This window comes from Gossypium raimondii, chromosome 3 (genome assembly GCF_025698545.1).
Source record: "Gossypium raimondii isolate GPD5lz chromosome 3, ASM2569854v1, whole genome shotgun sequence".
NCBI classification, from domain to species: Eukaryota; Viridiplantae; Streptophyta; class Magnoliopsida; order Malvales; family Malvaceae; genus Gossypium; species Gossypium raimondii.
The window spans coordinates 34,210,223-34,282,311 of record NC_068567.1 but is presented as its reverse complement, the minus strand read 5'-3'; the positions used below and the strand labels follow the sequence as shown (position 1 = coordinate 34,282,311).

Genomic DNA, 72,089 nt, shown 5'->3' with positions numbered 1-72,089 from the left:
TGTTGCCATTTGATGAGTTTGATGTTATTCTGGGTATGGATTGATTGACATTGCATGATGCCAAGGTAAATTGTAGATAGAAAACCCTTGAGTTGAAATGTGAAAATGGTGAGATTCTTTGGGTTGAAACAGACGAATCAAATAAATTGCCTATGGTGATTCCTCACATGTCTGCTCAGAAATACATGAGAAAAGGGTGTGAAGCTTATCTTGCATACGTGTTGACTACTGAGATGTCTGAGTCAAAATTTGAATCAGTGCCGGTAGTTTGTGAATTCTCAGATGTGTTTCCGGAAGAATTGCCTGGGTTACCTCCGATTAGAGAGATTGAATTTGCTATTGATTTATTACCTGGGATTGCACCAATCTCGATTTCTCCGTACAGAATGACTCCAACTGAATTGAAAGAATTAAAAGCTCAATTGCAAGAATTGACAGATAAGGGATTTATGAGACCGAGTTTTTCTTCTTGGGGTGCTCCCGTGCTATTTGTAAAGAAGAAAGACGGATCTATGAGACATTGTGTTGACTACCTTCAGCTCAATAAAGTGACTATAAAGAACAAGTATCCAGTATCGAGGATTAATGATTTGTTCGACCAGTTGAAAGGGGCGACAGTGTTTTAAAAGATCAATTTGAGATCCGGTTACTATCAGTTGAGAGTTAAAGAGTCAGATGTGCGAAAAACCGCTTTCAGAACGAGGTATGGACACTATGAATTTCTTGTGATGCCTTTCGGTTTAACTAATGCTCTGGCTATTTTTATGGACTTGATGAACCAAAATTTTCAATCGTATTTGGATAAGTTTGTAGTTGTGTTTATATATGACATCCTGATTTACCCCCGAGATGAGTCCGAGCATGCCGAACACTTAAGAACTGTGTTGTAGACTTTGAGAGAAAAGAAGTTCTTTGCTAAGTTCAGTAAAAGTGAGTTTTGGCTTCGTGAAGTTGGCTTTTTGGGACACATAGTTTCAGGTGATGGTATTCGGGTTGATCCGAGCAAAATTTTGGCAATTTTTGATTGAAAATCGCCAAAGAATGTATCCGAGGTTAGAAGCTTTTTGGGCTTAACCAGGTATTATAGAAGTTTTGTCGAGGGATCTCGATAATTGCCTCTTCTATGACTAAGTTGTTGCAAAAGAATGTCAAGTTTGAATGGACCGATAAATGTGACCAAAGTTTCGAGAAATTGAAAGCATTATTGACAGCGACGCCGATTTTGGTGTAACCTGAGTCTGGGAAAGAGTTTGTGATTTATAGTGATGCATCATTGAATGGTCTTGGTTGTGTGTTGATGCAAGAGGGCAAAGTGGTGGCTTATGCCTCGAGATAGTTGAAGCCACACGAGAAGAATTATCCAACGCATGACTTGGAATTAGCTGCCATCATCTTTGCTTTGAAAATTTGGCGTCATTATTTGTATGGTGAGAAATGTCAAATCTTTACCGATCACAAGAGTTTGAAGTATCTGATGAATCAAAAGGATTTGAATTTGCAACAATGGAGATGGCCGAATTAATAAAAGATTATGATCTAGTAATTGATTACCGCGCAGGAAAAGCGAATGTAGTCGCTGATGCCTTGAGCAGAAAATTCTTATTTGCTTTGAAAGCTATGAGTACGAGTTTGGCTTTGTCTGATGATGGTTCGATTTTGGCCGAGTTGAGGGCTAGACAGTTATTTCTTCAGCAAATTTGTGAAGCTTAGAAGAAAAACAGTGAATTGCAAGCCAAGAGAGCTCAGTGTGAATCAGGTTGTTTTGATTCAGATTTGTGAATCGGATTAGGTGACTGCTTGACGTTCCTTGATAGGGTCTGTGTATCGAAAGATGATGAGTTGATTTGAAAAATTTTACATGAGGCACACAATGGTTGTTTATCAGTTCATCCAGGTAGTACGGAAATGTATAATGATTTGAAGAAATTGTATTGGTGGTCGGGTATGAAAAGAGATATTTCTAAATTTGTATCAAAGTGTTTGATTTGTCAACAAGTGAAAGTCGAGCATCAGGTACCTTCAGGTTTACTTTAGCCAGTGATGGTTCCTGAGTGGAAATGGGACGGAATCACGATGGATTTTGTGACAGGTTTGCCTTTGACTCCAAAAAAGAAAGATGTCGTTTGGGTTGTGGTTAATAGATTGAAGAAATCGGCTCACTTTATACCGGTACGTACCGACTACTCACTTGATAAGTTGGCTAAGTTGTATATTGTCGAAATTGTGAGATTGCACGGAGTGCCTATGTCTATTATTTCAGATAGGGATCAGAGGTTCACTTCGAGGTTTTGGAAAAGGTTACAAGAAGCCTTGGGTACGAAATTTAATTTTAGTACCACGCTTCATCCGCAAACTAACGGTCAATCCAAAAGAGTAATTCAAGTTCTCGAAGACATGTTCCGATGTTGTGTTTTAGAATCCGAAGGTAGTTGGGAGAAATATGTACCTTTGGTCGTGTTTGCCTACAACAACAGTTTTCAATCGAGTATACAAATGGCACCGTACAAAGCATTGTATGGTCGCAAATGTCAAACTCCTTTGTATTGGATCGAGCTCAGGGAGAAAAAGATTCATGGGGTTGATCTGGTTAGAGAAACCGAAGAGAAAGTGAAAGTAATCCGTGATTGTCTGAAAGGTGCTTCAGATCGACAAAAGTCATACACGAATTTGAAAAGAAAAGAAATCGAGTTTCAAGTGGGTGATAAAGTGTTTTTGGAAGTATCTCCGTGGAAGAAAATTTTAAGATTTGGCTGAAAGGGCAAGTTGAGTCCGCGTTTCATTGGGCCGTATGAGGTTATTGAAAGGATTGGGCCGGTGCGTATCAATTAGCTTTACCGACAGAGTTACAAAGAATTCATAATGTGTTTCATGAATCAATGTTACGACGATATCGTTTCGATCCTTCACAAGTGATTTCTCTAGCAGAGATTGAGATTCGGCCGGATATGACCTATGATGAGGAACCGATAAAGATTTTGGTACAGTAAGTTAAACTGTTGAGAAATAAAAGTATAGCCTTAGTGAAAGTGTTGTGGAAAAGACATGGAGTAGATGAGGCTACGTGGGAACTGGAGGAAGCCATGAGAAAACAGTACCCAAACCTCTTTTTCGGTAAGATTTTCGAGGACAAAAATCCCTAAAAGGGGGGAGACTTATAACAGCCCGGTTTTGGGCCTAGTCGGAATAGTGGTTTCGGGGCTAGTAATTAGACGAGATAAAATTTAATATTCTTATATTTCTATGATCTACAGATGTACGGAATGTTTCGTGAAAATTTCGTTTGAAAATTTTGACGTTTGGGCACTCAATTTAGTCGAAAGGACTAGATTGTAAAAAAGAGCAAAACTTGAGTTCTAGAAGCTAGATGTGTCTAATTGCTATGAAATTTTAAATTGGAGGTCCTTAAAAGGTAGTTAGACCATTAGTTAATTTGTTGGACAAAAATGGACATGAAATAGGTGAAATAGAATATTTTTAAGTTAAGGGTATTTTAGTAATTTGGTGATTAAATGAATTAAAAAGCTAAATTAAAAGCCAATTTTTGCTCATCTTCAACCCCTTGGCCGAATTTCACACGAGGAAGACATAGCTAGGGTTTTTCAAGCTTCCAAGCTCGATTGTAAGTCCGTTTTAGCCCCGTTTTTAATGTTGTTTACATTTTTGAGATTCTCATAGCTCGGTTTAGCTATTTCTACCATTATTTTGAGCTAGGGTTTGTGTTTTAAAATTTACCCATGGATGACCTTCATGTGTTTTGATGTTTTATGGTAGAATATGAAAGTTTAAAGTGTAATAAACAACTTTTCATTTTAATGAAATTGCATAAAGGAAAATTGTGGGCTGCTATAAGAGGGAATATGGATCGGCTAGGCTTGAGTAATGAGAAAAATGAGTACTTTTCATTTTACGAGCCTAGGGGAAAATTGTAAATATGTGATAGGGGCAAAAATGTAATTTTTGTGATTAGGTGTTTTTGGGGCTAAATTGAAAATGTGTGTATTAAATGAGTTAAATGAATTATTATAGATCAAGAAAGATGAGGAATTGACCTTGACCGGGGAAAAGGCCAGGTTGTGGACTAAGACGCAAACATTTGATATTTTAGACCGAGGTAAGTTTGTATGTAGATAATGCATCGTTTTTACTTACACTTTCATATTTTGATATATTTTGTGAAATGTGGCTGAATATTTTATGTATTTGACAAAATATTGACAAGTGAGAAATTTCCTGGTTGAACCTTAAGAATATAATAGGATACAAGTGACATGTCACTAGGACCCTATGTGAAAACTATGTGAAATTGTAACTAAGTGAATCTGAGTGCTGGTCTTATAAGTTCTACTAGTGACTGGGTAATTTGGCATGTGTTGCGGATACCTGACAGCTTGTGTGAGCAGCACTGAGTAGTTACGAATGAATGCCAGCTTGTGTGAGCAGACCCACAAATGTGAATAGCTCGAGAACGAGCCTATGTGTAATAAGTGATGTGAAGTAGCTTTGGCTACAAGTGTGTCACTATGTGCAATATTCTGATGTATCCATTAATATTCTGATGTGCTTAACGGGAAATGACTAAGTGTAAATGATTGTGATTATGTGATGAATGAGTGCAGGTACATGTGTATATATATATTCATGAGCAATGTGCTTGATATGTGATCGAATTTTGATGCTTGGTGTTATGTGTGTGTAAATGAAAGTTAATACAAAGAAAACATGAAAGAGTAAAATTAGTAATAAAACAGTTTTGGACAGCAGCAATTGTATAACTTTGAAAAATCATTAAAAATTATGAAAATAAAATTAGAGGTTGAATAAGATATGAAATTAAATCTTATTGAGTATAGTTTTACATAGAAGAAATGGTGTAAGCAAGAGAGTTTCATATTATGAGATATTTGAATATTTATGGGACAGGGTCAAGTGATTTTGGAATCCCCTGTTCTGACTTTGGAAACTCATTAAAAATTGTATAAAAATAATTATGGGTTAGAATTTATATGTTTAAAATTATTAATGAGTCTAGTTTCAATAGAAACAAATAGGAACATAATCTGAATCTCGTACGAGGAGATAAATAATTTTTAGTGAAGAAGGGTCGAAACTATCAGACAGCAGAATAGGGATGACTTTAAAGAATAAACTGTACTTATTGGCTAAACCATAAATTCTGAAAATTTTATGGTAAGAACATATGTGAGTCCAGTTTTAGATAAATTTAGCAGATCTTAATTCAGTATTCTGTATCTCAAGATATAAATAATTTATTGACTATGACTCACGTACACAGCTTGATATGAATATGAGTGAATATTAAAACTATGTGCAAGTATGATTGTATTATCTTGAGAACACATTATGAGGATTGATAAAAGCATGTTTATAAATTGTTTATCATTTACATACCAACTTACTAAGCTATATGCTTACTCCCTTTTCTTTCCTTTGTCTTATAGTGTCACCAAGCTAGCTCGGGGTATGAAGATCATTGGAGATCCATCCACACTATCAACACTCTTTTGGTATTTTGAAAGCAATATTATGAATTATGGCATGTATAGAGGACTTGATTATCTTGTTATGTGTCATAATTGATTTGGCCTAAAATATTGGCCTATGTTATTTGATAGTTCATTTTGTATAAGGCCATTGATGTTGGCTATTGTAGGTTAAGTTGTACGTTTATGATAATGCCAAGTTGTGTTTTGATAAATTTGGTATAAGTGTGTAAATGTTTGGATGAAAAAAGGCTTGGTAAATAGCCTAACTTTCGTCCACATGGCTAGCCACATGGCCATGTGCTCAGGGCATTTGCCCCTATTTTTCAAGAAATTTTTCAAAGTTTTCAAAACTTCTTGGTTTGGTCCCGAACCACTTTCAAAGTATGTATTTGGTCTTGTAAGCCCATGTTAGGGACTTTATGATGAAATATGAAACGTTTTAATTTGGATGAAATTTCATGAATCGATTTTGTATGATTGATTATGTTTAAGTCTGGTAATGCCTTGTACCCTATCCTGGCGTCTGACACGGGTAAGGGGTGTTACGTATCATGTATGCTATGTTATGCACATGTCCAGATATTTTTTTTGCAGTGGGGTTAGTGAGTCGATATCAGACGAATGCATGACAAAGATACTGAAAAGTAGTTAAGCATATACTCAAGTATTTATAGAGAACGAGGGATTATATGCTTGTTTATTCTAGAGGAGATCTTACTCCAATTGGATATACTATTTCTAACTTACAAATGTGTCAGGATTCAAGAAAATCGACATTGGGCTGTGTTTTTATCCTAGGTGGCAGGTCCATTATGTGGAGAAGTGTAAAGCAGAGTTATATTGATAATTCCCTAATGGAGGCTGAATATCTAGATTTTTTTATACTACAAAAAAAAGCAATATGGCTTTGAAAGTTCCTTATGGATCTTGAAGCCATTCCTAGTATAGAAAAAGCTATCACATTATATTGTGACAATAGTACATCAATAGTTAATTCCAAGGAAACTAGAAACCACTAAAGGACAAAACATATTGATAGAAAGTGTCATATCATAAGGGAGACCAGTGTAGAAAGAATCGTGGATGTAGTCAAAGTCGCATTTGAGGACAATGTTGCGAACTCATTTACCAAGAGTCTACTAGCTAGGACTTTTGAGAAACATGTGGAGATCATAGGAATGCAAAATAAACTTATCTACTTCACTAGGGAAAGTGTAAGACTTTTGGATCAAGTGCCCTGGGTGTAGTATATTCGTTTGTAAACTTGTAATTTTTTTGAATTGTTTGGTTAATAAAATAATTAATGGATTACATTAATATTCTTTGTATAATGTCCTAATGTGGTTTTTCCATGTAAAGAAAAATAGAAGCAAATATTGGCTCACTGGTTGTCAAATGTTTAAACTAACACTAACCGGTGTTACATGGTCAGATCATAATATTGAAATAGAACTTATATTAGTAGACGAACCTAAAACTGTCGTTAGTCTAATCGAAGATTTAGTAAACTGATTAAAATATTAATATGTAACCTATCAAGTCTAATTGGAATGATGCTTTTCTTAGGCATTGGAGCAAATGACTCCTAGAGGATAGAGACATAGACGTGACTGACTAGATTAACAATACATCAGACTGGACCCAACAAGATTAGATCCTGAATCCATTTCTAGATTTATTCACTTGTGACATTCAAAGTGTGGCATACCTTAATCCTGAGTGGATGATGGACTATGTATGCGTGACTCGTATACTTTGATGTAAGTAAAAGCCTGAGTTAAAATAGATAAAGAACAAAAAGCTGGTGCGCAGGGTATACGATTTCTACAATATGTGGCATCATTCACAATAGTGGAATTCATAGCCCAAGACATGGGTAAATGATATCCTCTCATTGGCATTACTTGATAGATGAAAAGTAAACGTGGCCATGGGTTGTTCGTCTTTGTGATGAATGACTTTATTACTATTTGATAGTAATTAAATTTTCATGAAAGAAAATGTAATTGCTACCGTGAGATAAAATAGGATCATATTGAGAGAACATATTTGCCCCCAAAAGATTAAGGATATCCTATGAGGGTAACACACTTATGAAATATCATTGGACGTGCATGGATCGAGTTGCTTTCATAATGGTATGTTATTAGAGAGAGCTCAGTCATGATATATATTGGAATGACTTTTTGACTAAATGAGTTTATAATTAATAGGCGAAATGCTGGAATATAATTATAAATCATTTGAGCCCTAATTTCATATGTCCAATTGGTCCCTCCACTAGCTCATTGAAAGAGGAAATGAATTACATGTTGAATCGAATGAATATAAATTGATAGAAATGGTAAAGTTGGAGAAATGTGAAACATTTGGAAATGTATGTGGTTTTGTCACTAAATGAAAATGACCTGAAAAATTAATTTATGGTTTTTTGAATTATTAATTAATTATTTGATGTTCGAAAATTAAATTAAATTAATTGGTCATTGTGAACCCATTGAACGTAGAAATATCAAATATGTTTTCTCATAGATTCTTTTACGGTAAAGTTGCTATGATTTTAAGGAATTAGAATTAGATTGAAGAAATTACTACTCTAATCGAGACGAAAATTATTAGCATGGGTCCAAATAAAATTGTTTATAAAATAAAATTAAACTAACTAAGCTAAACTTTTTGCCTAATGTTTTAGATAATGTAAATGATTAAATGATGTTCAATTGATTAGTTGACTGCTAATTAAACTACTGAACCCACACCAATTATATTGGTTGCCACTCTTAGGAATCTTCTCTCAGTCTCATCCTAGACTGAAACATACCACCTAAGGTTACCTCTTAGTCTCACCTAGGCATATAGATTACCTTTCGATCTCACTAGTCGGCATGACTATATCAAACTATCTAAGGATAAACTCTCCTATCAGTCTCGTTTATCTAGATTTTCCCTTAGAGGTGTCAATTCTAACATTTTAAACATTTTGATATAATCAACCAATAAATCAATCAATAATAGACATTAACTTAAGCTAACAAACAACCAATCAACCATCCAATAATTTAGTACGTAATAAAGCTTAACATCCAAACCGACATTTCATCGAACATTTAATATGCACAACATAGAGATAAGGATAATAAATGCTCATTTAGATGTTAAACCAATGACACCCAAAAGCTTCATCCATCTTTATTTAAAAAGTTTTTTTACAAGAAATAAGAAAGAAAACTACAAGAATAAAATCTACTTTAAAATGAAAAGACAAAACCTAAATGAAAAATGAAAAGAAAAAAATGAAAAGAAAAACCCTAATCCTAACCTAAAACTAAGGAAAAGATGATAGAAAACAAAGCAAAATAGTTCCTCTCTTAATTCAGCTAAAAATGGCTTTTAAAGACTAATTACAACCCTATTTTTATGACCAAAATACCTTTGGAAATCTAATTGTTGATTAGTGCTTCGGTGTACAAAAACTACCCCTGATGTCTTTTTTTGTCTCCATGCGATGGGGGGTATCACGACACCCAGGGAAGGATATCTCAATATCCTCATCAGTCTACTCAAGGGGGGTAACGCCCATACCCGACCTGCTCTCCAAGTTCGGGTCCTGGATGATGCAAATCCTAAATAACTAGCTAACACATTTGAATTATGTTCTCGACTAATTAATAATACATAATAGTCTATACTAGCATATACATCTCTTAAAATTGTTGTTGTACAAGCTATTTAAGAGTTGACTATCAGACTTGAAATTTTAAGACTTGACTAAACCCCGAGGCATGGCCTCTAAGAGTAACCCTCTATACACATGTTACCACTATCGCCCCCTTTTACTAAAATTGACGATGTTTGTGTAACAACCTATACCTGGTCCAGTTGTGGAGCCTGAATATCAGGATGTCACACCACCAACACACATCATAAGCATTACAAATGGTCTCATTAGTAAGCAGACATCTTCCGGTTTAGCTTTTGAACAATTGCGAGTCATTCATATTCTAGTCATCATTAAAACATTGTCAACATCCATCAAACAAACTTAAAACGAGAATTAAACTTTCTTTTAGACCACCAAACAAAAATTTAGAATTATCCATGTATGTATCGATACTGAATCAAAGGTATCGGTATTTCTTTCAACTGGTATCGATACTGCTTGGAAAATCGATACCAAAACAATATTTTGTTTCTTGCTAATAATCAATATCTTAGAATTTATCGGTACATTTCATAAAGTATGGATTATTCTACCCCGAGTATTGATACTCGTGATATGATATTGATACCAAATTACGTTATTGACTTCTTAAACTTTCAAAAATCATGGAGGTATCATTTTTAAAACACGAATATCGATAGCTTTCCTCCAAATCACAAAATTAATTGTGTTTTGGGTGTTTTTTTTTTGAAGTTCTATGGAGATTTATGGCTTAGGGAATGATAGAAATCTAAGGAATTGAGTTTGGGAATCAAAATTGAATGAGAGGAGCTTTGGAATGCAATGATGGTAAAACAAAAATGTGAAGAAGAGGCTAACGCGAGTTTTATAAAGATGAAAGGGGGAAATAGGGTGAAAATTAAATTTTGGTTTAATTTCCTTTTAAAAACTCATAATTTAGACCTTTTTGCAAATCAATCATTATTTCAAAATTGAAAGTCTTTTGAACATTATTTTCAAAAATTGATTTGATTTTTAGAATGCTATAGACAAAAACATTTTTGAATATCATGCTAACAAAATTCTCGAGCTTACTAGACCTAAAATCCCCATTTTACCCTCAAAACTTATAGGTTCAATTTTGGGGTGTGACAGTCTGGCTTAGTCCTCCACTCGATTTCCAGTGACAACCTTATCCTACAATTAAGCAAACCATTTATAAGTTCAATAGAACTTAGAGACGTTTTTCATAACAGACATATAACAAAATTCAAAACTAAGTGATTGAAGCTTTTAAAAAAAAACGAGTTTCCTACTCCCTGGTCAACCATGGCCATTAACAAATTATATCGATGAGGTCTTTGTCTCCCCTTTTTCTTGGCAGCCCACTATTGACTGACTTCTTCTCTATCTGTAGTATACACAAATTTTGCTCAGGATATGGGTTCTTTAGGAACACTGACCTAAATGCACCTCATCCAAATTTCTTTTCCCTCGCAACTTTGAAAGGGAAACCTAATGCCGATCATTGGTTGTCTGACATTTATTTCCTTAGGCTTCAAATTCTTATCCTCCCTATTTCCTGGTGAATTGCCCACCCTAGGTTAATCCTTGGCGGATTCTTTCTTCGTCCAACCTGAGTTACTTAGCCCGTATAACTTCTACAGACTTAATTGCTCCAATTTGTCCCTTATTTGCAGACCCTTAAGTCTCGCTTCTTGGTCAAGTACATTCTCATGTTCAATACGCCTTAGAATCCACTCCATTTGATGATTTTTACCAAACTCCATCATTGAGCTAAGTATTTAAACCTTATAAACTTTAATGTTCACATAAGCTAAGTCTTCATGATGCCATAACCGAGTTATGGTCTTTCACTCTTTCTCCCCGAGCTCAATGTCCTAGTGGATATTACCACACCTTTTATCCTAGCAGATTACCCCATGTTTACTGTCCTAGCTGACTATCTCGTGTTTATTTTTCTGGTGGACTATCTAAGTTGCGATAGCATCTTTTAACTACGATCTTACATGATATAACCTCGTGTTTACTATCCCAGCAAACTATCCCGTATTTATTGTCCCGGTGGACTACCAAAGGATGTCATATAGTCTTTCAACTATGGTCTTCGTCCTATTCACCGTTCTTGTGTACTCTCATATGATGTCATAGTGTCTTCAAGCTATGGTATTACTCATATTTACCACCGAACCAACACATGATGCCATAACATCTTTCAGTTATGGTTTTACTCATTTTATGTGTATAACCTCCAATCAGACTCATGGCCTTGCCATGATCTTTCTATTCACTCCTCCCATTGTATTCCATCCATTCCTCCATGTCACCATTCCTAACCTTGATGCTCAAACACCACAGTGTCCCCTCCGCAAGGCTCGGAGCTTCGAACATCACAGATGCACCCAACAACATCGTATGGCGGCATCTGGCAAAATCATCCCTTGTTTCCCTAATCTTAACTTCTTCTAAACCATTTAATAATCCCATTTCACACCTCACCACAAATAAATAGACATTGCAAGGAATTCATAATATCATGATGGCAAATACTTATAACTTTCTTAATCTTAAGTAGACAAACATTCTCATGCAACAGGGGTCATGCATCATCATAGAACTCATTTTGAAATTTATTTATACTCATGCTAAATACACAACACACTAGAGAAAAAAAGTATAGAAACTTACATCGCTTCCTTATTCTTAATAGCTCAGCTTGTCCGTACGCGAAAGCCTTCTTTGTCCTGGTAGTTGAGCCTAACAACCCATTATCAATTAACTTGAAGACACCCAAACTTTAAAACCAAAATTTATAATTACATCGAAGCTTAGAGGATTGTTAGTCTACTCTTTTTCTTCAATTCACAAGTTTAGAGGGATAAGAAAACTTACCAGTTCCCAATCTTCCTACTTCTAAACTCAAATCTGCATGATAGTTGCAACATGCAGAACTTCCTGCAACTACATCCTCCTCTTCTTTAGGGTGGCTGAAGAAGATGATGCTTAGAGAGAAAGATTTGGGAAGCATAATTGAGGTGAATTTTTTCCCACACACACCTATATATATTTTCTATCGGCACGATCTCCACAGACCATTTTCGCCACTCAATCCTAATTATTATGTCACCCACCATGGAACTAGCCAGTTCCAATCTAACTAAACCAAGATTGAAATTTGATCACACCCCAACTAGCCACTCAAGTTTTCTAAATATCTCATTAAAGTCCTCAAATTCCTTTTTCCATCCAATTGCCTCCCAAACTTTTCTTCAAATTCGAGTCCACGGGGCAACCGGATGTGACAACGGGTGTCCTTGACGATGAATATTATGATACCTAAGGGGTGGGCATCATGATACCACTGTAGATAGATCATTTTCTTCTTCATTCCATGTCTGACAAAGGTGTTATGATATCTAAGCTTTGTAACACCCAAAATGCAGCCGAGTAGGTTCGACCCGAATCTAGCGGGCTACATTAGCCACCGAAGTAACTTTTCATTAGCCCCCAACCTCACCTCCAACACACCAGTTAATAATAGCAAATATTGTGTTAAGTTAAAACACAATAGTGAACATAATTTACACATAATGAAAAACATGTGAGCTTACAAAACCACAAAGGTAGGTTCACATGCCATCTATGAACAAGTTAAGGTTCGTACACATGACAAAATATAACATAAGCTCGTATAAGACAAATAGTATGAGATCGCATAAGATTACTGGTTCGCAAATCAGCATAGGTTCACAAATAATAACTTAGACTAGGTTCACTCATACAAGCTCACAATACAGGTTAAATCATTCATTCATTTAAAACTTAAGTCCATACTATAACAATTCACGTACTTCTACTAAGTTCGCTCCTAAACATTCCTCAAAGGTTCGCATACTAACAAGCTTCGCAAATAAAGAGGTATCATACATGCATGAGTTTTCATACTTTAATAAGGTTCATATAACACATATATGGATTCGAATAATTCACCTAGTTCGCTAAATAATAAGATTATTGCTAATAGGGGTACACATGTAATTTTTTAGGTTGCATAGATTAATACTTAATAGTAAATCTGTCTCGCATATTAAGACAAAACACAATGTAACGTAACGAATATGCATGAAGAAACATAAACTTTATTCATACGAAAAGATAATACGGTATTTTAAAACATAGTTCGTGAAAAATAAACTAAAACTTGGAAGAAATTATTTCAAACAGAGTCATCTTATGGTAAATCTAAACCCACATATATAATAAAACCATCGTCTATTTTCCTAGGTTCACCAATATCCAGTCAGGAGTGAGCCTTGCCAAGTCATCTACCTCGCCACTGCTATCCACGACCTACTTACCTGCGAAGTAAGAGATGAATAGGTGAGTTCATTGCAAACTCAATGAATAATCAGGAATCAACAAGGAATATTTTTAAAACTAAGCTTTAAAAACAAAAAGAAAACTTAGTCATAAGATCGTTTCGTGTGTTGGGTTTGCGGGTGAGGTTGCAAGACCCAGTTCGTAGATCCTATCAGAAAACAACAGTTATAAAAGTGTTTTGCATGTGTTACTAAAAATCATACTTTAAAACTTAGCTTGCGTTTCCTTGGAAATAGAGCCCATTCAACATGAAATCATGCTCGCTTACTTGTCTTATCAAAAGGGCTAAGAAACATAAAATATGTTCTTTCACTTAACACACTTATCAGAATGGTTAAAGAACATAAAATATATCCAAGCCCACACTTATCTTAGTGTCGTTAAATATGCAAATCTCCATATAATGCCTCAGAATTACTCAAAGGGTCCTTCCAACATGTCCCATAAGTGCAGCGCAAGGCAATTTACTCTCTTCTATACTAACATGTCCCAGTGAATAGAGCATAGCTTGACATTCCCTTATCTCTCCACATGTCCCAGGGCCTCAATGCCCAAAATCATAGAAACAAAGAGGTGAGTACTCACAATCCTTTAGTATACCAATATATCCAACATGGCTCACAAATGAGCACATATAGAGACATATCACAGAGAGCTCGCATAGGGAGCTTGCTTGAAAATACTTATAAAGAGCTCGCACAAAATCTCGTAAAAATAGAGTTTATAAAACTGTTCTATAAAACATACTTAAAAACATCGGCTCACTTAGGAGCTCGTATAAAACATATCTTTCGAAAACATTTTTTTATAAATAGTCTTAGAACTTGAAAATAAGGTTTTCTGGAAACTTACTTTTGTTACTTAGTTTAAAAATAAAGTTTTTGAATACCATCACATCTTGCACACAATATAAGAACCTTAAGAACTCAAACTGAAAATCATGATAGTGAACATACTTATGACGAATCCTAGATCACTCACCAAAAATCTAAAAAACTAAACAAGCTTGGCTTTGCATTTAACCTTACTAGTGGATGGTCTAGCTGGTTCACAATATAAACAAAAACACAAATTACTTAAACAGGCCATACCTGCAAAGTTCACACATGCAAGCGAACCTAGCTTTCTAGACAATCACCTAATAGGACAAAGACTTACCTTGGGTGTTACGAACTTGATCAGAACAGAGACTTAACGGAAAAATATTCAATGAGAGAATTCACTTGAACTAAGGGTCATATTTATGAACCTAAGTGTTTCGAAATCTTAGAATACCCTACTTGACTTAGGAAAGGTGTTACTTACATGTAAAGTATTTCTAGATACACCATATCTTTATTTCCTAATTCAAGTCTTACTCAATCTTTGAGTTACGAACTCCTAGTCACAACTTCCTTGGCACACCCTAGCTTGCCAACCAGACTGGCGGACCCTTTTGCAATGAATTTAGTGAACCCCTTACCACATATTTTGGCACATACCGGTACTACCGAGTTTCTTGCTGATACTCTTTTGGCGAACCCCCTGCTCACCTAAACCTTGGTGAATCCTCACTTGCAAGGCCAAAACTTCCAAGCCCAATCTCGGGACATTACAAGCTCTAATATTGTGAATCATCTGCTTGTGTCATGGTTTCCACTCAATTATGGGTCACCAACATACTCCTACAACACTCAATCACTCAATAGAATCCAATTGGCACCCTTGGCCAATTTGGATCTCAAAATTGCACAAAATAAACATAAAATGCATGAAGAGCTTATTAAAGCTAAAATAACAAAAATTAAACGAAAATTACTAAAAAGACATGAATATTACTGTAGAATAATCTAATTAAGTATATCAGGGAGCCTAATTTAACATATCAAATTACGGCATATCAACCCTTGTTGAATTAGAGAAGTTTATTTCAACTAGAAAAATGAATTCCTAGTTCAAATAGGATGTAGAGGGTGACAACCCTAGTTAATTATAATAGGGTTTGTCATCTACCTTCTTACATTAAGGGCTTTGGGCCTCTTTCATATCGGGTTCAATTATATGTACTTCCTCAGCTTTTAACCCAATACTTTATATTTATTCCAACCCAATATTTGTTATTCTATTTCCCAAAAATAAACTTCAATATATTTCCAATTAAATAATTTTCACAACCCAATTCTAATTCTGTTAAAATCATGATGACTTTATCCTAAAAGAATATATGAGAAAATATATTTAATATTTACGCATTCAACGATTCACTATGACCAAATGATCTATTTCCATTTTCGAACTTCATGTAATTCGAAAAACATAAATTTATTTTTTAGGTCTTTTTCATTTTACATTTTCATTTTCATTTTGGAGAAAACCACATTCATTTCCAAATGATTTCATTTCTCCATTTTCATTTTCATTTTGGATAAAAACTTAGTCATTTCCAAAAGTTTGCTATTTTTCCATTTCACCATTTCTATTCATTTCTGTTCAATTGATTTAACATGCAATTCATTTTTGGTTTGAACAAGCTAGTGGAGGGACAAATTAGACATATGCAATTGAGACTCAAATGATTTATAATTAAGTTTCAACTTTTCACCTATTACTTATAAACTCATTTCGTCACGAAGTCGTTCCACCATAGTATCGTGACTGAGCTCTCCCCAATGGCATACTATTACTAAAGCAGCTTGATTAGTGTTTGTCCAATGACTTTTTCATAAGTCTGTTACCCTTATAGGATATCCTTAATCTCTTAGGAATAGTATTCATTCTCCCAATATGATTCTATTTTATCTTATGGTAACCATTACATCTTCCTTCATGAAAGTTCAATCACTACCAAATAGTAATCATGTCATTAATCACAAAGACAAATGACCCATGGCCACATTTACGTTTCATCAACCATGTAATGCCAATGAGAGGATATCATTTACCCATGTCTAGGGTTATGAATTCCACTATTGTGAATGACGCTACATACTGCAGAAATCATACACTCAATGCACCAGCTTTTGGTTTCTTATCTATTCAAACTCAGGCTTTTACTTATATCAAACTTTACGAGTCACACATTCATAGTCCCTCATCCACTTAGGATTTAGGTATGTCATACTATGAATGTCACAGCTGAATAAATCCATAAATGAATTCAGGATCTATTCTTCTTGGGTTCAGTCCAATGTATGGTCAGTCCAATTAGTAACATCTATGTCTCTATCCTCTAGGAGTCATCTGTTTAGATGCCCAAGACAAAACATCTCCCAAATTAGACTTAATAGATGACATATTAGTCTTCAAATCAGTTTGCTAATTTTTTATTAGACTAAGGACATGTTTAGGTTCGTCTACAAATATAACTTATCTTTTCGTATTACAATCCAATCACGTAACACCACTTAGTATAAGTTTAAAAATTAGACAATCAATGAGCAACATTTGCTTCCATTTTGCTTTGCGTGAAAAAACCATATGAGGAAAATTAAACAAAGTATATTAATGTAATCAATGAATTTGTCTTATTAACCAATCTATTCGAAAAAATTACAAGTGTATATTGATGAAAATACTACACTTAAGGCACCAGGTCCAATAGTGACAACAGTGTGACAATAACTAATACCAAGGAAACCAAAAACCACAAGAGGACGAAACGCATTTATAAAAAGTATCATATCATAAAAGAGGTAGTTGCAGGTGAAATCAATGATATAATTAAAGTCGCATTTAAGGACAACCTTGGAGACTTGTTTACCAAGATAATACTAGCTAGGAGTTTTGAGAAACATGTATAGAACATGGCAATATGAAATATGAATCATGTACTTCACTAGCACAAGTTGCAGACAATTGAATCTAGTACCCTAAGCTTAGTATATTCTTTTGTACACATGTATTTTTTTTCAAATAGATTGGTTAATAAAATTATTCTTGAATTGCATTAATATCCTTTATATAATGTCTTGATTGTCTAATTGTCTAATAAAATTATTCTGAATTGCATTAATATCCTTAGTATATCCTTCGATTAAAATTATTCTGAATTACATTAATATCATTTGCATTAATGTCCTGAATTGCATTAATATACTTTGTTAATAATTTTTTTTTCAAAGTAAAGCAAAATAAAAAGAAATATTAGCTCACTGATTGTCTAATGTTTAACTAGTACTAAGTGGTATTACGTGGCCGGATTGTAATACGAAAATAGAGCTTATATTAGTAGAGGAATCGAAACATGCCCTTAGTCTAATTGAAAATGAACAAACCTATTGAAAGACTAATATGTCGTCTATCAAGTCGAATTGGGGAAATGTTTTTTCTTAGGCATCGAAGTGGATGACTCTCAGAAGATAGACACATAGATGTGACTAACTGGATTGAAAATACATTACACTAGACCCAAGTAGAACAAATAATGAATCCATTTATGGATTTATTTACCTATGACGTTCATAGTGTGACATTCCTTAATCATGAGTGGATGATGTTCTAAGTATGTGTGACTCGTATACTTTGATGTAAGTAAAATCTTAAGGTCGAATAGATATGGAACTGAAAGCTGGTACGTTTGGTATACGACTTCTATAGTATTTAACATCATTCATGATCGGCTGTTTAACGTCACAGTAATAATGTGCAAGCGTACACTATCGATGCCAATATAGTAGACAAATGTGAGTCTGTCGATTATCGATCCCACAGGGATGGTACTCTTTTTTCTATTAATGTCGGTGCAACAACTAGATAGAAACGAGATAAATTGTGAAAATAGTTGTCGATGCAATAACTTGAAAACAATAAAATAAAATATGATCATGATAAACTGGGATCCCCAACATAAATCTTCAGCAAAATACTAAGTGCTCACAAAGTATAAAAAGATAGGTGATTTTCGAGACAATAAAATTTAATGTATATCTTACCCAGCGTCACTCCTCTATTTAATGTAAGACTGAAACATGCATATTAACCCCACCTTCTGATGATGGCAACATGGAACTATTAAGAACTAGTGAACTAAATTCCTCTAATTTCACTCAACTTCCATTGTAATACTTGTTGGCTCAAACTCTCACTGCACTTTCCAGTGTCAGTGACTGCAAAAACACTTTCGTGTTAAAAATATTCAAACCCCAAGATTAAACCATAAAAGCAAGATTGAATAATTTCACCAAAAATTCATGTGTACTTCTATACAAATAGAAAACAGAGAGTAATCACCAGCATTTAGAAAGAAATAAGAAAGGATCGAGTGGAGAATTCTATTCCTAAACAACTCGACTGAATCTCTCTGTTCCCTCTTGTTTCGCGTTTAGGTCTCCTCGTCAAAAGCTAGTCTGCATCTGGTTTTCACATTGGCTCACCCGTGAGAGGCTTCAGCTATCATGGACGCAAGCTTCAAGGTAGGATGATGAAGATGATGATAGAGAAAAAAAACTCTCTTTTTGTTCTCACGTCCACCTTTTATGTCGTCCTCCAACAGTACAGTTGACCTTCCCTCAAACTTATTTTGTCCTTGTACATACAGGTTGGTTATACCAGACTGGATAGCTCACGTAGTTTTAGTTCTTATCCAGACAGCTGTTAGGTGTGGTGACAATTCTGGGCGCAATCTAGAGTTTATTCATGCAACGACATTAATGCAAAAAAGATAGCAAAATTAAGGATAAAATCAGCTAGGATTCACTAAATTATAAAATGCAATTTACTAAACTGAAAATGCTAAAATGTATGCTAAGGATAGCTAAATGGGAATAATTTAATCAATGAGTAAGGGGGAAAACCTATGTTCTTTTTAGCGCTATCACACCCCCAAACTTGAGTTTTTACCTGTCCTCAAGTAAAATAGAAAATAACAAGGCTACAAAAATTTTATTGAGGTTAATAATCATTCTAGCAACTTGAACCCTCTAAATTCCCAATGGATGAATCACATTCAAACAAAAGAATATTGCATCAACAATTCATAAGCATGAATGAATAAGGTTGCAACTTCATCAATGCTAGTATCATGCTTCAAAACCTAAGTTCTATCTACCATTACTACATTTATTGTACAATAATAAGTATATATATACATTTTTTTCAGAATAAGGGATATCATTGCATTATTGTACCCTTGTTCCAAAGAAGTAACGATGGGGTGCAACAAACCCCCAGGGAGTACGTAACTGCACTGACACACACTCATGTAGCGACAGCCTTTGGCCAGATTGATTTTTCTAACACTCGTATTGGAGTGTTCCCTTTTTAACATTCCAAACTACACCTACTTTGGAGTGTCTTTAATTTATAACTATGTATACATATATAAGCAGCTGTAAAACGCAGATCCATTTAAGATTTACGGAATGATAGCAGTTATCCATTACTAATGCAACCTAATCCTTTCATCAAAGAATTGAAGCTACAATCTTCTATCAAATTTATCCAACTCATTCATTGATAATTCACATGATTCAGGAATTAAAAATCGAATGTAACAAAAATTTGTTAACAATTTTCATTAACTATAATTAAACCTTGTATGCTTCATTTCCGAAAAAAATTGAAATGTGGGTGTATTTCCAAGCCCCATGTGCATTCCCCCTAACTTAAAGTTTGCATTGTCCCTAATGCACTAACATGAAAATGTAATGACAATGTATACTTATCAAAATAAAACCTACAGCTACATGCAATGCATGAACACTACAACTAAAGCTTAAAATAAACTAACTCAATTATCCGCAGCCATCGATGTGGCTACATGATGTTTCTTTCTCCTCCTTTTCTTCTTCTCATCCTTTTATTTTTTTATCTTTGGAGCACTTCCTTTTCTTTTCTTCTCCTCGGATTGCTCCTCAATTCTCGGCTCTGCCCCGGCATCATCGGCTACTTCCTGTGTAGGAGAGGCCACTTGGAGTAGTCTAGTGTAGACCACTATTGCCAATGAATTGCATTGCTTCTCACTAGTTACCTCAATAACTTCTGCTGATCTCACTTCAGCTCGCTCTAAATTATCAATATTTGTACCTAGAGACTCGGGTGTGGTGACAGTCTTCTCAACAGAATATTCTTCTTTTTCTGTCTCTTTTTCAGTAACTTCTTCTTCTTCAGCAACAACTTTCTCTTCTGCAGCAACAACTTCCTTCTCAACAACAGTGTCCTCTTAATCAGCAAAAATACTATCCTCAAACAAGCTATCAATCTTTAGTAGGCATTCTTCAATATCCCTAGATTCATCTTCTTTCTCATTATCAAAGACCTGCACAATGGGTAAGGATGCCACTGACCTGTCTCGATCTTCTAAGTCATCATCTGAGGAAGAGAGGTCATAATTTCGAATGATTGGTGGAAACATTAGGAATTTCGGTAGTGGCGATGGGCTTAGTTGGCCTAATCTGGCTACAATGGAATTGTTCCAGGCTCTGGTATAAGCAAAAAAAAAATTCTAGGATATCTCCATATCTTATACTGTAACGACAAGCCTGATGTACCTATTGTTTATGGAATTCACCATTTTTTCAACATCCTTCAGTTTGTTCCATAATGATGCCTTTGCATTCAGGTTTGTTCATTTGCTATCGGCTTTGGCTTTGCCCTTTCTTCTCTTGTTGATTTCTGCCTCCTTCAGTATCGACGTGTCCTTGCCACGAGTCATTTTTCTATAGAGGCTTTATTGATTGGGCCCTTATTTTTCAAGATTTTCTTACCAGTACGGGGCACGATTCCTTTTTGCTGGCACAATAACATCACCAATGATGGGAAAACCAAGATCCCAATATGCCTTGCGACGTAGTCAGAAATTTCTTGGTGAAGTATTGCACCTACATCAAATTTTCTACCCTTGACAATAGAATGGATCAGACACATTCTGTCGAGGGTGACTGTGGTGCGGTGAGTGGAAGGCTTTAATCTGTAGTTTACAAAATGAAACCAAATTTTGTCTTGTAGCGTCAGGAAGAGACGGTGGATCATATAATTCTTTTGATGGGAACCCGTCACATTGCTCTTTCGACACACAAGTCTCTCACCAACAGGTCTCATTTTTCATCTGTGATGTCAGCAATGAACTTGGAGTGTTCGTCGACACCGACCTTGGTGTTGTATAGCTCTTTAATTTTTTTAGCGTCCCATGGTATTAAACCTTTTCGAACTAAAATAAACTCTAACTCATGATCATAGAGATTAGCATAAAATTCACGTACCAGTGAAGGAGAGTAGCTTCTAGGATGGGTGTAAAAAGTTTCCCACTTTAACTTTGAGATGGTTCTGGAGACTTACTTACCGATGTCTTATTGTGGTGAAAGGGAAATGACCTGTTCGAGATGAAAGTTTCGCTTCAACAAGTTGTCATGAAATTATTCCTTTGCTGCTTTATTCAAAAAGATTACTGGCACCTTTGTCTACACTGGCCTGGGGGATTCCGATTCACGGACTATGGTAGCAGAGGATCCATGTTCTCCAGCAGATTTGGTGGCTTTCTTGACCTTGTTTTTACTATTTTCTGTTAAGGGAGAATAGTTTAAAGCTAAAAAGATATGATCTTAAGAAGAGAAAAGAAATAAAAATGGTTGCTTGAATGCATTATAGTCGATACAGTGGGAGAGGATTTATAGTGAGCGAAAGAGGAAGATGGAGAGGCGTGTTGTTTTGTGGAGAGGTATAAGGCTGGCGGGAATAGTTGTGTCTAATAGAAATTATGCCCACTTAGAAGGATCAAACGGCTGAGTGATTTTTGATCCAACGATGGAATCTGAATTTCCCTAAATTTTGATGAGTTATAAATGGTAGTATAAACTTATGGAATGCACTAATAGAAAAATTTCAATGCGTCGACAATGGTACCTAATTATTCTACAAAAAGGGAGGAAAACAAAATTTAACAAAACATAAATAAAACAAACTAAAATTATGGAGTAGTAATTAAAAATTAAAACTTTTTGACCAATTTAATGGTCTTTACCTGCCTTTGATCACTATTGCCAAAATAGGGTTTCAGCCTCTGTCCATTTACTTTGAATTGGTGTCCATCATGTAAATCTAGAATTCTGACTGCCCCATGAGGAAATACATCGACAACTTCAAAAGGTCTAGACCAACATGAATGCAATTTACCTGGGTGCAATTTAAGTCAAGAATTGAATAATAAAACATGTTAACCCGCGATAAATTGTCGCTATAAAATAATCTTGTCATGCCATCTTTTGGTCTTTTCCTTGTAAACTGCAATGTTTTCATAAGCATTTCTCCTAGTCTCCTCTAGTTCAGTGATATCCAACAGTCATTTCTTTCCAGCCGCTTGATAGTCCATGTTCACTTGCTTAATTGCCCACATTGCTTTGTGTTCCAATTCAACTGGCAAGTGACATGCTTTCCCAAAAACCAATTGATACAGTGACATCCCTAATAGAGTTTTGCATGCTGTCTGCATTGCCCATAAAGCGTCATCTAATCGGAAAGACCAATCTTTCCTTGAAGGGTTTACAACCTTCTCAAGAATGTTCTTAATTTGTCAATTCGATACTTTGGTTTGTCCATTGGTTTGCGGATGATAAGTATTAGTCATTCTATGACTAACTCCATATCTCTTCAGTACAGTTGCCACTCAGTTGCAATGAAAGTATGTACCCTGATCACTAATCAATGCCTTTGGTGTGCCAAAACGGGTGAGTATATGCTTTTGAAACAATTTTAGCATTGTCTTTGCATCATCCTTTGGGACTGCAGCAGCTTAATCCCACTTTGAGATGTAGTCAACAACTACTAATATATAAAGATTTCCAAATTAATTCAAAAACGATCCCATAAAATCCGTACCCCAAACATCGAATTATTTATCCTCCATAATTGGCTGCTGCAACATTTCATTACGTCAGGATATAGAACCAGTGCACTGACACCTATTGCATTAATTCAAAAAATTGTGGGCGTCTTTGAATAATGTCGGCCAGTAGAATCCTGATTGGAGAACTTTAGCAGCAATTATCATACCACTAGAATGACCTCCATAAGGAGCATCATAACAATGCTTCAGGACTGAAAACATCTCCTCTTCCGGAACACAATGTCAAATGATGTTTTCATTGCATACCTTGAATAATATGGCTCCTTCCAACGATACTTCACTACGTTTCAAAGAAATCTTTCTTTTCTATGGCCTGTGACACCTAATGGGAGTTTTCCACACATTAGATAATTAACAAAATCTGCATACGAAGGAGTTGTATCTACAACAAATAACTTATCATCTGGGAATGTGTTGATAATTTGAAGTATGTTTCTGTTTGCACTACCAACTTTCAATCGAGACAGATGATCTACAACTTGATTTTCTAAACCCTTACAGCTTTTTATCTCGATGTCAAACTCTTGCAACAGTAATATCCAACGTATCAATCTTGGTTTGGCATATTTTTTTGCAAAGAGATATCTCAATGCCGAGTGATCAGTGAGTACAGTAACCTTTGCACCGACAAGATAGGAACGAAACTTGTTGAAAGCAAAGACTACAACCAACAATTCTTTCTCTGTGGTGGTATCATTGAGTTGAGCCTCTATAAGAGTTTTGTTAGCATAATAGATGGCATGAAATATTTTTCCCTTTCGTTGTCCTAGAACTGCACCCATAGCAAAGTCGCTTCAATCGCACAGAACTTCAAAAGGTTGAGACCAATCTGGTGCAACGACAATGGGTGCATTCACTAACTTCTTTTTTAACTGAATAAAGGCATCCAGACATGCATTGTCAAAGAAGAATTCTCGATTTTGTTCCAGTAATAAGCATAAGGGCTTTGAAATTTTTGAAAAATCTCTAATAAACCTTCGGTAAAACCCCGCATGTCCAAGAAAACTGTGAATACCCTTTACGTTTTTTGGTGGAGGTAATTTCTCAATGGTTTTGACCTTAGCTTTGTCTACTTGAATGCCTTGACTAGAGATATTGTGTCCTAACACAATGCCTTCAGTTGTCATGAAATGACATTTTCCCTATTCAGGACAAGATGTGTGTCCTCACATCACTTCAGTATTTTATCCAAATTGTCAGCGCAATGATCAAAATCATTCCCATAGACTGAGAAATCATCCATAAATACATCTAAAGAGTCTTCGATCATATCTGAGAATATTGCCATCATGCACCTTTGAAATGTGGCTGGTGCTTTGCAAAGATCGAAAGGCATACGATGATAAGTGAAAGTACCAAAGGGACTGGTGAAGGTTGTTTTCTCCTAATCCTCCGGTGCAATAGCAATTTGATAGTACCCAGAATAACCGTCTAAAAAGCAATAATAGGCCTTTCCAGCAAGTTGATCCAGCATTCAATCGATGAAAAGGAGTGGGAAGTGATCCTTCTTTGTGGCCATATTCAATTTGTGATAATCCATACAAATTTTCCATCCTGTCAGAATGCATGTAGAAATCATTTGTCCTTATCATTGGGAACCAAAATGATGCCATTCTTTTTAGGCACGCACTGCATTAGACTTACCCAATTGCTATCAGAAATTGAGTAAATAATTCTAACATCAAGCCATTTTATTATTTTCTTCTTCACAACTTCCTTCATCTTCTCGTTTAATCCTCTTTGCTGTTCAATCAATTACTTGCCTTCATCTTCCAACTTGATCTTGTGCATGCAAAAAGAAGGAATAATACCTTGAATATCGGCAATACTCTAAGCAATAACTCATTTATGTTGCTTGAGAATATGGACCAATTTCTTTTCTTGAGTTACATCTAGTGTTGCAAAGACAATAATTGGGAGAGTATTATGATCACCCAGAAAGACATATTTAAGATGGGGAGGTGGTGGTTTCAATTCCAAAGTAGGAGCTTTTTCAATAGATGGTTTGAAAATTAGGGTTGTTCTATTGGCTAGGTCTAAGGATTCAATCTGTCAGCCATGCTTGAGTTCAAGATTATTAGTTTCAACCATGTTGTCACAATTGTCTAAGGATTCGGCATCAGATGTCATTTCAAACTCTTCAGAAAGTGTTGTGCTTTGGTCATTGAGTTATTCCTCAATTAGATCATCTAACACATCGATAGTATGGCATTCTTCTTTGTCCTTACATTGAACATATTCAAAAACACTGAAGGTGACTTGCTTATCATTAAGTCGCATGGTTAGTTCACCTTTATAAACATCAATCAGAGTTTTCCCGGTGGTTAAAAATTGTTATCCCAAGATTATGGAAACCTTCTTGTCTACCTCACAATCAAGTATGATAAAATCAGCCGAAAGCACAAATTTATCCACATGAACTAAGACGTCTTTTATTTTCCCTTCAGGTTGAGCAAAGGATTGATCAGCTAGTTGTAATGTCACTACAGTAGATTTCATATGACCAATTCCCAACTTTCTAAAAGTAGGTAGTGGCATTAGGTTAATGCTAGCCCCAAGTCGCATAAAGCCTTGCCCAAATAATGAATGCATATTGAACATTGGATGGTAAAGTTCCCAAGATCTTTCAATTTAGAAGGCAACTTGTTTGTCAAAACAACACTACAATCTTCTGTGAGTGCAATAGTTTCAATATCAGTGAGCTTCTTCTTTTTGGACAAGATGTCTTTCATAAGTTTCCCATGTACAATCTAGGGTATTGATAATCATTTTGAGCAATTCTCTCAAGAATTCTCATAGCATCATTATAAGTACAATCTAGCAGAGGTCCATTGGTTGATTCGTCGACAAGATTCCTTGTACGTGAATTTAGCCCATTATAAAAGATCTCAATTTGTGTTTCTAGTTGAATGCCATGCATGAAACAACATCGAAGTAAAGTTTTATAACGTTCCCATATGGTGTGAAGATTTTCATCATCCAGCTAATGATAACCAGTAATATTATTTTGAATACGAATATTCATTATCGATGGGTTAAATCGCAAAACAAATTGTGTTGCTAGTGCATCCCAAGAAGTAATTGATCCGGCAGGTAGTCCAAAAAACCAAGTACGGGTTCTTCCTTGTAAGGAATAAGGAAATAATTGCATCTTCAAGGCATCATCAGGAACACCTTGTTGACTAAAGGAAGTACAAATCAATAAAAAGGATTTAAGATGTTCTCTCGCATCTTCGTGTCGCAATCCTACATATTGTCCATTAAACTTCAACATTTGAAACATTACTAGCTTGAGTTCAAAATTCCCAGGTTGGATTGCTGGCCTAACAACTCCTAGTTGTAAATCATCCAAGATAGGTACTACAAAATCTCGTATAGTCCTATTTTGTATGCGAGCATCTTGTGGCAACACTGAGTTATTAACATTTTGTTGTTGCATCGGGGGTATGGAGGCATTGTTCCCTGGAAGAGCCATATTTCTTTATTCTCGAAGTCTATTCTAAATAGTCCTTTCAATTTTTGGATCAAAATCGGCAAGAAAATCTGAAGTGCTACGAGTCATAAAACACCTAAATTGAAGTTAAAGAATTAGCAACAAAGAAAAACCAGTTACAGAATACTAAATATTATATAAGGAAAATAAAGTGCAAAAACACACAAAAACAAAAATAAACATCAAAAAAATGCCATCCCCGGTAATGGCGCCAAAAACTTGATCGGTTGTTTAATGTCACAGCAATAATGTGCAAGTGTACACTGTCGATGCAAGTATAGTAGATAGATGTGAGTTTGTCGGATATCGATCCTGCAAGGATGGTAGTCTTTTGTCTATTAATTTCGATTAAACAACTATATAGAAACAAGATAAATTATGAGAACCGTTGTCGATCTATCGATGCAAGTATAGTAGATAGATGTGAGTTTGTCGGATATCGATCCTGCAAGGATGGTAGTGTTTTGTCTATTAATTTCGATTAAACAACTATATAGAAACAAGATAAATTATGAGAACCGTTGTCGATGCAATAACTTTAAAATAATAAAATAAAATATGATAATGATAAATTGGGATCCCCAACATGAATCTTCAGTAGAATACTAAGTGCTCACAAGGTATAAAAAGATAGGTGATTGTCGAGGCAATAAAATTCAATGTATATCTTACCTAGCATCACTCCTCTATTTAATCTGAGACTTAAACATGTATATTAACCCCACCTTCCGATGATGGCAACATGGCACTATTAAGAACAAGTGGAATAAATTCCTCCAATCCTTACTCAACTTCCGTTGTAATACTTGTTGGCTCAAACTGTCACTGCACTTTCCAGTGTTAGTGACTACAATAACACTTCCGTATTCAAACCCCAAGATTAAACCATAAAAGCAAGATTGAATAAGATAACATTTCACCAAGAATTCATGTGTCCTTTCATACAAACAGAAAACAGAGAGTAATCACCAGCATTTCGAAAGAAATAAGAAAGAATCGAGTGGAGAATTCTATTCCTAGACAACTCAACTAAATCTCTCTATTCCCTCTTGTCTCACACTTAGGTCTCCTTGTCAAAAGCTAGTCTGCATCTAGTTTTCACTTTGGTTCAGCCGTGAGAGGCTTCAGCTGCCATGGTCGTAAGCTTCAAGGTAGGATGATGAAGATAATGATGGATAAAAAATACTCTCTTTTTCTTCTCATGTCCACCTTTTATGTCCCCCTCTAACAATGCAGGTGTCCTTCCCTCAAAATTATTTTGTCCTTATACGTACAAGTTGGTTATACCAGACTAGATATCTCACGCAATTTTAGTTCTTATCCAGACAGCTGTTAGGTACGGCGACAATTCTACACTCAATCTGGAATTCACTCATGCAACGACATTAATGCAAAAATATAGCAAAATTAAGTATAAAATTGGCTAGGATTCACTGAGTTATAAAATGCAATTTAATAAACTGAAAATGTTAAAATATATGCTAAGGATAACTAAATGGGAACAATTTAATCAATGAGTAAAGGGGAAAACCTATGTTCTTTTTAGTGCTATCAATTTACAATAGTGGAATTCATAGCCCAAGACATGAGTAAATTACACCCTCTTATTAACATTACATGATAGATGAAAAGTAAACGTTGCCACGAGTCATTTGCTTTTATGATGAATGACTTTGTTACTATTTGATGGTAGTTGACTTTTCAAGAAGAAAAATGTAATGGTTACCATGAGATATAATATGATCATATTGGAAGAAAAAAATTTACCCCAAAAGAATTAAGGACATCCTACGAGGGCAACACACTTATTACAAGGTCATTGGATGAGCATTGATCGAGTTGCTTTCGTAATGGTATGACATTAGGGAGAGCTCAGTCACGATATTATAGTGAAATGACTTCGTGACTAAATGAGTTTATAATTAATAGATGAAAAGATGGAACTTAAGTATAAATCATTTGAGCCCTAATCACATATGTCCAATTGTTCCCTCCGCCAACTTATTAAAACCAAAAATTAATTGCATGTTGATTCAAATGAACAAAGATAGATAAAATGATAAATTTAGATAAATGAATTACATTCAAAAATGAACTTGGTTTATCACTAAGCATGGAAATGACTTGAAAATTAATTTATGATTTTTGAATTATTATTTGATTAATTAAATAAATAATTAAATTTAAAAATGGAATTAAATTAATTAAATGTTATAATTCATTGAATGTAGAAAAATTAAATATATTTTCTCATAGATTCTTTTACGGTAAAATTGTCATGATTTTAAAGGAATTAGAATCGAGTTGAGAAAATCATTTAATTATAAAATTAAATTATTTAAATTAATTTATAATATATTTATTGGGTTGGATTGAATTATAAAGTGCTGAGTAAAAGTCCCAGAAACACTTACAATTGGACCCGATATAGGAGAGGCTCAAAGTCCCTCATATTGAATACAAGAGGATGACAAACCTAAGTATTTTAGCTAGGGTGATGCCCTTCTCTCCCCTAGTTCAACAAGGAGATTGTTTTTCTATTAAATAGACATTAAATGTATTTTACTAATTCAACTAGGGTTTCATTTCCTCTCCCTACAAATAGATGGCACGGGTAGGGCTAAAAGTACAATAAGTTATACACAAATTTGTGACATTGTTATTCTACCCGAAAATAGTGAGATTTTATTTCTATATTATAACTTCTATTTTTCGAGAATAACAATTCTATCAGATTCTATTTGAGAGAAAGTTTTACTTTCCCACTAAAAGTAAAGTACATAATTTATGGTTTTATGTTTGATTCAAAAGCGTTCGAGCCCACACTTGAAGCAGCTTGTGGTATGAAAATAGCAAAGAAGCTCGTTCGATTGAAAGCCGAGAATGACAAGGATCTATCTAGCCCAAAACACAGGTGCAATTTTGGGAAAATTTTATTACTATAAATATCACAAACCAACTCAGTTTTTAAATTTTTATTTTTCGCTATGGAAAAAAACCATTTTCGAACTAGAATTTTTCCAACAAGCAGTCCCATTGTGCCTTTTCTATTTTCCCAAGTTATTTCTTTCACCAACTACAATCACTTGTTAGAACTCATTAGGCAAGATCTTGCCTAATTGATCGATAAACACATCGAAATGACTATTATGCTTAACAAAAAGGTAAATAAAACATAAATCATAAATTATTAAAATAACACCAAAATGCTTGATTAAAAGCTTGTTAAGTGTCGAAAAGAACTAAATTTACCATATCAGATTATGGTAGACCAATAACCCTTCCTAAGTTCCTTCAAGCCGTTGATAATGTTTGTGAATCTATCAAACATTTCATTTATGCTTTCACTCGATTCCATATTGAAAATCTCATAGTCAAGTGTAAGAAGACCAATCTTGGTTTCATTAACTTAGCTTGTTCCTTCATGCGTGGTGGCAAGCTTGTCTCGAATCTCCTTGGCACTTTGACATTTGGACACTTTATTAAACTCATTAAGGCCTAATGTACAAAAAAGAGTGTGCATGGCCTCAACATTGAGTTAATTCTTCTTCTTGTCACCTTATTCCCACTCATCTTCATCCTAGGGTGCTATCAAATCATCATTTGTGATTATTCTCCAAACATGATCATTATCTACTTGACTGACAAGCTTCATCCTTACCTTCTAATATGTATAGCTTTCTGCATTGAAGAATAGTGGTCTCACAATTGATTGACCTTCACCCAAGCTAGTTATGCCATCTTCAATCTTGGTATTTTTTCCTTAGACTGCCTCTCCTGGTGGTGAAACCTTTTATGGAAAGGTAGCTCTGCTATCCATTATTAGGATTGAAAATACCAAGAGGGGTGAACCGAGATTTTGAAAATCTTTGTAAACTTTCTTGGTAGACATCAACCAAGGATTCCCCAATTCACTATACTTGAATTGTTACCTTTCATAGAAAAGGTATAACCTTTACAATCTCTATTTTTTTCATAAGGCTAAGATAGAACCTTCCACCTAGTTTTTATAGCTTAACTAAAACCCTCTAGCTTTTATTGGTCACCTAGAAACCGTTTATAATCTACTTAAGGTTGTATACCACAAAAACCTTAAGTATGCTCTTTACAACAAAGAGAAGATGAGAAAACTAACAATGAACCTCTAGTAGGTGTGTGTTTGCAAATTGAAGCTCTAAATACAAAGATTTGATAGTGGGAAAATATATTAGAATAAGCTCTCAATAATATGTACAAGAGAAATGAAGAAAATAAAAAATTTAAGTTGATTCTCTTATGTTTGATGTTTGGATATGTCTCTCTTATGTTTTGTGTGTCTTAAACTTGTATTTATACCAATGAATAAGTTTGTGGACATTGATGGCCATTGGTGATGAATCTAGTTGTTGGAAGCATTAAATTCAAGTTTATTTTCATTTGAAAATATACTTGTATTGGTACAAGTGGACTTGTGTTGATAGAAGTCTCAAAATTATGACCGTTGGAGCCCGATGTATTGGTAGAAGTCCACTTTTATCGATAAAAGTATAAGGGCTTCAAGGGTTTAGACTTGTGTTGATAGTTGTATCGGTAGAAGGTGCAGGGAAATCCAAAAATTGTTTATTAAATTACTTAGGTAAAAGTTTGGAGGTATGCTTCACGTTCTCTCCAACTTACTTCTACCTGTAGAACTTCCTCCAAGTATCGATACAACTTCCCAGACTTGTATAAAATGAGTTTAAAGCACTTGAAAACATTTTAGATTTACTCAAAAACATTTAGATAAATTAAAACACATTTAAAACATGCTTTTGAGTACTTTTACATGTCTTAGAAATGCTTTGAAAATTTTGTTAAAAATTTTCAATAATTATTTTCACCAAATGACTTAGGAAATATAAATAAAAATTTACCTTAAATATTGATATATCAAAAGCGTAAGACATCAAAGCTAATAAAGAAGTTAATCAAAAACTCAAATATTTCAATTCGTTCAACTCTTCTTCAAGGATACGATCCTCAAGAATACTTTTGAGTGATTTTTCTCATTGGAATTTTTCTATTATATAATGTGGTCGTTGTATGCATGCAACATAAATCTCGTTCCTAAATTTGGTAAATTTTGAATACACATACCGAACGAGCCACATGTAGTTGCATCCAAGAATAACATACAAACAACATGGAGATAAAATCAAACACAACATGGGATAAGTGAAATAAAAAAATAATATGGCATATGGGAATTGAAAAACCATAACGCTGATGAACTAATATAGAAAATATGCAATCAAGAGAAACATAAGGGAATATAAGAGAAAAAATTAAAACATGAGCTTGATTTGAGTAGTAGAATCTTTGCCTCAAAATTGTGATCTTAGAGTCGTCGTATCTTCAAAATCTGGGACAAAAATCATGAATGCAAAATCTTGATTACAAAATTTATTATCTATGGTTCTAGAATTGTGACCATAGAATTTGTGGTCCCATAGTGGTAACCTCAGAGTCTCTGTATTAGAGTGGTCTAAGAATCATGGCCTCAAAATTTGTAATCTCAAAGTGGCTTCAAAATCATAGGAAAACGCAAAAATAACAAGAATGTTTAAAAAGATTCAAGAAAATTAAATAAACTTCAAGAAACCCAAAAAATAGATAAAATCTTAAGAAATTAAAAGAAAAATATGAATACCCAAAAATATAGATGAGTTGAGGAGGCTTCAAGAAACCCATAAATGGAGATTACATATAATTACGAAGCTTTTTGGAACTTAAAAATGAAAGCTTTAAGAAATAAAATAAAGGGTAAATTACACCAACAGTCACTCAACTTTGGGGTAGCTGACAAAACAGTCACTGGGGTTTCATTTAGGTCACTCAACTTTGAAAAAATAACAAAAAAGTCACTAACGTTATTGAAAAATGACAAATCAATAACTCATTAACATTTTTTGTCACAGGCTCAACGGGATAGCTGATATGGCCAGTTAACTAGCTGATGTGGCCAGTTAACTTGCCACTTTGGACGAGTAGTCAAAAGGTCAAAAAGAAAAGAAAAGATGATTGGTCCTTCTCTGTCTCTTTCTTTTTTTCTTCTCATCTTTCTCTTCATCATCTTCTCCCTCAACCTTTTTCTTCTTATACTTCTTCTTCTTTCTTGTTCTTCTCTCTTTTCTCTTCATCTTCTTTCTCCCTCAGCATCATCTTTTACCACTAAATTTGGGTCTTTTCTTTCAATCTGAATGTGCTCCTACCTACAGTTGTGATGCAAAGTGTTTAACACTAAGAAGATAGTGAAACATAGCTATGTAAAAGCAGAAGACATTATAGTGAAAAATGGCATGAAACAGGCTACCAAGGGAACCATCGACTTTTCATATTCCCTGTAATGCATTCAATAACAACAATGCCACCCACAATGCCAGTGGAATAAAAATTCACAATCATCTCATTTCAAGACCTTTCTATTACATTATGATAAAATTTACAAATAGCTAAAAAAAATTGAGCTACTGGCTGCTGGAGATGCAGGAAAAATACAATGTACTGCAGCTATAATGAAGCAATTCAGTAGGCACACATGTACCATGGTATTTGAGACTCACATGATAGAATCCATTTTGGTTCTCGAGGACCAAGTGAACCAGTTTTCAACTTGGTTTCAACCATAGCAAACACAACTTTTGATGGCTTCTTCTTTAGCTTTAACCTACCGCTATCTTCTTTTACACCCCTTTTTTTCAAGGACTAATTCCTGGGACAAGAGAGACAATAGGCTTGGGTGTCTTTATTTTCTTACCATTATAGCTTGAGTAGTTAGAACTACCCCAACAATAGAGACAACACTTTGTAAGGCACACCTTTAAACTCGATAAGGATCTATAACTCTCGCATTGATTAGATCTTCATATCTTCCTAACATTGCAGTGTAGCTAATTTTCTAATCGAGCTTTCTAGCCTTCTCCACTACAAATTCTCTGTCAACACATGCATTAGTTGCAATTAATTTTGAAGGTGCAAGGAGTGCCTATAGTCAATTAGACAAAAATGTCAAAAATAAAGTTCTCAATACATAAAAATATATGGTTGACTCCAAAATAAAGTTGTCTTAAGGAATCACATACTTTTGCTACAATATCAGCACCAATCTGTTCATCTGAATCTTCTATTGAATTCTTTATTGTGTGAATCTACTTTGACAAATGTATATAAGTTGCACCACCACTAGGTACTATCCCTTCATCCATGGCAGCAATTGTTGCATTCTTTGCATATTTAATTCTTAGTTTATGGTCTTCAAGTTTTATCTCAGTATGTGCTCCTACCTACAATTGTGGTGCAAAGTGTTTAACAATTATTAGTTTACGGTCTTCAATTTCTATCGTAGAACAAAGCTCCTTCCATTTTCTTTTTTTCTGCTCTTATTCTTTTCCCCTTCTTCTCTATTTCTTCTCTTATTCTTGTTTTTCTCTTCTTCTTCTACTGCCCAAGGCTCTTAAATGGTTTTAGGGTTAAAAAGGATTGTTTAAAGGATAGCTAGTTCACCGTTAAATGCCATGTCATTTATCTGCTATGTCTGTAATGGAAAATGGTTAAAAGGACTATTTTGTTATTTTTTCAAAGTTGAGTGACTGAAATGAAACTCAAGTGACTGTTTTGTCAGCTACCTCAAAGTTGAATGACTGTTAGTGTAATTTACCCTAAAATAAATGAAGCTTCAATAAACTCAAAAAGAAACATAAAGTATTTTGATGTAGCTATAAGAAACTAAGGAAATGGAAGAATTTTCAAGAGCTTTAACAAATTAAAAAATGTAGAAAACCTCCTAAGAAACACACATACATAGAAAAACATAACATGGGAAAAAAACCAAAATATAAAATGGGAGATATAAAACCCAAAAATAATGTAAGTAGAAACTCAAAACAAAAATGAGAAAGTTAAAACCCAAAGAACTTGGAAAAGCTTTGAGAGGTTGAGCTATGGATTTTTGCTCGATCCCACAAATGACACTAATTATTTTAGTCACTTTAAGATGAATTGGGTTTGGAGATGGACTATATTGCCCTCAAGTTCTTACAAGATAGAAGTAAACTATGAGGGCCTCAAAGCTCTTGTACTCTAAAATGCATTCTGATGCTTAAGTTAGTTGTAACAGCCCATTTTTTAGTGCTGCCGAAAACAGTGGTTTCAGGGCTACCAAATCCAATGAGTAAGTTCGTAAATATTATTATTTAATATTTACGAGTCAAATATGATTTTAAAAAGGTTTGTGATTTAATATTTTATATTATATAAGCAATTTATTAAGTTCAAGTGGTAAGAACCTAAGGTCAAGTGGTTTTAGAAAATGAGGTATCGGGACCTCATTTCTATAAATTGAGTCGTAAATATTTTTATAAATATTTACAGTATGTCATTAAGGTGGTATTAAAGTTTTGTTAAAAATTTTAACATTCGAGTAGTTAATTAAGCGAAAAGGACTAAATTGTAAAAGATGTAAAATTTGATCACTTTTTATTTGAGTGATTAAATGGCTTTTGAATAAATGAGAAGGGACTTAAATGGTAATTAGACCATTTAAGAATTTAGTGGATGGTTTTGGGAAACTTAAAGCATGAAATTTGGATGATTATTAAAAGGACAAAATGGTAATTTCATAATTAAATTAAAATAAAAACAAAATAATTAAGCTATCATCTTTTTCCTTGGTGTTTGCCAAAATTGGAGAAAGAAGGAAGCCATGGATGATAGTTTAAGCATTCGGTCAAAGTCCCCTTTTGCATGTAAGTCCGATTTAGCCTAATTTTTAATAATTTTTATATTTTTGAGATCGTTGCAACTAGGTCCAACTAGCCCGTAACTTTGTTGTTGAAACTGTTAAAGATTTTGAATTTTTTTTCATTGATGAATCTATGTGATTTTAGATGTTAAATGATGAATTTGAAATGTTGGTTGATATTTAAAAGTATTTTCTTGAGTGATTTTGATGAATTTTCTGATTAGGGACTAAATTGTTGAAATAGTAAATAAACAAGGATTTAATGTGATATTATTGCAAATGTGGGCTGTTTTTTGTGCCATGAATATTCGGCTGATGTGAATTGGCATTAGAAATGGTTAATTTGCATGTTTTAGGCTCAGCGACTAAATTGAATAAAAGTAAAATTTTACGGGAAATTTTTTAAAAATGTAAAAATGACTAAATTGTATAAAAATACATTTTTTACTGAATAAATTAATATATTGAATGAAATTATTAATTTAGATCAAGATCAGGTGAAAAATCGAGAACGGAAAATTACCGAAATGCCGCTGTACTTTGTCATTTCTGCAATTTAGCCATGTAAGTTTGTATAAACTATATTATGTATAATTTTGATTAAATTAAATGTTAATATATGATTTTATTAAAAATGAATCAATATATATATGTTATTATACAAGTTATCATGTTTTGAGACGACGTAAATCCAACAGCATATCGACGATCATCGATTATGTAAAGGGATAGCTTCGGCTATCAAATATGAAAATGGATAGATTCGACTATCAATTATGAAAAGGGATAGTGACGACCATCAACAATGAAAAGGGATGGTGACGACCATCAAATACGAAAAGAGATAGCTTCGGCTATCGATTATGAAAAGGGATGTGACGACCATCAATTAATGAAAAGTGATGGTTTCGACCATCGAATATGAAAAGGGATGATTACGACCATTGTTTAGCACACTTTGTGTGAGCTTCGGTAAGGGTTCCGATTGACTTCACTATGACAAATATGGAAAGGTATGATGTAATAATGATCAAAGTATGGATATTCATGTTTATGAAAGGTATGATATAAGTGATGCGATGTTATGTACCCATATCTTGCCATGTGATGATATTGCTAAGCTATGTGTTTAATCACTAGCTTGTGGTTATGGTTAATGTTATATTTATGTCTTATGTGTATGCAAATGAAATTGTAACAGCCCGGTTTAGACCCTAGTCAGACAGTAGTTTTAGGACTACGAATCTGAGTCAAAAAAATATTTTAAAATTATTTTTGGTGTTTACAGTATGTGAATGAATATGTGTGAAAGTTTCGTGTGAAAATTTTATCGTTTGTGTGTTTGATTTTATAAAAAGGACTTAATCGTGTAAAATGTAAAATCTACGGTTTAATTGATTAGGTGCAAAATTGATGTGTTCTTTTAATGTGGAGTCCTTATGTGGTATTTTAACCATTGAAAATATGCATGGACGGTAATGGGCTTATATTACAAGGTTTTATCATTAAAATCATTAAGGTTAGTTTTATAGATTAGTTAAATATGTTAATATACTAAAGCATGAAATAAAAACCATGCATATTTGTTCACCTTTTGGATGAAAATAAAAAAAAAACACGCTAGGTTCAGCCTTGGATTTGCTTGATTGAGGTATGTAATTTGCTTGGTTTTTTTATTATTTTTACGTTTTTGAGATCGTTGCTTCGAATACTAGCTAGCCCATGTTTGAATTTTTGAATTGGTTGTGTATTTTGTGATTTTCCACTGATGACAAATTGTTGTTTTTGTTGTTTGATGATGGAAAATAAAAATAAGTTGTTAGATTATCATGTTTAATTAAGTGGTTTTGGTAAAAAATTATGTTTTAAGAATTAAATTGTGAAATTTGAAAATTTAGGGGTCAAAATGTCAAAAAAAATAAAAGAATTGGGCTGCTAGGGACCTTAGTAAAATTTGGATATGCTAGGGTGTGGTGAAATTTTGAATATTTTGGGTTTTGTGAAATAGAGACTAAATTGTAAAAAATGTGAAATGTTAGGTGCTAAAGTGCAAATTGCTCATTTATGTACTTTTGGATGATTTTGAATGAATATATGATTAAACAAGTCAAATTGGTATTAATTTAGATCAAGAAAAGAGGAAATCGGATTTGGATCGGGGGAAATCAAAAGTTATCGAATAGTCGTCCCGGTCTGCTCGTCTCCATACGAGGTAAGTTCGTAAGTGAATATATGTTAAATTGAATGTATTTATTTTGTACATAGCCAAATTGAATTGTATGTATGTATAACTACATTGCCGAATTGAATTTAGCATGGAGTGATTTGTTATGAGCATGAATCGATCGAATTACGGTGTCCGAAAGCCCCATACAAACCATCGGAATAGTTAGGATACATCTGTCATGACATGGGATTTCGGTATATGATTTTTGTGTAAGACCACGTCTGGGACGGTGGCATCGATTTGAGATTTCCATGTAAGACTATGTCTGGGACATTGGCATCGTATATAATTTCATGTAAAACACTGTCTAAGACAGTGGCATCGATATTTGATTACATGTAAGACCTCGTCTGGGACGTTGGCATTGTAATAGCTTTTCGAGCTATCTGAGTATCATTATTGATTCAAAATGGTTCAACGGGCAATGTCGAGTTAAGATCGAATGTGAAATCGAGCTAAATGGTTCAGGTATGTGTGAAGTTAAATGTTCATGAAAATAAGGTAAGTATAGTACTTGAGATGATGATATAATTATGCATGTTAAAAGAGTGATTTATGTGTACATGAGATAGCTTATATCCGGCCAAGTTGAAATTATAATGCTAATGTACATTTGATGATTTAATTGCGTATGACTTACTAAGCTATCAAAGCTTACTGTGTGCGTTCAATTGATGTTTTATAGACTTTGGAAGCTAGTTACGAGCTCGAAGATCATCAAGGAAATCCGTCACACTATCGAACGCTATGTTGGTATTTTAAAAGCTTAAATTATGAACTTATGGCATATATAGGCTAGCATTTGTTTGGTTGGTTTTGCAATTGTATAATTTTAAGCCATGCAAAAATGGCTAGAAATGATGCTTATGTTTATGCATTAGTGGTCATGGTTTAAGCTCATGTTGGAAATTAAGTTTCATAGCATATGTGAGTGGTATATTTGGTATATGATTTGGCATGAAGTAATGTCATGAATGGTTTATGAATTAAATCATGTTGGTAAGTTTGATACATAGTATTCAAATATATATTTGTGATGTTTTAAGGTGATGGTTATATGTGACAAATATAGGTTAAGTAATGTTTTTGGTTGGCTAATTAGGTTAAGTAATGTTTTTGGTTGGCTAATTAGGTTAAGTAATGTTTTTGATGTGATTCAGTTTCGAGTTTTGAAATGTAATGATTATCTGTATGAACTGTGATATGACCTGTAATGCCTCGTAATCCTAAACTGGCGACGGATACGGGTTAGGGTTGTTACATTTGATTGGTATCAGAGCTACGGTTTAGTCGATTATAGGACTAAAATAGTGTATGTGAGTCTAGCTATACATGTCATAGAAATACGAACTGCGATAGTGTGATGAATCCAAACAAATAAAATGTGTTTTTCGTACAGTAAATAGATCCTGAACAAATCGTAGCTAACAATGTTGAAAGTAATGCACCCGCTCCCGTACAAGGGGCAGTGTCTTCTGATTCGAGAAACGTAACTAGTAGCCACAAAGGAGAAGCTAAACAAGCTTTCTTCCAAATGATGAATGAGTAGTTTACAGAGTTCGCTCGTACGAATCCGGCTGCTCAACAACCTCCGCCCCCGCCTAATCCTCCTCAGATACCTGTAATACCTCAAGTAATTCATCCGATGAGATTAAATAAGCCCCTGGTTGATAAAATCAGAAAATACGGGGCTGAAGAATTTAGAGCTACTGTTGATGATGATGTTGAGTGAGTTGAATTCTGTCTTGATAATACTATCCGTGTGTTTGATGAGCTATCCTATACCCCTGACGAGTGTATTAAATGTGCTGTATCTTTGCTTCGAGATTTTGCGTATCACTGGTAGAATTCACTAGTATCTGTAGTTTCGAAAGAATGGGTTACCTGGGAGTTCTTTCAAATTGAATTTCGGAAGAAACACATCAGTAAGAGATTTATTGATCAAAAGCGAAAATAGTTTTTTGTGCATGTCCGTAATAGAATACGTATGTGTATTCACGAGAATGTGTATCCACTGAAGAATTTGTTCGACTGAGCTGATATGCACGAGAATGTGTATCCATTGAAGAAATAACGTGTAAAAGATTCGAAGATGGTCTCGTCTGTTTGTCGGTATTCTGGAGATAAAAGAGTTTGTTGTACTTGTTGTTCGAGCATGCAAAGCCGAGGAACTCGGTAAAGAGAAAAGAAAAGTTGATTTTGAAGCTAGAGATGTGAGAAAGAGATCTTCAAGTAAATCAATTCAGTCTGCATCAAAGAAATTCTGAGATGACTTTAGTCGTTCAAAGGCTACTGCAGGCTATTCTAGACGTGATCGAGACAGACCACCTGTGAGCTCGAGAGATACCTCAGTTGCTAGTGTTGGTAACATCCAATTGAACCAACCTGAGTGCAAACATTACGATAAATGACATCCCGGCAATTGTAGATTGAATGATCAGGCTTGTTTTAAAGGTGGATCGATGGATCACTTCATTTGTGAATGCCCTGAGTTAGTTGAGCAAAACATAGTGTAGAATACGAGACTGAGTAACATGTCAGCTCGAGGTAGACCACCTAGAAACAAGAGTAATGTAAGTGGCAGCCAGAGGGGAACTAAAGACACGGCTGTTAGATCTGAGGCTCGCGCACCTGCCAGAGCTTATGCTATCCGTGCTCGTGAAGAAGCTTCGTCTCTAGATTTGATTACCGGTACTTTCATTCTCTATGATACTTCTGTGATTACATTGATCAATCTAGGATCAACGCATTCGTACATATGCATGAATTCGTCTACCGAATTTGTAATGAGAATATCGAACCCCTTAGGCCAAAGTGTCTTGGTTGACAAAGTGTGCAAGAACTGTCCATTGATGATTCGAGATATTTGTTTTCTGGCTAATTTGATGTTATTACCCTTTGACGAATTTGATATAATTCTGGGTATGGATTGGCTAACTTTGCATGATGCTATTGTAAACTGCAAATGGAAGACTATTGATTTGCAATGCCAGAATGATGAAATAATTTGGATTGAGTCTAATGATCTGAATGGTTTATCGGCAGTGATTTCTTCGATGTTAGCTCAGAAATATGTGAGAAAGGGTTGTGAAGCTTACTTTTCCTATGTACTCGATTCTAAAGTGATCAAAAAGAAGATTGAATTAGTACCAGTCGTGTGCGAGTATCCGGATGTGTTTCTTAAAGAATTACCGGGTTTGCCACCAATTCGAAAGGTAGAGTTTGGCATTGAGTTAGTGCCGGGGACAACTAGGATTTCGATACCTCCGTACAAAATGGCACTGACTGAATTAAAAGAGTTGAAAGCTCAGTTGCAAGAATTGACAGATAGAGGTTTCGCACGATCGAGTTTTTCTCCCTAGGGTGCACCGGTTTTGTTTGTGAAAAAGAAAAACGAAACTATGAGAATGTGCATCGATTATCGACAGCCCAATAAAGTGACCCTAAAGAATAAATATCCTCTGCCACATATTGACGATCTGTTTGATCAGTTGAAAGGGGCTACAGTGTTTTCAATGATAGATATGAGATTGGGTTACTATCAGTTGCGAGTTAAAGACTCCGATGTGTAGAAAACTGCTTTCTGAATGAGGTATGGACATTATGAGTTTTTAGTTATGCCTTTTGGACTAACAAATGCACCTACTGCTTTTATAAATTTAATGAATCATATCTTCTGACAGTATTTGGATCAATTTATGGTTGTGTTTATAGATGACATCTTGATATATTCCCGCAATGAATCTGAGCATGCCGAACATCTGAGAATAGTGCTACAGACTTTGCATGATAAGCAATTGTATACGAAGTTCAGTAAATGTGAGTTCTGGTTATGAGAAGTTGATTTTCTAGGACATGTTGTATCAGCGTCGGGTATTAGAGTTGATCCGAGCAAAATTTCTGTAATTCTAGATTGGAAGCCTTCAAGAAATGTATCCGAAGTCTGAAGCTTCCTGAGACTCATCGGTTATTACAGACTATTCATAAAAGGCTTCTCAATGATTGCAACCCCGATGACGAGACTACTTCAGAAAGATGTTAAGTTTGAGTGGTCAGAAAAGTGCCAGAAAAGTTTTAATCGGTTGAAATCTTTGTTGATAGAAGCTCCAATACTAGTTCAGCCAGAGTCGGGAAAGGAATTTGTAATCTATAGTGATGCATCATTGAATGGACTGGGATCTATTTTGATGCAGGAAGGCAAAGTCATAGGTTATGCCTCGAGATAGTTAAAGCTGGACGAAAAGAATTATCTGACGCACGATCTGGAATTGGCAGCTATTGTGTTTGCATTGAAAATTTGGTGCCACTATCTGTTCGGTGAGAAATATCACATCTATTCTAATAAAAAAAACTTAAAATATTTGATGACTCAGAAAGATCTGAATCTACGACAGCGAAGATGGTTAGAGTTATTAAAAGATTACGAGTTAGTGATTGACTACCATCCGGGGAAAGCCAATGTTGTTGCTGAGGCTTTGAGTCAGAAATCTCTGTTTGCCCTACGTGCGATGAATACTTGGTTTGTCCTATCCGATGACGGTTCGCTTGTAGCTGAGTTGAAAGTGAGACCGTTATTTATACAGCAGATTTGTGAGGCTCAAAAAGCTGATAATGAATCGATAGCAAAACGGGCACAATGTTGTTCGAACCTTGATTTAGAATTTCAAATTGATGCTGATGATTGTTTAAGATTCAGAGGCCGAATATGTGTTCCAAGAAACTCAGAGTTGCTTCGGATGATTTTGAATGAAGCACATAGCAGTCGATTATGAGTTCATCTGGGAAGTATAAAAATATACAACGATCTGAAACAGCTTTACTGGTGGCCTAGTATGAAGCGTGACATCTCTGAATTTGTTTCGAAATGTTTAAACTATCAACAAGTCAAAGTCGAGCATCAGGTACCGTCTGGGTTACTACAGCCAATTATGATTCCCGAGTGGAAATGGGACAGAATCACGATGGATTTTGTTTCAAGTTTGCCTCTGTCACTGAGTAAGAAAGATGCGGTCTGGGTAGTGGTTGATAGAATAACTAAATCGGCTCATTTCATTCTGGTACGCATGGATTATTCGCTTGATAAGCTTGTTGAGTTCTATATCTCTGAGGTTGTGAGATTACACGGAGTACCTATTTCTATTGTTTCTGATAGAGATTGGAGGTTTACATCGCGGTTTTGGAAGAAACTGCAAGATACTTTAGGTACGAAACTCCATTTCAATACTACTTTTCATCCGCATTCAGATGGTCAATCCGAGCGGATTATTCAGATACTCGAGGATATATTGGGATGTTGCATTTTTGAGTTTGAAGGTACGTGGGAACGATACATGCCACTTATTGAATTTGAGTATAATAACAGTTTTCAATCGAGTATAAAAATGGCACCTTATAAAGCTGTTAGATGATGGAAAATAAAAATAAGTTGTTAGATTATCATGTTTAATTAAGTGATTTTGGTACAAAAATGTGTTTTAAGGATTAAATTGTGAAATTTGAAAATTTAGGGGTCAAAATGTGAAATAAATAAAAGAATTAGGCTGCTAGAGACCTTAGTCAAATTCGACTATACTAGGGTGTGGTGAAATTTTGAATATTTTCTGTTTTGTGAAATAGGCACTAAATTGTGAAAAATGTGAAATGTTAGAGGCTAAAGTGCAAATTGCTCATTTATGTATTTTTGGATGAATTTGAAAGAATATATGATTAAACAAGTCAAATTGGTATTAATTTAGATCAAGAAAAGAGGAAATCAGATTTGGATCGGGGGAAATCAAAAGTTGTCGAATAGTTGTCTCGGTTCGTTCGTCTCCGTACGAGGTAAGTTCGTAAGTGAATAAATGATGTTAAATTGAATGTATTTATTTTGTACATAGCCAAATTGAATTGTATGTATGTATAACTACATTGTCGAATTGAATTTAGCATGGAATGATTTGTTATGAACTTGAATCGATCAAATTACGGCGTCTAAAAGCCCCGTACGAACCATAAGAATAGTTAGGATACATATGTCATGACATGGGATTTCAGTATATGATTTTTGTGTAAGACCACGTCTGGGATAGTGCCACCGATTTGAGATTTACGTGTAAAACCATGTTTGGGACATTGGCATCGTATATGATTTCGTGTAAGACCTTGTCTGAGATAGTGGCATTGATATTTGATTACATGTAAGACCTCGTCTGGGACGTTGGCATTGTACGAGCTTTTCGAGCTATCTGAGTATCATTATTGATTCCAAATGGTTCAACGGGCAATGTCGAGTTAAGATCGAATGTGAAATCGAGCTAAATGGTTCAGGTACGTGTGAAGTTAAATGTTCATGAAAATAAGGTAAGTATAGTACTTGAGATGATGATATAATTATGCATGTTAAAAGAGTGATTTATGTGTACATGAGATAGTTTATATTCGGCCAAGTTGAAATTATAATGCTAATGTTCATTTGATGATTTATTTGCTTATGACTTACTAGGCTATCAAAGCTTACTCTGTGTGTGTTCGATTGATGTTTTATAGATTTTGGAAGCTAGTTATGAGCTCGGGGATCGTCAAGGAAATCCGTCACACTATCGAACGCTATTTTGGTATTTTAAAAGCTTGAATTATGAACTTATGGCATGTATAGGCTAGCATTTGTTTTGGTTTGTTTTGCAATTGTATAATTTTAAGCCATGCGAAAATGGCTCGAAATGATGCTTATGTTTATGCATTATTGGTCATGGTTTAAGCTCATGTTGGGAATTAAGTTTCATAGCGTATGTGAGTGGTATATTTGGTATATGATTTGGCATGAAGTAATGTCATGAATGGTTTATGAATAAACTCATGTTGGTAAGTTTGATACATAGTATTGAAATATATATTTGTGATGGTTTAAGGTGATGGTTATATGTGAAAAATATACGTTAAGTAATGTTTTTGGTTGGCTAATTAGGTACGAAAGATGAAGGCAAACAATGAATATGTTATATGAATGTTTTGCTTGAATGTTTTGGTATGATTTCAAATGATAAATAATGGTTATGATTGGATATGTTTTAGTTAGTTTAGTTGGTTAGTTAAAAGTGTTAATTAATGTTTATAATCGGCTAGTCATAAGTAAAATAGGTGTATATGCTAAAGGCATGATCATTTGTGGTTGGTTATTTAGATTGAGCTTGTGATGGTTAAAAATTAGCATGAGAAAAAGGGTGTACTATGGTTTGTATTTTGTGCTTACATAATGGTTCATATTGATAGGTTAAAATACGCAATATATATGAAGCATTAAAGTTATGTTCAGCCATAAGATAATGATACTAGAGTTGCAAATGTGTTTGGACATTGTTTGGTGTGAAATAGTTTGTTTAGTTTACAACATGCGCACGTGCAAAGTTAAGAAAATGATATGTTTGATATTCATCAAATGAAATAGATATATATATATATATTGGCATAAATTCGATATATGCTAGAATATGTTTTAATTATGCAATGTTATGATTGTTATTATTTCAAGACTCGATATTTGATTAAGTTACGAGTATTGATGTGATTGAATTTCGAGTTGTGAAATGTAATGATTATCTGTATAAACTGTGATATGACTGGTAATGCCTCTTAACCCTAATTCGGTGACAGATACGGGTTAGGGGTGTTACAAAAATGGTAAGTGTTCAATAAGAACTAAGGTCCCCTTTGGATACCAACGCACAGCAGTGCGATGAAATTTTTCCTCTTTATTATCAACTTGACTGCACTGGAGTGGACTGAGACAGACTTTGGATGCCAAGGCTTCCGACCACGATGAGGAATTCTCTTGACCTTGAACGACCTTAAGTCGATTTGGTGATAAAAGCATCGTTGGGTGTAGTGGGGCAATAGATATTTTAGAAGACAATAATACCCTTACTTTAATTTATTAATTTCGAAACAAATGCACGGAGGCATCTCGAACTTTCAACATGCAAGCAAAATTGAAATCGGTTTGCGATTTGGAAATACACTGAAAGGATGCAATTGGCACATGAAGATAGCACAACAAGCTTTGTTAAGGGGAATAATTGCATCAAAACTAGGAATTAAGTAAAGCTTCGAAAGGTTTCATCAATAACATAAAGAACTTGAACAAGTAATAGCAACTAATAAGCGAAACACGATTCAAAGATAAAATATTTATAAACATATATCCGAAAGGAAACAAATAGGATAATTAACATAAACTACTTGAAAGACCCAATTTCCTAGTAAAGAAAACAAACAAACCTTCCAATGAAATGATTGTAACCTCCTCCAAAGACCATAGTGAGATTTTCGCATAAAATAAACCAATTCTTCAACAAGAAAGAAAACACCCTTGTTGCGGTTTACATTGTTTCTTCTTCTTCTTTGTTGGTATTGTTGATAATGGGAATGGGAATGGGAAATGGGAAATGGGAAATGGGAATGGGAATGGGAGGAGGGAACGGTGGAAGAGGGGAGATGGGAATGGGAAATGGGAGGAGGGCGCGGTGGAATGGGAAATGGGAATGGGTATTGCATGGGGATGGGAAATGGGAGAAGGATACGGTGGAAGAGGGGAATGATGGAAGAGGGGAGATGGGATTTCATTGTATTTAAAATTTTAAAAATAAAATATATATGTAATGGATTTTAAAAATAAAAAAATACTTGTAGTGTATTTTAATATATATATATATATGTAGTGTATTTTAAAAATAAAAAATATATGTAGTGTATTCTAGAAATAAAAAATATATGTAGTGTATTTTAAAATATATATATATATATGAAGTGTATTTTAAAAGTAAAAAATATATGTAGTGTATTTTAAAAATAAAAATATATATGTAGTGTATTTTAAAAATAAAAATATATGTAGTGTATTTTAAAAATAAAAAATATATGTAGTGTATTTTAAAAATAAAAATATATGTAGTGTATTTTAAAAATAAAAAATATATGTAGTGTATTGTAAAATAAAAATATATGTAGTATATTTAGTATTGAATTACTTGAAGCATGAAGATCCAATATTTTTCTTGAAAGATACTAATTTTGAACTTCAAAATTTGATCCAAATATAATGTTACTATTTGTGGAAATAATATTTATCATTATTATAAAAATATTTAACTATAAAAAATTAAAATAATTATCATTTTATCTAATAAATAATTTAAATTAATTATATAATTCATTAAAATATTGGAAGATACATTTTAATATTTTATTAAATGAATTTATAAATTCACATATTTTAATAATTTTAAAAAGTAAAATAATTTAAATAACTTCTATTATATATCAATTCTAATCTGATGTCCTTAATAGTCATTTCTTATTCTCACATCACGCTATAATTGCGTTTGAATCCAAACACACACTCCACCATTGTTTCTAATCTCACATTCTGAGATCCAATCTCACCGCTACAAGAACTAATCTCACCGCCATCATTTTTTAACCTCACCGGAGGTAAACACACCGCCCATCCAAACTAGCCCTAAGACATGTTTATATGAAACTCAATGGAATGCTGATACATGGAAAAACATGACATGTTGTGATGGATGATAAATTCAATTGAATCACACTCAAGAATAATGGTTATCCATGTCAAATTCATAATCATGTTTAAATAAACTAACATGTTTTATTGATGTGCTAGGGCTTATGCCAAGCTTGTGGATATGATTGATGTTTATGATTATGCTTTTACTATGCATACGAAACGAGTAAGAAAAGGAAATGAAACGGTAAGTACATAGTTGGTATGTATTATGATGTATTATATGTGAGCAAATTACTTATGCTATGGATAAATACATTGAATCAAGAGTTAATAATGTTGTTTAGGCTTCTGATAAGCATTGGGGACGGAATGAAAAGTAAGTAAATAGAAAGATATATAATCTTATAAAAGGTTGATGATTATATATTATGTCTCATGAAATCTTATCATGTTATGAATGGTCAATACATATACGACGTTAACGAACTTACTCATTTGTGAGTTGATGATCATATCAATTTATTAATCTTATAGTATTGGCATAGATTTATGTTTATTCTATAAAAATTATTATTGAAAAGGAATATTATGCTTAAAGTTTATACGAGCTTCCTAAGCATTCATTACTTACGTAGTTTTTCTTTTACCTTATAGATTATCAGAAGCTCGATCTGGTTGGAAGCTAGTCGGAGATCCATCACACTATCCATCGATTTTATTAGTAGATTTTGATGCTTTGGTCGTGGTTATAATGGCATGTATAGGTGGACGTATGTCTAATGTTTAGTTAATGATAACATCATATAACGTTGTTTTAATTTTGTGAAACTTACGATATTTGATGCCTTGATGATTGGTTTGCTTTCGACACTTTGATGTTTAAACGTTGGTGTTTATAAGATCAAATTGATGCATGGTTTTATGGCCAAAGTGGTAAGAGTTGGCATGTTTGCAAAGTGAACATTTAGGGCATGTTTTGATATAGGATTTAATCAAAAATGTTTGGTTGAATTACGACCATTTGGACATAATCTGATATGTATATATGTTAGTTATTGGAACCATTTGGAATTGTTAGAATGGTGACATTTAAATGGTTTTGATGCATGTGAGAAGTAGTCCCAATGGTAAGGTCATTTTGATATGTTTGATATAGAAATAAGTTAATCGAAAAATGGTTAAATATGAACATGTATAGGTGTTTTGTGCTTGATGATATAGCCAATATGTTTGGCTTGTAATTATGGTATTTTGGATGATGCAATAGTTGTTATGTTGGCATGTATATGTGGTCTATTATGGTTGATATTTTGGCATGTTGGTACTTAAAGGTTGAGAGTTGGAATGGAATATAAAATGCACGCCATGAAATGTTGTTTTGATATGCTTGAATGTGATCATTGAGGTATGGAAGTTGATAATGAACATTGAGTTAATAAATGGCTAGTTTGGTGTGTTTGGATGTGTTGACATATGGTCAAGTTTGCTAAGGTAGTGATGATAGGTGTTGAATAGTCAAATTGGTGCTTTTGAGTATGATATTGGCATGTGAACATTATGGTAAATGTTGGCATAAATTTAGTTATAAAGGTTAGTTGATTTGTGGTTAAACTTAGCAAATGTATAATCATGTTTGATTGTTGTGATTTAGGTGCCTTTTGGGCATATTGGTTGTATGATTAAATACTATGATGATCTAGCTTGAATATGCATGTGTTAGGTACATTTTGAATGTTTGAATATAGGTGCAAATGACTTGTAAGGGTGTGCTTGAATTGGGTGAAAGAAATAGCTTGAATTTGGCCTATTTATTATCCACACGGCCTAAGACCCGAGCGTGTGTCTCAGCCGTGTGTGACACACGGTCACGCGACATGGTCGTGTGTCCCCTGTAGGTTTTTAAAGGTTACATTTGGAGAGTTACACGGCCTGGCACACGGGCGTATGGCTTGGCCGTGTGAACCAAGTCAGAAAGTTACACGGGCTAGGACACGACCGTATGTCCCTACTATGAATGCCCACACGGCCTGAGACACGGGCATGTGTCTCTGCCGTGTGAGTCACACGGCCTAGCCACACAATCATGCGACCCCTGTAGTATGAATTTTTCTATCTTTTTCCATGAAGTTCTAACTATTGTCAATTTAGTCCCGAATCGTTTCTAAAGTGTTTCTAAGGCCTCGAGGGCTCGAAAAGGGGATGTTATGCAAGTGTTTGCATGGATTATGATATGATTTATGAAATGTTTTGAGAATGAATGTTTTTATGTTAAAAGCTTTCGATAATGCTCCGTAACCCTATTCCAACGACGGATACGGGTTTAAGGGTGTTACATTAGTGAGGAAACTACGTAATGGAAAAGTAAGTAATATAAGATTATGGAGAAAGGAGAAGATATGAAGGAGATAACCCTCGTGAGAGATTTGTACTTGCCCCCTATACTTAATCCTCAAGGTTATTCTCTTATTGGTAGGTATGCAAAGTAATTCTGATTATTTCAAGTTTGATCATTAATGTTTGACCACAAGAACTTTAAATATTATTGTTATTACTCGAGCAGGTAACAGACTAACAACGTTACAACAGAGCCTACAGTACATAAAGGAAAAGAGTAAAATGATAATTTTAACATTATGAAGCGGTCCTAATTATTTAGGGTGTATATGTTTAATGAAAAATAGCTATTACTCGAGCAGGTAACAAACTAACAATGTTACAAAAGAGCCTACAGTACATAAAGGAAAATAATAAAATGATAATTTTAACATTATGAAGCGGTCCTAATTATTTAGGGTGTATATGTTTAATGAAAAATAGCTTACATGAAATGTTTTTATATTTTCATGTTTCTTGTGCTTATTTCATGAAAAGCAACTTGGTCAACAAAAATAAGTCCATTTTCTTAGAAATTGACTTTCTCTTAAAAATTGTAAGTCATTTTCTAGAAAATATCTCCTTCATGAATAAATTAATTTTAAATAAAATTAACTTGAATCAAGCCTAATGTTATATATTAATATTTATTTATTTTAATTTTTACAAATATTAAAATGTTTATACCAAATATGATAATTTTCAATATTAGTAAACGTACATATTTAGTTATTTATATTTAGAAATATAATAAATTATTAATATTAATAAATAAAATTATTATTTTAATAAATTATTTAATATTTTTTGATATAATTTTATTTCAATAGTTAATTTAACATTAATAATTATTTTAAATTTTAAATAATGTTGTTAATATTTTATGGAAAAATTTATATTAACATTTTAATAATAAATGCTTCTATAATATTTTGTAACAAATAAAATTTTTGTTGTATTTATTTCACTAAAATAACTTTTAAAACATGATTTTAAATGTAGAATTATCTAAATACCAAAAATATTAATTTTTATAAAAAATTAAACAAATTTTACAAAAAAGCATTTAAATAAAACATTTTTCAAAAGATGTTTTAATAAATCAAAGTCTTAAACACAATATTCAAAATTTATGGACACACCATCTACAGAATAGTTCAAGTGAATTTTCTTTTCTTTTCACTGTATTTATAAAATGCAGTATGTCTCAATGATGGAGCACATGATATATATCTATTTTACTGTTTATGTTTAGGTTTGTGATTATGATTGTTTCTTCCAATAATATTATTATTAAAATTTAAATATATATTTTTTATTAATAATGTAATGTATCTTACCATTAATTTAATTTTGGATATATGAATTTTAATATTAAATCCAAATAGAAATGAAAGGAATTGGTGCTGCGGTAACCAAACCCAAGATTACACAATATATCTATCTTTGTCAAGCTTCAAGCTTTTTTCAAAGTTCCTAAACATATCCATATTCCAAAACTCTCTTCCCTTTTACTCTGATTGAAATGTCTTTGGAATCAAAAAGTTTAAACCCACATTCTGAGTAAATCCTCTCATCAAACTGTTACCATGACAATGAAAGCTCCCCATGCACCATGCAATTAATTCACTCCTCGGCAATTTAATTTTCAGTTTAGCTCTCCTCCCTTACCCAGCACTTAAGCTTCTTCAATCTATCATTCATGCAGCATTCTTTTAGTTCATACAACTGCCTATCTCTACTGCGCGCATCCATTTTTTTATAAAAAAATTTCGTTGGAGCAGTTCAAATTTTACCATTCTTATCTTAAAAGATAAATTAAAAAAATTTCAAGAACTCGATAGTCGGATTTTAACACCGTTTATATGTACATTGGACAATGTGAATTTTGTCTTGATTTGTTGTCTAGAACCTCACAAGTTAGACGAAATCTATTTGGGTGATGTAGGAAGAAAAGTAAAAGGAAACAGAAAGGTGCAAACAATGAGAAAGCTGAGAAGATATGAAAAATGAAATAAGCATATGGTGTCCTCTATATACCAAGTTTTTTGGTATCCATTTTAACTTGAAAAATGCATGATGAAGAAATGTGGTCATTATGATTCTGAGAAGGAACCAATGCCAGGGAGCTCATCACTCTCCAGTACTCTCCTTTCCTTTTCTTCTCATCTCCATACATCCATCTCTCTTGATCTTCTCGTTTGATTTGTTCAATCCCATTCCCACCACCCTCGGATGAATTGCTAATTAAAACTTCCCTTATGTTACACCACATCCTTAACATGATATAAATCATCACCAAACATATAACTGTGGAAGTGAAAACAATGGCCACTATAATACAAACAACTGCAGTGCTAGACAGAATGTTGTTTTCATGACCCGCTGAGTCCATGCACGATGTTAATGGTGGGCCGCATAGCTTGTCATTACCCGAGAAAGAAGTTGGTGGGAATCCTGAAAAGGTGGAAGAAAGTTGTCCTCGAAGATGATTATTTGACAGGTTTAGCATTACCAGGCTGGTAAGTTGTCCAAGTGAAGAAGGAAGTTCTCCTCCAAGTCGGTTGAAAGAGAGATTTAATCTTTCCAACTTCAAAAGATCTCCGAGAGACGATGGAATCTCACCTGACAAAAGATTTCTGCTCAGGTCCAAAATTACTTGTAGCTCAGTTAGCTTTCCTATCTCAGATGGTATTGGACCTGAGAGCAAGTTTTCTGAAAGTCTCAGCTCATACAGCTTCTTGCATTGCTGGATGGTTGGAGGAATAGAACCCGAGAGATTGTTTCTTTGCAGATTTAGGACATTGAGAGAAGTGAGTTGTCCGATCTCATGTGGGATCTGGCCAGACAGATTGTTGGTATGAAGAGAAAGCTTTAGCAATCTTGAGCAGTTTCCAAGCTCGGCTGGAACCTGTCCCTGGAAATTATTGGAAGAAAGATGAAGCTCTCCCAGGTCATGTAGGCTTCCCAACCAACTAGGCATCTTGCCTGTGAAATGGTTGTCGTTAAGTAGAAGGTGCTGAAGCTTTTGACAAGTAGAGAGTTGAGATGGCACTTCTCCTGTCAAGTTGTTGAAGGATAAGTCCAGAAAGATGAGCTCCTTGAGTCGGCCTAATTCTGAAGGAATGCTGCCATTGAGAAGGTTATTTGCCAGGCGAAGACGGCCAAGATTTGTTGAAATGGCCAGCATAGAAGGAATGCTACCTGAGAAGCTGTTGTTTGTTAAGTCCAAGGCAGTTAAAGAATTTGAACCTGTGAGGGGAAGGATGGTACCACTGAACTTATTGTGAGAAAAGTTTATTATTTTTAGGTTCCTGAGAGAGTAGAGTGAATCAGGTAGAGGGCCTTCAAAAGAGTTGTTGTAGAGCGTAATGGTGCTGAGTTGAGAAAGGAATCTGAATGTTGCAGGCAAGCTCCCTGATAGCTTATTATCAGCTAAAGCTAACTGCTGCAACTTTTTGCAGTAGCCCAAACTTGGTGGTATTGGACCTGACAAATCGTTCTGCCTTAGTTGAAGCAAAACCAGATCTTTGAGCTTTCCAATAGTTTCAGGAATGGAACCACTGAAATGGTTCCCAAAGAAATCAATGGCAGTTAAGCTTGCACAGTTGGTTAACTCCATTGGTATACTTCCAGACATCTGGTTATCATAGAGGTAGATGGTGCTCAGACTCTGTAGCTTGCCAATCTCCACTGGGATTGAACCAGTGATCATGTTGTCGAACAGATAAAGATTTTCCAAGTTACTCATGTTTCCAATTTCTGGAGGAAGGCTTCCATTGAAGCTATTGTTATTGAGCAGTAGATCTGTGAGCTTCTCTAATTTGTTAATGGTGGGTGGTAACTCTCCTTCAAGATTGTTGTTGGAAAGATCTAGTTGTTGCAGTGAGGAGCAGTTCAGTAACCCCAATGGGAATCCTCCGGAGAGCTTATTTTGGGCTAGAAACAGTTGTTGCAGATTTGAATTCTTGAGGCAAAAGTTACTTGGAATGCTACCCGTCAAAGCATTGTTGGAGAAAACTACAACTTGAAGGTTCTGCAAATGGATATTAAGCAGGTTTATGGTTCCTGATAGGTTGTTGCTGGATAAGTCAAGCTTCTGGAGCTGAACCAAATGGTTGAGCTCCCATGGAATCTCTCCATTCAGCCTATTTCCTAATAAATTCAAGTACTGCAAATTGGATAGGCCACTTATCTCTGGAGGGATGGATCCTGAAAGGCTGTTATTGGCCAAGTTCAGAATTTGTAGCGATTTAAGCTTCCCAATTGATGCAGGGATTTCCCCATCAAGCATGTTGTTTGAGGCTGCAAAATTTTGAAGTTCTTCACAGTTATGAATCTCTGCTGGAATGAAGCCACTCAGACTGTTGTGCTGCAAATCAAGAAATACCAGATTCTTCAAGTTACCAATCTCTGCAGGAATACTTCCATTTAATTGGCTATACGCTAGACCCAGAACTCTTAACTCAGTCAAGTTACCAATACTTGGTGGAATTTGAGCAGCCAACATGTTATCTCCTATTCTAAGAACTTGCAACTTCTTCAAAAGGCCTATCTCTGTAGGAATTTTACCAGAGAGATTATTTGCAAACAGGATCAGTGTTCTTAGATTTCGAAGTCGTCCAATCTCAGGGGGGATTGAACCTGTGATAAGATTGAGGGATAAATCGAGAGTTTGAAGAGAAACAAGGTTCCATAACTCGGTGGGAATGGAACCTGACAAGGTTGAAGCAGATAGGTTCAAGGCAATGACAAAAGCTTCATCATGTGAACATGTGAGGCCATTCCAGCTGCATATATGAGCCCTGAGAGACCAGCTTTCAAGAACTCCTGCAGGATCAACTAGTTTTGACTTAATTCTCAAAAGCCAGTGAGCATCTGTTGAACTTGAATTGTCCCCAAAACTGAACGCCAGAATACAACTAAAGACTGTGATGAACAGGCTGAAACGGGATATTTGAGTGCTATCCATTTCAAGTGGTGACCAATTAAGTTCGATCACAAAAGCTTCAGATACTGCAACTGTTGCCCCGTGATTCCATGTTTAAAAGAAAAGACCAGAAGAAGAAGAAGAAAGGTTCAACTGAATCATGGTGTTAAAAAGGGAAAAAGAACAGCAATACGATATGTCAGTGGACAGTGGAAGATCAAACAGGCTTAAAGTTATAAAGAGTTGGGAAGTTAGCTTGGAGTTTAAATAGTTATTGAAGTATGGCTGCTTAATCAGTGTGAACAGCTGAACAAATACCTTATATTAATACTGCATCGTCCCTTTTTTTGGTAGAAAAAAGTTTAGGCCGAGTTATTTGTGAAACTCAAATTTTAATGCTTGCCAAAATGTTAATGACCGAACCAACTCATATCCTCCATTAAGCAACATTTATGGAATCTTGAAGCATGTAAAGTTGTATTTGCATTTATATTGATATTGGCATTTGTAATCATATAAAATACAGAATACGATAGAGATAAGATGGAGTAGTGATGGGTATCTTGAAGTAGGAAAAGGTGTGTGGGCCTCTTCCCTCCCTAGCCTCTACTTGTTGTCTGACTTAGATTGGAGATTGCCAACCTAGGCAAATGAAAACAAAATCATATATTAAGAGAAAAAAGGAATTTTAAACTCTGCTTTTACAAAGCTTCCATAGAGATTAAGCAAGATTTGACTTTCTAATGCTTCAATTATTGTCAACTAAATTGGTATAAGACCATTTATGATATTGAAACTATAGAGTCGTCCAAGCAAGCATAAAGCATATAGGCGTGCAAGCTGAATGGACCAGTTTGCCCGCCAACTGATATGATATACATGCCATCATCATCATCATATTCTTTGAATGATGCATAAGGCTTCATATGTTCAAGTATAAAGTTGAGAAATTAGTCATCACCAAAACCACCAAATACCAACTTAAAAATACAAGAAAGAAACAAAACAAAATAACAACCATGAAGAATTTTACAGTAGATACAAGAGACAAGCTTGATTAGGTTTTATTTTATAATATAAAATGGAAAGAGAAGTACGTCAATTATATTCAAAAGGATTCTTATAATGATCAATTAACACCTAAATGTATTGTGAAATGAATAAAAAAGGATTCTGGTGAAGAAGAAACAAAGGGAAGAGGACAAGAAAAGTTCAACAACTGAAGTGTGTTTCTCATAAAGATTGTGCTTCCAGTTTTAGGTTTAGATTCCTCACTTTGCTTAGTTTTTCAATTTCAATTTCAAGGAGAGAGACAACCAACATGTTCTGTCCCATCAAAGAGCCCGGACAAGACAACAAATTACTACTTACCAACCTGCGCTCAGAGACGAACTTAGGGGGTAACACGGCCGGCCATCCTAGACTTTGTAAAATTTTTTTCTAAGATTTTGAAGTTTTAAAAATTTTTATTTTGATTTATAAATTTGTGTTTAACACCTTCAAAGTATTTCAAAAATTTTTAATTTTTTTATAGAATTTATAATTTTTTATAATAGATTTAGTAACATTTTAGTTTAATTTAGTAAATTAATACAAAATAGTATCTAAACATTAATTTGGTAAAAATAAAGTTTAATAATTTAATATCCAAGTATAAATGGTACCTAAATATTAATTAAGTAAAAATAAAATTAAATAATTATAATATTTTATACAAATTGAATATTTAACTTATTTTATTTTATTTTTAATTTTGATAATCAAGATTATTTAGAATTAAAAAGAATTGTTAAAATACGCCCCACCTAATCTACTTTAAACATGTATATGTTATAAAGATATCCTCGTCATTTTAATCAACAATTCTAATTTCACCGCGCACCACATAAGAAAAAGTAGCAAGCAACTATAATACATACCCACACGTGTGGGGTTTGTTCAAGGGAAATGGTGTTGAGTGAAATGCGGAAGGTGCAATTGAAGCAATGCTTCTCCCCTATCTCAAATCAATCACCATTAGCAATTTTCTTCTACACATCATATTCAAATAATAAAGGGCACTGAGCCACAACAATGACAAAGTTGGTTTCGACAAGAAAGAAATTTCGTCTAAATAAATGGCTAATAATGGAATTTCTTTGACTTTCAATACATAAATATATTTATTGGATTGTCAACCTAATCTCGGCATCTTCCCAATGGTTTAGTTTAGACTGTTGAGGTGCTGCTACCTAATCTTGAGGTTTAAAGAAAATCCCATTGGTGTTTAAGTCATCGCCTCGTTGAGATCCTTAATGATTTAGGGGTATATACAGCCAAGGGAGGTGGTTTTTTTTATGTTGAAAAAGGAAATCACAATTGCATGAGAAAACAAAACTTTAACTAATCATATTAGTCCCACTGCTGGATTACCATCCTCGGAAGTCTTTCTACGAAATTTCCCCGTGTGGTAAAAATATTTTTTCCAACCTCTCTCAATTTTAATATTAAATAAATTGGTCCTCTAAATAAAATCAAAGCAATTTAATTATTATCAATTTTAAAAGGAGCATCAATTGATATTAATCACATAATTAATGTTTTTCTTTAATTTTATAGAATTTGATTGGTATAATAACAATTGTCTTCAAAATTTACAAATTTTGCCTATTTATAAAAGAAATTAAAGTTTTTTAAGTATATTCTTTTGAATTTTATTTTATTTTTAAAATTTTGTACATTTTTCAGATATTTTTTAAACCATAATTAAATTGATACAATATGTAAACATTTAGAGCTTAATTTATTATTATATCAATCAAAATTATTTACAATTGATGAAATTATATAAATTACATGATTAATTGTCTTCAATTGTTTACTTTTAAAATTAGAAAGAATTAAGTTAATCTATTTTTTAGAGAAATCAATTTATAATAATAAAATTTAGGAAAATTAGAGAGATATTTTTACCAAAAATAAATTGCACTACTAACCACTAATTCGTTAAAAGATGGTTATGTTGATGGTAATAAATAATAATCAAGGCTCTAGTCAACTCTACTGCTCACACCACTCCAACAGGCAAAGCGGAGTGAAGTAAGAGAATATATGTTGGTTTTATTCACATGAAACCAACATTAATAAGGTATTAAGAATTAAATTAGCAAGTAATAAAAATAAGTATAAGCTTTTCTTATTTAATTGTATGAGGCGCTTATAATATTCTCATTTTCTTTTTGAAGGTAATGAAATTATCATTCTTAGGCATATTTAAAGAAATATAAAAGCCCAATAATGTTATATAAGAGTATGGATTCAAATCTTATCAAATGTAAATGGTTATATTTCTTGGTAGATAGAGTGCCTCACACAGTCCGATCTTGCGAGATACTTCTGCTCTTTTGAGCCCATCACCTCTTTAGACAACCTTAAGCACTGGAGCTATCTGCATAGTTAAGAGACAAAACCACAATCGAGGATAATATTGTCCCTTTAAAGGGTTCATCAACTACTAACCGACGACATTTTAAAAACTTCTCTAAAAAGAGTCGGTCTCCCCTCAACAATATTTTTGCTTGTGGCCCCAATTATTTGTGATAGAAAATAAATTATAAAAAATGATATATTTCTTATAAAATGAAGAAGAAGGAGAGTAAAGAACAAGAGAAGTATTAGAACAAAGAGAGTAATATGAATTTTATTCATCAATGGGATATTTACAATGCTTTTCCAATGTCTCTATTTATATACATAAAAAGTATAAATGAAATAAAATTCTACTCCTAATGGATGTTAGTCCTAAAGTACAACAAACTTGTTATCCTAACGAACATCCACTTTTATAATAATAAAATATTTATAACACTCCCCTTAGATGTCCTTAAATAAATGATGTGTCTCATTAAAACTTTACTAATATAAAAACCCTATAGGAAAATAAATTCTTAGTGAAGGAAAACTAGTACACTTATCTATAATACGCATAACATGTTGCTTCATTAAAAACCTTATTAGGAAAATCTAAAGGGACAAAACCCCAGTTAAAGAAAAAAAGAGTACAACGCGCATTTACTTTGTAACACCCAGATTTGGCAGGTCTTGAGTCCGGGTGAGTAGCCCAAAGGAAATTTGATCGGCGTGATACTATCCAACTAAATGACGTTTCTGGCACACTCATAAGGTACATGGGCAATGATAGGATGTAAGGTAAAGGATATTCTCCGAGAGGAGTGTGTATGTGTAGAAGAAGAGATTGGCAAAGAAATTAAAGGTTCTTGGGTTATAAGGGATGTCACCAAAGTTAAAGTACGCTTAGTTTGTCTAGCTAATGTATAAGTTACGTACTAACGAGATAGTTAAGAGTGAATGATGATACAGATCAAAGATATGAAAAGATTTTTGGATTCTTGTACATGTTTCTCTATAGCCGTAAGCCACTAATAAGGGCAGTTTTGAAAGTTAGAGGCACGTATCAAATTCCACTATGAGAATAAGGATATATATATATTTAAGTGAGCTTTTGAAGAAAAAAAGTTACCTTCTTCCTTTTGTTAAAAACACCATTTTTTAACTTACTTTGGAGTTAATCAAGAATCTGTCTTGCTAAAATAAAACTAAGGATCGGTGTTTTTACATAAGGGTTGTTTTCTCATTCCGGTGATTTCTGAGAGTTCGCGGATGGATGTTCGGACCTGGAGATCAAGTTATTGTTTGTGGGTATCAGGTGAGTCCCTAAGTTGACTCTTGCATGTGGTATGTATGTTCTATGAACTTTTATGCTTAATGACCAAAGCATGAGATTGAAACTAGCAAAGTATGATGTAATAACTCTGATATGAAATGAAAGGTTTAAGATCATGCATGTATGGAATGTATGAAGTTTCATGGACTAAGTGTAGGACATGAACCTAAATGTGTATTGCATGTACATTAGTGTGAAAGCATGAATATGTCTACCATGAGTATGTCATTGAATGATGCGTCAATGCATGATGAGTCTGTGTTTGTCTCCAGAGTTGTCAAAGGGGTCCATCGGGACTAAAAACATGAATCTCTGAAAGGACAAGACCATGATCATGGCATTGATGGACCATATCGTGTAAGATCATAACTGGTGGGTTATGGCATCATATGGGACGAAGATCATATCGTGTAAAACTGTAACTGGTGGGTTATGGTATGATATAGAAAGAAGACCATATCGTGTAAGACTGTAACTTGTAGGTTATGGCATCATGTGGAAATATCTAAGGAAGGCTATTACCTAATGTGGTTTTCTGTGTGACCCAGGATAATGAAGGGCAAACCTCACTAAGTGTGATTCTAGGCAAATCTCTATCATCTAAATCACCAAGAGAAGAGAAGCCTTTGTGGCGATCTCTGTTAAACGAATCATTTGTGGCGACCTCTGTTAATGAAAGCCTTTGTGGTGATCTCTATTAAAGAAAGCCTTTGTGGTGATCTCTGTTAAAAGAAGCCTTTGTGGCGAGCTTTGTTAAAGGAATCCTTTGTGGCCATCTCCGTTAAAGGAAGCATTTGTGGCAATCTCTGTTAAAGGAAGCCTTTGTTACGATATCTATAAAATGAAGCCTTTGTGGCTATCTTTGAAAAGGAATGCCTTCGTGGTGCAGTATAAAAGAATGGCCTTGGTGGCAACCATATAAGGGGAATGCCTCTGTGGCAGACCCTGAACAAAAAGAAAAGAATTTTAAGTGATATCTGAAGGAACAACTTATACAGTATTTTGAATAAATAATGTATATGCCGAACTCTGAAAGTAAGGCCCCATATGGAATGTGAAGGCGAATCTTGCATAGTAATAAAGTATGACCAGTGAAGCTGGAATGTGCCAGAGTACGTGACAAATTAAGAGTATTCTATTCGTGTAGTCCTCTGAAATAGGAATAATTAAGGAACTAGGTAAGGGCAAAGGAGTATGTGAATGAGGTAATAGATATCTGAGAGATAAATGATGATCTCAGGGCAAGGTATAGCTTCTGTGGCTTAAGGAATGGAACCTTAACGATGAACTTGCTAGAGTTAAGGATAAAAACAAGGGGATAGACAATGGAGTCTCCAATTACAACTCAAGTAATTGAAAGTTTACTCATTAAGTTCTATAGAACTTACCTTTGTGATTTATGTCACTGGTAAGCTGTATGAGACTACGCAAAGAGGGACAACACCAGGGTTACACCAAGGAATGGCGTGATGGATTGTTATGCATACTGAGTGAGCTTGAGTGAAGCAGGGCGTTCGAGTTTGACAGAAATAGCCATGCAATTGTCTACAAGTCTTGTAGTATAGCCAATTATATTGTTTAGAGGCAGAACAAATAGAGCCTCATATATAAGTGTGATATGTATGCTTGTAAGTCCTCACCAAATGAAGGGCCTTGTTCAAATTGTTGTACGTACACGTTATACATCTAGACGTAAGTTGGCTGGGTAACTTTACTAAATAAGAAGTATTTGTTGAAAGCTGTATGTTTTGGCTAAGTATAAGTCTATGTTAGAATGGTAACACCCAAGATCCAGGTCCGACGAATTGGTTTGAGTTGAGAGCATTACAAGTTTGGTATCAAAGCGCGATTTAACCGGTTCTTAAACCATAAAGAAGTGGAGAAGCCTTGCACAGATGATGCGGCGAACCTGATAGAATCCTTCAGGTCTGTTAAAATTATTTCATCATGTGACAGATGTATTAATAATAGTTTAATGAAGAGAAATAATGGTGAAACGAAAAGACAAAAGAAAGGTAAATAATCAGTTCGTTAATATGGATAAAAAAGATGTTACATGATACGATAGAAATGATTCATGGCGTAGCCTTTTGACAAGAGAATCGAAATGGCATATCACGATATATGAATGAATATGTAAGACCATGAATTCATGACTCATGGTAGTATATGAAATGATGGTATGAATGGACCACAAGTATATGACCCTGTATGGGATCACTAAGGCGTGTTTCGTATGAAATCATGATGGCACTTTAAGTACAATACCTCCTAACATATTCTATGAAACGTTTTGTGGTGTATCTTGTCTACTACTCAGTGGCGCATTCTGATTAAATCTTATAGCATCTTTTATGAAGTCTGACATAACAATAAAAATAAAATTTTCGTATGAAGCCTGAATGGTATGTTCTATTTGGCTTGTATGGTGTTATCTTTAATGAATGTTTGGTAAGATTTACATACCTGTATTTTTGGTGGGATAGGAATAAGCCAAATAGCTTTGTAATAAGTATAGCTAAGGTAAAGTATTATTATGATTAAGGTCAAGGGTTGGGTAAAATTTGTAAGTTAATTGAATAAGTTACTAAAAGAACCATATAGTTGCAATATGGTAAAGCTATTGACCACGATGATTTGAAATGGTAAGATATATATATATATTTGTATCTATGTAAAATTTAAGAATCTTTCATTGAGAGTATGTCTATAATATGATGAATGGATAAATCAGAGATATTTGGAATCTGTTGAATCATAATTGTCAACGATTTAATGACCTCCCCTGAAATCATAAGAAATATTCTTAATATACGTAATCTTGAAGAAAGGAATGTGAAATTCATCTTATGGTCTAAGTAGGGTTTTTTAGATGTTGTATAGAATCAAGGTATACTTGAGAGCCTTTTTGGAAGCATTCAATTTAACGAATGTATTCGCCAAATACATATGCATTCATCCAAAGTAAACGTTAATGAATAATTGTTTGAATTAAGGGTATGGCTTAAGTATGGATGGTGGAAGTAGATTCAAAGGATAGGTGTTGTTAAGAAACTATCATTGTGATAAGAAGTTTATGAAAAGTTTGAAAGGACTTTTCAGTTAACTAAATAAGGAAGATTTATTAGTATAAGAGTATTCTAACCGGCTACGTGTGTGCGTATTAAAACAATGAATTTATACAATAATTTTTAAGGCCTGGTTTTACTGCAAGCGTACAGATCAGTTGTAATGTTTATAGTGTTACGATAGAGGCTAAGTGGCTACTAATACAATTTTATATTATGGCGATTCATAAAAGAGGAGTTTGTAAGAAAATTAAATAGTCTACTCTAGGAACGAAATTGCACGAAACGTAAACTAGAGGGACTATCTAGCAAATGACTAATGGGGGTTGTTCGACTTTGATGTGGTTCACAAAATCTCAGACTAGGGACATAAATCGTGTAAATTACCAACTGGCTTCATTTTATTTTCTAGTCTTAATTTTACCAACTTGGACAAAATAGGTCCAATTTATCTTTCGATCTCATCGATTAATTCGAGACAACCGAACGGGTGCACGACAAGATTACATTCCGGTCTCACTTTATCTTAATATTCCTTTAGGGACGTGTAACACCCCTAACTCGAATCTGTCACCGAAACAAGGTTACTGGGCATTACCGGAGTTTACAGATCAAATAAATAGATATTTCACATAAAATAACATTCATATCAGAAACCAATCAAAATCAATTATATTGTCTCTTATACGAGTCCTCGAGGATCATAATACACATCAGGAATAAGTCGGGACTAAATCGGGTACTCAAAAATTTTTTCAAAAAATATTAAAATTTTTTGAAAAATATTAAAAATTTTCAAAGGTGCAGGGGACACAGGCCTGAGTGGCCAAACCATGTGACTCACACGGTCAAGAGACACGCCCGTGTGGCCAGGTCGTGTGACTCACACGATCAAGAGACATGCATGTGTCTCAGGCCGTATGGGTATTCGAAGTAGGGGCACACGACTGTGTCCCAACCTGTGTTCATACCCGTGTAACTCTCTAACTTGGGTCACACGGCCAAGCCACACGCCCGTGAGCTAGGCCGTGTGAGCATACTGACTTGTGCAATTTTAAAGATACAGGGGACACCGGCCATGTCACTTGGCCGTGTGTCAAAAACGGCTAAGACACACACCTGTGTCCCTGCCCGTGTGGACAAAAATAGGTCATTTTTCTAGCCATATTTCTCACCCAATTTGTCATCAACCTAAATCAACATTTTGGACATCAACAAGCCATAACAAGGCATTCAAATCAAGCCAAAATCAATACTTAAACATGTAATACTATCACATACCAAGAATATGTCCTTAGGCTCTTGAAATGACAACATAACTCATATCAATCAAATAACCAATTTCACCTACATAACCAAATACATATATGCATAATTTACCAAATATACCTATTCAACCCAACCATCAATATGCTTATAAGATTTCCATCATTCAGCCATTTCAAACACACATCAAACATGATAAGGCCACTTACATACACATCAAATTTATCCATCATAAGCCATTCAAATGGCTAGTTTCAACAAAACATTTGTATGTTATCATTGGCCAAATTAACCTATACATGCCATTATAACCAAAATTAATGTACTAATTATACCGAAAAGGCTGATGGATAGTGTGAAGTTGCTCCAACTAGCTTCCAACCAAAATGAGCTTCCGAATTACTATAAACATGGAAAATAACACAGAATAAGCATTTAATCTTAGTAAGTCCGTATAACAAGGAAATAGACTTACCATTTAATCACAAATTAAGGTAAGCATGCTAATATAACCAAACCAATTTGGCCAAAAGCCTAAACACATATCCTCAACATGTTAGCCATGTAACACTTTCCATAACCAATAAACATGGATGTACATAATCACTAGGTAAGATTCACATACATGTATCATCCATCTCATATTTCAATATATCATGTAATATCATTTCCATGTAATTCAGGTATATACCCGTAATTGTTCATTTCAAACTCATATTGTTTCATATCAGAAATTTCCCCATTGAACCATTTAAAATATCGTTAGATTCACGGGTAGTACACACGAAGTGTACAAATCTGTAATCCATCAGTTCATGTACTTGTATGCTTATACAAGCATGTAAACGGGAAGCTCTTTTGAGCCATATAACGGGAAGCTCATACGAATTGTATATCGGGAAGCTCTTGCTAGCCAAATATCGAGAAGCTCATAAAAGCCAAGTATCGGGAAGCTCATGAGAGTTGTAGTGTGTCCGCAACACATGGAGGATCACAACCATAGTGGGAACCCTAATGCCATGTCATTTGTATCCTTCAAATTTCTAAGGTTAAAACGGTACTCAATAATTATCAGATATGTGATCATAATTACACATGAAAATTTGTACAAATCACACACAATATTCAATTTTAAAACATATAATTATGCAATTTAGTTACATGAACACACCTCGATAAGTTTTCGTAGATACGAAGGCTACTAGTCCGATACTTTTTCTTTGCTTCGATCTAACTCCGTATTAGGTCTATCCGGATCCAAATGAGCAAAATAAGCTTGCTAAAACTCAAGCATTCATGGCTAGGGTTTCCATTTTTTTTTTTATGAAAGATGATGAAAATATTTTTTTCTTTTTATGTAATATTACTTTAAATCTTTAATTTCCAAAATTAACCTTAATATTTTCTTCAATTTCCAATGATGAATAATCATACTTATCCACTAACTCCTCTAAATGGTCTATTTTCTATCTAAGGACCTCCAATTTTAAATTCCATAGCTATTTGATACTTTGAACTACTAGAATTTAATTTTCACTCTTTATGCAATTTAGTCCTTTTTATCAAGCTAGGCATGTAAATGGTAAAATTTCTTAACGAAATTTTCAGACGATATTTCTATCATACTGTAGACCATAAAATAATATTAAAATAAATTTTCTTTTGACCTCGAATTTGTGGTCCCGAAACTATTGTTCCGATTTCACTGAAAATGGGATGTTACAGGACGTCACTACCTAAGTTCTTAGTTCTATTCAAATTAGCCTAATTTGTTATGACTTAGTCATTTGTCCAAAGATTTTAGTTTATCCACATCTCCATCAACCAACCTCCTTAAGGTTTTAGCTCCACATACTCAAAGTGTAGAAAATAAACATAATAATGGAAAACAAAACAACTACGAAAGTAAAGCTTAAGAAAATGTGAAAGTTGAGATTTTTATGCAAGAAAACTTAAAAATCATGAAACCAAAAGCATCTAATAGCGAAATATAAAGAAATAAACATAGAAGGAACAAGCTTTAACATATTTAATGTAAAATATACTAAAATACATTAAACTAAAGCTTAACGAGTCTTGAAAGCAAGGTATAGGAAATGTAAATGTAAATAAACATTAGCTACAGTGTTAACTAATTTAACTAACATAAAGAATAGGAAGAGCAAGAAGTAAATATAGAAAAATAAACTCTAATCTAAGGTAGAAGAAGAGAAAAATAAAAACTCTAGAAAAGTATAGAGAAAAATTAAAGAAAACCTAAAGAAAACTAAACCTAAACTAAGCTAATGTGTCTCTCTTCTTCAGTAATTTTTGGTTGTTTTGAAAGGTGTTCATATGACTTTTCGATGCCAAAATTACCCCTAGATGGGCCTTGTGTGATTGGTAGGTCAAGTAGACAAAGGTTGCCCTTTTTGTCCAAGTTTTTCCCTTTGATGAAGGTGATATCGCGATACCCTGAAGAGGATATTGTGATACCTAGAAGAGGATATTGCGATATCTTGGGCAGTATTGAACTTAGGGGTCTTCTTTGAGAGGTGGATATCATGATACCCAAGGAGGATGTCGCAATACCACTGAAAGGTCTCCTTGATCTTATACATTACTGGAGGTATCGCATTTCCAGGGTTGTATATCACAATACTGTTTCCCTAGATGTTGTTGCTCATTTTCAACCTTTGGTATGTCCTTACATCACTTAAACACATGTTCAACCTCCCAATGTCATTATCGGCCAATTTGGGTCAAAAAAATAAACAAAAATGAGATATTTTCACTTATTACCTGAAAAATATAAAATTACAAAAATAACAAAAAACTAAGCTAAAAACTCTATTTTGCTCGAGAAAAAACTCCTTAATTGTGTCGGAAAAGCCTAATTTGCCATATCGATTTGTTGTAGATCATATTCCCCCATGCTTAATTCTTTTCTTGTCCTCAAGAAAACACACAAAACATGCAAAAAGACGTCCCTTGGACTAAATCAAACATTTAAGTTATATAGATATATGACATCAAATTTGTACAAGAATGACTTCACAAGCAATTTAAGAATGATACCTAGTTAATTTACCTAGTCCTAATGCAAATATTATTAGTTCAAAATTTTAAAGTGTTAATAGAGATAAAGGAAATGTACATGAATATATGGACAAATGTTATCCATCAAAATAAATTATACGGATCGCTCATAGATATTTAAAAAGAATTGTTCACACTCATTTTAAAAAATGCAAGCTATATACAAACTAATGTGCCAGTGACTTATTCGGGTCCCAAAGGTCTTTTAGGCTTGTAACGTTTTGAGGCTAAGGTTGGTACGTATTCAAAGGAAGTTCATCTCCAAATGGTTTAAGCACTATGAATAGTAAATCACACGACATTGTTTCCGATTCCTCCGAATGTGATCGTTACATCTCACCGCCTTCTTTATTTCTCTCACCTTCTTTATCTCTTCAATAATGTGAAAGAGGTTAATTGATATAAGCTCATTTTTGCACACTATGAATTCAAAACTATTTTATGCTCATTTTTTTCTTATTTTTGAGCATTTTCACACTTTTTTTGTTCTTTTGTCTCACAATGCTTTTGATCCTCACTTTTCTTTCTTTCATTTTTTTCTTTCTCTCTTTTTTCAAGCATGGTTCCAAGAAGCAGTCAATTACGTGTTAATTCAATCCCTCTTCACTATCATTCGAGTACATTTTTTAGAAACTTAGTAATGTTCCTACCTACCCCTCGATGTATATGGCCTAACGTCCATTCAATAGTACATTACAAAGTTCAGGGATAGTAAATGGTTGAGTTTTGAACTCAATTTAGGCTCAAAGTTTCCAACACAGAGGCTTATTGAAAAGAGTAATGTAAGGCTCAAATACAAGAACTAGGGGTACTGTAGTGTTTAAGGTTGTCGTTTAGGCTCAAGACTATACAAATAATGCCTATGGTCTTTCTCGAATTAGTCACCTAGCAACATTTATTTAAGCATACATCTATTTAAACGAGAAATTAGCAATTCAAATTATTTATCTACAAGGATCTGTATCTTTTATTCATCCTACGATACATTTTATACACTTTCATTTTGGTTATTGCCTCAACATATTATACCTATTAACTAAGTGAACAAATTACTCTACAATTAAGAGGAAGAAATTGTCTAGTATCATTCAAAATTTACAAGTTTGGCAATCCTATATACACATTTGATATGTACAACTATTAACTTATTACTTAATACTAGTCCAAGCACATTGTAATAACGATAATTAAAAACAAAGAAGAAAAATATTTTTGGATTTTTGAATTCTTTTTCAAAAATCCATGACCATTAAAATAAACACAAAAATAAACATAAAAACAAGAAAACATAAACACATAAAGTTTATGTGCCCCCCCCACTCAGACTACACATTATCGCCAATGTGTGCAAAAGAAAGGATAAAAGGTTACCAAACTTCCCTATAATGGATTATCAGACTAGCTCAGGCAACCACATCCTTGTTGAAGCTCTATATGTCATGTAGTCTTTCAAGGTAACTCGTTGCACATAGGAAAACAAATAAAGAAAAACAAACAACAAACAATCCAAACACAAAATAACAATATCCAAAATAGGAAACAAAATCAAAAGTGTTTAATAGTTTACAAGTCACATTAAAAATAATACAATGCAAAAGCATATAACTAGTCTGAATAATCCTCAGAACCTTCACTCATTCATGCGATTCCTTTTCCTTTTTTGCTCACAATGGGTCTTGACGATTGCATCCAAGGTTGATCACTAGGATCTCATAAAACGAGTCCCCTTTTTAGTTTCCTTATGGATGAAAGGGCACTCTCAAGGTTTCCCTGATAGGAGGTGAAGTCGTCATCCTTCATGGCCTCATCATCTATTTCTTTATCTTCTTCTTGTGGCTCAGTCGCATCTTTCTTACCCTCAGACGAGTCACTCAACCCTTCGGGCCATTCTATACTTCAGAAACATGTTCATGCCTATTTTCATGGACTATAGGAGTCTTATGTTATATCACACATCGCAGCCTAGCCTACACTCCCATTTTGTAGGCTCGTCAGTCTTTTTCACCTTTGCCTTTGTGGATTTCTTTGGCAAAGCCGGAGGCATCTCCATTTTTTGTTTGCCCCATTGGTTCCATTCTTTTATTTTTATTTTTTTAGATCTTGGGGTTGAGAGTGTCTCTAATAATACTAATTGTGGGACAATAAAATTATTCTTTGGTCCCCATCACCACTCCTGCACTTCGACGCAAGTCGATAATTAAATGAGTAAAACATAACCCAACCTTGATGCCTGATACACATTTTTGAATTTCCTTGTTGACCCATTTCCAAAGGCTAACATACTTTCGCTGCAAAATACAATACAACAATGCAACTCAAAAAAGATTAACAGTGTTAATGTTAAGCAATGGTGAGATGCAAGTACAAATGAATTGCATCCACATCTTAGTAATGAGAAACATGATAGCTTGCTTGAAAGATAAAGGGTAATCATTATACCCTTCACTTTACCATTCCCCTCCCCCCTCAGTTAAAAATGATAAAATAGCGTCCATATCCATGCTTTTAAATTTAACAAGATCCATATCGGACAAAACGTCATTTTCATAATAGAGAACATCATAATATTCACTAATAGCTTCAGGGGATATATTGACTTTTTTATGTCAAACGTACATATTATTTCTTTAAAAAATTTCATGTTAGAGTAAAACTCCAAAACTACCGAAATTACGGTAGGTGTAGTCAACACCATAGCGATATTCATCCATCGATGAAAGTGAACTACATCCCAACTTCCTCACAATCCAAGGTCGAAGGATCGAAGCCTCTTTCAAGGGTAAACATTCACCCTTGAATACTTGAGAAATAGACTTTGGCCTCTTTCAATAGAAATATTTCAAAAATATATGTTGGTTTTTTTTTTGGTCTTGGGATGTTCTAAAAGGTAATGGAGGCTAGTATGGTGCGTTGGGTTTTAGAGGGTTAGCATTTTGGTTCCTTTGATTTGAAGGTCCCGCTTTGTTCCCTACATAATTAGCAACCATATGGTTATTATCATCATCGTGCCCTGCATTAAAATTGGTTAGATTGGGTTGGTTTTGGACTTGTGCCTTGGTCGAATTCATCTCAAATTGATTAAGCCTCTCAAGGATTTGTTGATTCTTATCCTTGCTAGTGACAACGTTTGCCGCCACTTGTCTGGCTCGATATGTGAATCGCTCAACCAGCCACATGTAAGATTCATCACCACATCCTCGATGAGTTGACAAGCCTCGGTGTAAGTTTTTGACATGAATGCTCCAGTGGATGCTCCATCAAGACTAGAGCGTTAATTCTCGTCAAGTCAATTGTAGAAGACTTAAAGTTGCAGCCAATCTTGTAAACCATAGTACAGAAACTTGCGCAACATCAAATTGAAGTGCTTCCAGGCCTCATATAATGACTTTCCTTTCAATTGTTGAAAATTCTTACCATCCATCCGAAGTTTCAACGTCTTGCTTGGTAGAAAATATTTTGCCAAAAATTTGCTCGCTAGCTCATCCCAAGTGTTGATTGAATCTACTGGCTGTGAATCTAACCACAAAAAAACATCGTTTGTAAGGGAGAAAGGGAATAACTGAAGACGAATAGTGTCATTGGATACCCCATTATATTTGAAAGTATCACAAATGGTTAGAAACCTCTTAAGGTGTTAATTTGCATTCTCATTCATTAACCCTCAAATTGAAGGATTGATTGTACAATTTGGATCATTGTTGATTCAAAGTTGTTAGCATTAATCACTGGGCAATTAATACTACCTCGAACAGCTCCAATTTGGGCATCGCATAATCGGGCAAAGTTCTTTGCTCCATAGCTACTTGTGGTAGTTGCCAACTTTCTCCTTGTGGATATTTGATAGGTTGGTCTCTTGGTGGAAATGAAATGTCTCTCGTAAGTTGTGCCCTCATTGTGTGTATGATGATATGTTTCGGTTCCAGCTCAAATAGTAAGACATGGTTACCGATTCAACACATACAACGTTCCTACAAACACGAGAGATTGAAGAAAATTACCTAAAGTTGAATAACACAAAAATAAATGGAAAATAAAGTCATCTATAAATCCTACTTTGCTTGCTTATCTCTACATAAAAGTGTACACTCAATCTTACACTGTCGTCCCTGGAAACGATGCCAACAACTTAACTAGTTGGGTGCGTGTGCATTAAAAAAACAAATTTATACAATAATTTTTAAAGCTCGATTTTACTACAAGCGTACAAGTCAGTTTTAATATATATAGTGTTACCATGAAACACCAAAATATTCCAAGGAAGAGGCGGTTGAGCAATAACTAGAATACACAATAGAGACTAAGTGAACACTAATACGATTTTATATTATGGCGATTCATAAAAGATGAGTTCGTAAGAAAATTAAATATTCTACTCTAGGGACTAAATTGCATGAAATGTAAACTAAAGGGGCTATCTAGAAAATGACTAATGGGGGTTGGCTGAATTCGATGTGGTTCACCAAATCTCAAACTAGAGACATAAATCTCGTAAATTACCAAGTGGCACCATTTTATCTTCTAGTCTCGCCCGTTAATCTAGGACTAATGAACGGCTGCGTGACAAGATTACCTTTCGATCTCATTTTATCTTAATATTCCCTTAGGGGTGTCACTACCTAAGGTCTTAGTTCTATTCAAATTAGTCTAATTTGTTATGAAATAGTCATTTGTCAAAAGATTTTAGTTTACCCACATCTCCATCAACCAACCTCCTTTAGGTTTTAGCTCTACATACTGAAAGTCAAGAAAATAAACATAGCAACGAAAAACAAAGCAGCCATGAAAGTAAAGCTTGAGAAAAATGTGAAAGTTGAGATTTTTATACAAGAAAACGTCAATAGCATTAAACTGAAAGCATTTAACAATGAAATCTAAAGCAAAAAACATAAAAGGAATAAGCTTTAACAGATTTAAAGTAAACTAAGCTAAAATACATTAAACTAAAGCTTAAAGAGTCTTGAAGGAAAGAATAGGAAGCGCAAGAAGTAAATGCAAAAAAATAAACTATAATCTAAGGTAGAATAAGAAAAAAATAAAAACACTAGAAAAGTATAGAAAAAAACTAAAGAAACCTAAACTAAGCTAATGTGTCTCTCTTCCTTAGCAATTTTTGGTTCTTTTGAAGGGTATTCTTATGACTTTTGATGCCAAAATTGCCCCTACATAGGCCTTGTGTGATTGGTGGGTTAGGTAGACAAAGGTTACCCTTTTTGTCCAAGTTTTTCCCTCTGACAAAGGTGATATCGCAATTCCTAGAAGAGGATATCGCGATATCTCAGGCAGTACTG

At 34.2% G+C, this 72,089-nt stretch overlaps 1 protein-coding gene across 1 annotated transcript; it reads right to left on the bottom strand.

Moving 5' to 3' along the window:
• Nucleotides 1-51,711: 51,711 nt before the first annotated feature.
• On the bottom strand, nt 51,712-55,105 carry LOC105794128 (LRR receptor-like serine/threonine-protein kinase GSO1). Its single transcript, XM_012623131.2, has one exon. The coding sequence runs from the start codon at nt 54,706-54,708 to the stop codon at nt 51,769-51,771; it is 2,940 nt and encodes a 979-aa protein (XP_012478585.1). The 5' UTR covers nt 54,709-55,105; the 3' UTR covers nt 51,712-51,768.
• Between the last annotated feature and the right edge of the window lie 16,984 nt (nt 55,106-72,089).

Coding starts and splice junctions, on each gene's coding strand:
- LOC105794128 (XM_012623131.2), bottom strand. CDS start 54,708: ATGGATAGCACTCAAATATCCCGTTTCAGCCTGTTCATCACAGTCTTT.